The 72,089-nt window shown below is 48.3% G+C and overlaps 1 protein-coding gene across 1 annotated transcript; it reads left to right on the top strand.

The window, feature by feature from the left end:
- The first annotated feature begins 49,293 nt into the window (after positions 1–49,293).
- Positions 49,294–57,107, top strand: LOC125551456 (wall-associated receptor kinase 5-like). The gene is made up of 5 exons (XM_048714945.1): positions 49,294–49,646; positions 53,792–54,394; positions 54,673–55,146; positions 55,425–55,574; positions 55,667–57,107. Exons 1-5 carry the CDS (start codon positions 49,325–49,327, stop codon positions 56,917–56,919), a joined length of 2,802 nt encoding a protein of 933 aa, XP_048570902.1. The 5' UTR covers positions 49,294–49,324; the 3' UTR covers positions 56,920–57,107.
- Positions 57,108–72,089: the final 14,982 nt, after the last annotated feature.

Raw genomic sequence — 72,089 nt, 5'->3', positions numbered from 1 at the left:
CCTTTAGGACTCTCCCCTCCTCTTGTCCCTTTGGTGCATGGGCCTCTAGGGGCTGGTGCCCTTGGCCCATATAGGCCAAGGCGCACCCCCTACAGCCCATGTGGCCCCCGGGGCATGTGGCCCCACCCGGTGGACCCCCGGGACCCTTCCGGTGGTCCCGGTACAATACCGGTGACCCCGAAACTTGTCCCGATGGCCGAAATAGCACTTCCTATATATAATTCTTTACCTCCGGACCATTCCGGAACTCCTCGTGACGTCCGGGATCTCATCCGGGACTCCGAACAACTTTCGGGTTACCACATACAAACTTCCTTTATAACCCTAGCGTCATCGAACCTTAAGTGTGTAGACCCTACGGGTTCGGGAGACATGCAGACATGACCGAGACGTTCTCCGGTCAATAACCAACAGCGGGATCTGGATACCCATGTTGGCTCCCACATGTTCCACGATGATCTCATCGGATGAACCACGATGACAAGGACTTAATCAATCTCGTATGCAATTCCCTTTGTCTAGCGGTACGATACTTGCCCGAGATTCGATCGTCGGTATCCCGATACCTTGTTCAATCTCGTTATCGGCAAGTCTCTTTTACTCGTTCCGTAACACATCATCCCGTGATCAACTCCTTGGTCACATTGTGCACATTATGATGATGTCCTACCGAGTGGGCCCAGAGATACCTCTCCATCACACGGAGTGACAAATCCCAGTCTCGATTCGTGCCAACCCAACAGACACTTTCGGAGATACCCGTAGTGTACCTTTATAGCCACCCAGTTACGTTGTGACGTTTGGCACACCCAAAGCACTCCTACGGTATCCGGGAGTTGCACAATCTCATGGTCTAAGGAAATGATACTTGACATTAGAAAAGCTTTAGCATACGAACTACACGATCTAGTGCTATGCTTAGGATTGGGTCTTGTCCATCACATCATTCTCCTAATGATGTGATCCCGTTATCAACGACATCCAATGTCCATGGTCAGGAAACCGTAACCATCTATTGATCAACGAGCTAGTCAACTAGAGGCTTACTAGGGACATGGTGTTGTCTATGTATCCACACATGTATCTGAGTTTCCTATCAATACAATTCTAGCATGGATAATAAACGATTATCATGAAGAAGGAAATATAATAATAATCAATTTATTATTGCCTCTAGGGCATATTTCCAACACCCCTCACCCCCCTCTCTCTCTCTCCCGCGAACCCCATGGCGACTGCCACCTGATCTGCATCCCAGCCGGGCCCCAACGATCTTGTACCTTGCCGCCATCACCGCCGCCCCGGTCAACCTCGCCGCCGCCCTGGTCTTCAAATCGCGCAGGCCCCACGTGAATCTCGCGGCTGCCAGGAGAGGTAGCTACTCTGCCTCCTTCTCCCTCTGCCCTCCTCACCCCTTCCTTCCTGCCTCGGCCTCTGCGAGCCGCTGCTGCGTGACCAGGGGCGAGCCGCTGCTGCGTGACCAGGGGCGAGCCGCTGTTGCGTGACCAGAGATTAGGCTTTTTTTTGTACACAGAGCTCTTGTTCGTATAGCCGTATATGGTTTAGACAAAAAAATTGCTTCTCTGTTCCCTTATGATGATGGGTTAAACTGATTACAGTAGATGTATAACTTTTCATTGTTGTACCTATTATGCTCATATTAAAGTTTGTTAATTGCTTGTCATGCTGAAAAAAAATCTGTTGTGCTAAGTTTCGATTTGTTTGTATTGTCATAGATGGATGAATTGGCAAGAAAAAGAAGACAATTAATTGTGAGAGGAGCCGGTTTAGTGGCTGGATTGTATGCATACAAGATGCTCATGTTTAGAAGAGCTAGGGAACAAACAGCAAGGATAACCGTGGGCAGCATGGCCGATCGTGCCATAACTAGAGAGTCAAATTTGAGATATATTTATCACTCTAGTGACATAAATTGTTCAAATCAATTAAGAATGAGAAAAGCTCCTTTTTTTCATTTGTGTGCTATATTTAGAGAGAGAAATTTGTTGTTGGATAGCATCCATACTTCTATCGAGGAACAAGTAGCCATGTTTCTTCTAGTAGTTGACCACAACCAAAGGTATAGGACACTTCAACCTATCTTTAGAAGATCTACCAAAGTCATTAGTAGGTATTTTAAGGCAGTGCTTTATGCTATTGGGGAGCTGAGAGATGAGATGATTCGGCCTCCCTCCAACCATTGTCATCATAAAATACAAGAAAGCACTCGCTTCAATCCATATTTCAAGGTAATTATTTTTGCAAACAAATACAAACATCAATGGGACTTATGAATAACAATCATTTGCCTTTTTTAATTAGGATTGTGTTGGAGCAATTGATGGGACTCATGTGCTTGCTAGAGTCCCAAAAAGTATCTCAGCTGCCTTTAGGGGTAGAAAGGTGGGGACTACCCAAAATGTCATAGCTGCGGTAGACTTTGATCTAAAGTTTACCTATGTACTTGCGGGTTGGGAGGGATCAGCTCATGATGCCCTTATACTTGCAAATGCATTGGAGAGGGAAGATGGGTTCAAAGTTCCTACAGATAATAAATTAGGGCCTACTACCTAAATATATTAATATTTCTACCCATAGCTAATAGTTGCTATTTCATAGGAAAATTCTTCCTTGTTGATGCGGGGTATGCTGTGAGGCCGGGTTTTCTTCCACCATACCCATAGTTGCTATTTCATAGGAAATGATGTCTCAGTTAATTATTTTTGTTCAAATGGTGTTGTAGGATCATCCAACAGATGCTGAATTGCTCAATTCTCCATTGGAGAACTATGACTATATGGAACTTTGCTTTGCTAATAAGCATGCCACTGGGAAGTATGCAATGGGCCCCGGTGTGCCCCTAGGAATGCCTATTGTTGTGGAAGACAAGGATAAACCGAATGTCATGGAGGGGGAAGGAACAACAGATGAGGTATTGCAACATCAGCCTGGGTCTAACTTTGTACTTCCTACTGCTAGTGCCACTCAGGACCCTTCTCCTACTTCAAATAAGAAGAGAAAGAGGGCATCTGGCTTGACTGAGGAGGCCTCAATCCAGTGTAGCAACATGACTGATTCTATGCGTGAGATTGCAAGTGCTATCAACAACACTTGCCATGCTGAAACACACCCTGACTTGTACAACGCTGTCATGGACCTTCTTGTGTTTGAGCAAGATGAGCGCTTGGCTGTTTTAGATTATCTCACGGAACATAAGGCAAAAGGCCTTAACTTTGTGAAGATGAATGACGAAGTACGAAAAGCATCGTTCAAGCGAATCTTGAAAGCCAATCCTGATCTTCTTTGAGTTGTTGTTAGTTGGTGCTTGATGAGACTATCCCTTTTGTAATGCCTATTATGAAGTGTACTTCAAATGAGACTATGTAATATGAATCTAGTGATGCACTGCTACCAATTATCGTTATTATTCTTATGTAATATGAATCTAGTGATGCATTGCTTCAAATTAAGGTTATCATGTGTTAAGTTAATTGTTGATTAATTTATTTGTATTATCATTGTTCAGATTATGTTGGCATGGTAACATTTTATTGCTCGAATTGTTTCATGAATTGTCGAAATGTTGTTTCAATATTTGTCTTGGCGGCAAAAAAAAAATCGTTCGTGCAGCATACCTCAGATACAGGCTACCAAACACAGTCTCAGTGCAACATGTCTTGTCTCATGCAGCCTACCAAACACAGTCTCAGCTTAGCATGCATGAGTACATACATTGCTACCAAACAACTGCAGTTGCATGTATTGAGCATGTCTAGACCAAGCATGTCTCATATGGGAACAACTATGCTAGGGTGGGAACAGCTACCAAACACACCCTATATGGTTTGTGCATGTATATTGTATAGTTGAGGTTGTGTCCCACCTTGTACTCCATATATACGCGCGCTATGCACCGATCAATACATCGTGAAGCATTGCCAAAACTCTTGTCTCCAACAAGATGCATGTAAAGCAATGGGACTATCACTCGTGCATGCATATGTGGTACTTCCTCCGTTCCAAAATATAAGTTTTTTTAGACATTCCAACAAGTGACCACATACGGAGCAAAATGAATAAATCTATAATCTAAAATATGTCTGCACACATCCGTATGTTGTAGTCCAATTGAAATGTTTAAAAAGACTTATATTTAGGAACGGAGGGAGTGTGTGCCAAGAGGCCAACCTAGTACATATTTTTTAGGTTTACAGAGTTATGTGTAGACGCATGTTGTTTGTAAAGAACCATATACTCCCTCCGTTCCCAAATATAAGTCTTTCTAGAGATTTCACCATGTGACTACATACGGAGCAAAATGAGTGAATCCATATTCTAAAATATGTCCACATATATCCGTATATTGTATTCCATTTGAAATGTCTAAAAAGACTTATATTTAGAAATGAAGGGAGTATATACAGCATGGTGTATGAATATAGGATAGCACGGAGCGCGGGTGTGTGGGCAGCTGCAGCTAGATCAGTGGTGTTATACTACATGGCTGGACTTGAGCGGCGTGTCATCAATCTTTGCGTGGTCAAGATATACGTGTACCTGTCTGCGGTCTGCCGTCGTACTGGCGGCACCATGAACGCGACGGGATCCTCTGGTTGTCGTTATTCTGGAGACAGGCGAAATAAAACTGTGCCTGGGTGTTTTATACATGCATGGGCAAAGGCCAGGCCTCTAGCTGGCCATGTCTGTTTTTTTTCCTCAAAAAGAAGGTGCTGGTTCGATCTTCTCTACGATACCTTTTTTTTTTTTTGCTTCCGGCAACCAATCGCTTGGTCGAATGCTCCAAGCTATACAAATAAATATGTCAAAAGAGACTTTCCCTTTTCCCTAAATGTACTTTCTTTTCTACCTTAGATAGAGGTGTAAAAAAGAGTTTGGTCTGTACCATACAAAGCTGCATGCAAGAGAGCGTGCCTTAGAATTTAAGGACTATGCTTCTCGTATATTTCGTCAGCAAATAGTTTTGCAGCTCTGGTCGACCGTGCAAATAGTTACATTGTAAAGCTACTATGCATTTGGTTCAACTGCGTGCATTTTGTCTGTTGATATACACCCACCCAGTAGGATTAGTTTTACTCTTATTTCTTTCTACACCAAAAATGTACTTCTCACTGAAAAGCGAGAATATATAATCTCTGAAAAATACTAGAGAGCTAACTTCAGTGAAATAAGACGTCCCAGTCTTTTCATCTCATACGGAGTATTGATCATGGCAGCAGCAGCAACTAGAATGTCCATTTCTCATCTGAATTTTACAAATCTGACCATAGGAAGATATGATTTGCTGGTTTTTTCCGATAAAGGGAGATTTTATTATCTCATACTGTAGCATCAAGGGGATACAAAACATTATGAGTAACACCCGGTCTCTACATAACTAAGATGCACACAACCAAATCCAAAAGCCTGACAAAAATCAAGAAATAAAAACCGACATATCGGCAACAGTAGAGTCTTATAGAACGACACTACGCCTATGTCGAAGGTGGTGTTGCATCAGTTCGGAGGTTATGCTGCTACCCATGTTGAAAAATACCTCCGTAGCCACCTACTACAACCGCGTACACACCACCTTGAACAGCGATTGGTGCTCCAGTCATTGTAGCATAGACCACGTATGAAGCGAGTGCGTTCAACGAAAAATAACATGCAGAGGAGAAGCATTTTTTTCATTTAAAACCAAATCGTTTCTACATAGCTAGAACGACCAAATTAAGGCATACGCTCCCACCCTTATAAGCGCTTTAAACCTATTCGGAATACCATACAACCAGTGACCAAATATATTGGTAACACTTGTGGGTGGATATAAATTTGACGCTATTTGAATGACTGACCATATAGAACGTGCAAACTTGCATTGGAAAAAGAGGTGTTTGATTGTATCGTCATGAGTACAAAAACAACACTTCTTACTCCCTGGCCAGTTGCGCCATGCGAGGTTGTCTTTGGTTAACACAACTCCCTTACGAAGATACCACATGAATATTTTCACTTTTTATGGAATCTTGGACTTCCAAATTTTCTTGTTATTATCACTGGTACCTCAGAATGTGTGAGCACACGGTACATAGAGTCTACTGTGAAGGACCATGAAGTTGTAAGGTTCCAGGGAAACACATCCCGACCCTCTGTTAGGTTAACCGAATCCATCCGAGACAAAAGATTATGTCATGACAGAAGTCTGGGGCCAATCAAATCCCGCCTGAACGAAATGTTTGGCGGGGATGAACTGAGCACATGCGTAATACTATTGTTCTTATTGCGAGCGATGTTATATAAGGCTGGATATTGTTCTCTGAGACTGGCATTGCCTAGCCAGATGTCTTCCCAGAAACGAATCTCTGGCCCGTCCTTTATCGCGAATGAGCCAAAGAAAAAGAGATGTTTCTTTGCCGCCATTAGGCCAGCCCAGAAGTGCGAGTCATCAAGTTTCCAATATACCTGGGACACCGCCTTTTGGCCTAGATACTTGTTGCGCAACATGTTTTGCCAAACACCATCCTCACTAAGAAGTTTGAACAACCATTAACTGAGCAGGGCCTCATTCTTAACCTAGAGGTCATGAATTCCAAGGCCGCCTTAGTCTTTTGGCCTACAAACCATGCTCCATTTGGCCAACCTATATTTTTTCTTTTCTCCATTTCCTTGCCAAAAAATCTGGATCTAAAATATTCTAGTCTTTGTAGGACCCTTTTTGGGAGTTGGAAGAAAGAGAGCATATAGAGAACCATATTTGTGAGGATGGAGTTCATCAAAACCAGCCGTCCTCTAACTGACAGCAGCTTGCCTTTCCAACTGCTCGGTCGTTCTCTAGAATCTCCTCCAAATGCTTCCACTCCTCAACGGTGAGACGCTGATAGTGGATCGGCATTCCCAAATATTTAATCGGGAATTGGCCATGTGCGCAATCAAAGAGGTTAGCATAATCGGCAGCCGCCTCAACGGCTTCTCCAAAGCAAAAAAGTTCACTTTTATGGAAGTTAATTTTGAGACCCGACATTTTCTCAAACACCGAAAGTAAGAGTTTCAGGTTTCGAGCCTTGTCGAAGTCATGTTCCATAAAAAAGAATTGTGTCATCAACATATTGCAGAATTGAGAGGCCACCATCCATAAGATGTGGCACTACTCCTTCTATCTGGCCGTCGTGCTTGGCGCGCTCAATCAAAATAGCCAACATGTCAGCAACAATGTTAAATAACATTGGGGACATGGAGTCACCCTGTAGTGGTCGTTTTTTTGTCTGAAAGTAATGGCCTATGTCATCGTTGACTTTGATGGCCACACTACCTTCAGTTACAAAATTATGGACCCACCAACGCCATTTATCGGAGAGACCTGCTTGTTGGAGGAAAGACCATTTGACCTTGTCATAGGCTTTTCCAAAGTCAATTTTGAATACTACTCCACTCATGTGTTTTCTGGTGCATCTCGTGAACGGTCTCATGAAAAATTACTACGCCATCGAGTATATTCCTTCCTTGCATGAACGCCGTTTGAGATGGCCGAACAACATGGCCAGCTACCGAGTTTAACCTATTTGTAGCCACTTTGGTGAAAATCTTGAAGCTAACATTAAGGAGGCATATGGGTCTGAACTATTGGATTCGTTCAGCCTCCTTAATCTTCAGCAACGAGACAATCTTGCCAAAATTAAGTCTAAATAGGTCTAGTCGGTCGACATGAATACTATTCAACAAATCCAAAAGGTCAGTTTTGATGATATCCCAGAAATTTTGCTAGAATTCTGTGGGGAAACCATCTGGGCCTAGAGCTTTGTTATGTTCCATTTGGAACACCTCCGCTCTCACCTCCTCTTCTGAGAATGGTGCCGTTAGGATATCATTTTCTTTTACCATGACTTGTGGAGTATCATCCGTTCGGGTCTCGTCAAGGGTGAAAGTTCCCTTCAACTGACCCTCCAAACAAAGATTTGAAGTATTTGGTGATATACTTTTTGAGCTCCTCCTGACCTTCGATTCGCCCCTCATCTTGTTGGAGACTGTAAATCATTTTTTCCTATGCCACCCATTGGGGATCAATTGGAAGTATCTTGTATTACTATCACCCATTAAGATGAAATCAACTTTGGATCTCTGGTAGTATTTGATCTCCTCTTCTCGCAAAAGACATGCAACCTTCTCATTAGATTGATTTTTAACTCAATCTCTTGTTGTACTGTGACTTCGGTCATGCAGGCTGCGAGGTTGCGGCGGGCATCTACTGCTGCGGGTTCTGGCGCCCCGATGCCCGATTTGCCCACTTCCGATGAAGAATGCTGCCCTACTCATGGAATTGCGCCCCTGGACCTGATCTGGCCATGGCGGCTTTGCCATGTTGGCTTGTGTCCTCGGCTCCGGGTAGATGAGGGTGGGAGTGGGATTGGGGTAAATCCTTGGCCATCAGTGGAGGCCACGACGATGCCGGCGCCACTCTGGAGCCGGTCCCTTCTTTGAGGCCTTGTCGAGGCCCCCTCTCAATTTCCTCTTCTGTAGCTCCCACTTTGGGACCTTTTAAAGGGAAATGTCATTAAAAAATTAATATGTTCTTGGGCTATTACTTATTACTTAGAGCTATCAAGGTTTTGGGTTTCTTGATAATCAAGTTGTGTCAAGCCCCTGCGGGTCATGATTGAGGCCCTACCATGTAATACTTAACATCCATTGCTGACCACTGTCCACCGGTCATGGAATCATGTGGATGTTCTTGTAATCATCATTTTTCTGCAAAAGAAGAGAGAAGAGAGTTAAATGGGGAATTTTCTTATGGAGGGAGGCAAGAAGGTAAAAACATGAAGAGAGGGGGGAGATTTCCGGAAAGTGGTCGTTCTATCGGAGAGAAAGCTAGTGTTTTTTAGCTTGTTGCCGTGTAAGAAAGCGTTCCGAATATATGACGAGCATCTTCGTTTAGCGTGCTGGAGGGTGACTACGGGCTCGTCAGGGGCGGTGCGAACAACAAGCTAGGGCTTAGGCGGTCGGGATGGGTGTTCACGGGTGTGAGAGAGAATGTGTCTTGGGGTTCGCGCTAGGTGATGGTTAGTCTTACAAGGTGTTTTTTATGTGTGAAAAAATAATTATTCTTCCACCTATTCTTCTTACTACACATAGTGTTTATGCACGTAAATAAAATTTTCATCAACTATACTCCAAATTTTAGTTGGATCCTCCACAGTTAGAAGTCTAATGACATGCATGTCGTGTCATGGTTGTGTGTTCATTCTGACCGTATCTAAATTATCAACATTTTTCTGTTTTCTTCTAGGATGATTACTTGTTGCCATAAGTGGTTTTGGGCCACTCGACAATTTAGTTGTCTCAAGTCCTGCAGATCATGATTATAGCCCTACCATGTTATTCTTAACATCCCACTGCTGACCACTGCCCACCGGTTGGAATCTTGTGGATTTTCTTGCAAGCATCATTTTTCTGCGGAAGTAGAGTGAAGAGAGTTATATGAGGAATCTTCTTACCCGTGGGCACAAGGTGAAAACAGGGAGAGAGGAGTGATCGTCTCTACCATGTTGCCAAGGTAGAAAGTATTCCAAGTAGGCGATGTCGAGTGTCGTTGTCCAGCGTGGTGGTGGGCAACTACGGAATCGTCGGTGGCTGTGCGGATTGCTTGCTGGGGCTTTGGGAGTCGGTAGGGGGTTCACGCGTGTGGTAGGGAATGCCCCTTGCGGTTCGAGCTGGGTAATGGCTAGACCGAAGGGGAGGTTGTTGTTTTTTTAAGAAAAATATTTTAAAGGAATGTCAATCCTTCAATTTCAGCCTGGTATAGACGCTTAAACAACAGAACTATTACTTATAGCACACATTGGTCCTTCATAGCTAACTATTACTTACAGCCTGGTATATATGTGGCAAAAAAATGGTCTTCCGTTGGTCCTTCATACCACACATTGTCAATAATTGGTTCCTTAGATAGCTAGCAGTCTAAATACACATGCATCATATCATGATGTAATGTCTATTCTGACTGTCATACAAAATCATCATTTTAGTATTTTTTAGGACTATTACTTATAGCCATCATGGTTATGGGTCTCTAAATAATTTTGTTGTTTCAAGTCTCACGGGTCATGATTAAGGCCCTACCATGTTATGCTTATCATCCCATTGCAGACCACTGCCCAGCAGTCATGGAATCTTGCGATTTTCTTGTAAGAATCATTTTGCCGCGAAAGAAGATTGAAGAGAGTTATAAGGGGAATTTTCTTACCAGAGATAAGAAGGTAAAAAAAGGAAAGAGAGAAACAGTCTGAAGAGAGGACTGGCCTCTCTTTGGAGCACATAGGCAATGTCTGGTGCGATGAATGGCTACTACGGGCTCGGTAGTGATGATGTAGGCGATTAGTTGGGGCTTAGGTGGTCCAGAGATGGTTCAGGGTGTGGGAAAGAATATGCGTTGGGGTTCGAGTTGGGCGATGGCTAGCCCAAAGCTGTGGGTTTTTCTTAAAGAAAATATTTTTGACAGATTTGAATTCTTAGAATTCAGCTTGGTATAGATGCATCAGCAACAAAACAGACACGTGGCAAAAGAAATGTTCTTCAACCGGTTCTTCTTACCACACATTGTGACGGTGCAAAACACTAGAACTTCTATCTACTATACCCACCTTTTAAATGGGTCTCTTCCCTAGAAAAGTGGATCTCTTGAACGAGCAGTCTAATAACACGCGTGTCGCGGTTACTTGTCTATTCTGATTGCGACGTACATTTTTGCTAGTTTTATAATTTATTCCCTGGGTTATTACCTATAGACATCATGGTTTTGGCTCTATCAATAATTTCTCAAGTCCCGTGTGTCAGGATTAAGGCCATACCATGTCATGTTTAACATCCCCTTGTACAACACTACCCAACGGTACTGAAATCATGTGATTTTTGTTGTAAGCATCATTATGCTGTGAAAGAAGAATGGACAGAGTTGTATGGGTAACTTTCTTACTGGTGGCAATGTGGTAAAAACTGAGAGGGAGGAAAGAGGAGTGGTATTTCTCACGAACAGAAAGAGAACTGACCTATGATTTTTTTCAATGATCCAAATTTTATTATCATAATTCATCAGAAGTATGAAGCATCTCAAACATAATAACAATTACACCAAGATTCCAAGAACATCAAACAACCACTACTGCCACCAACGAGCCGCCGACGTGCAGCTATTGCCTCTCCCCTGCCAGAGCCGGCTAGACATATGCTACCTTGCTGATGAAGAAGAAAGCGTCCTGAGTTGCCTATGTCGAGTTTCATTGTAAGGCGTTGTGGAGGGCGTCCACAGGTTCGCCGGTGGCTGAGAGGGAGGTTCGCTAGGGCTTTGGTGGCCAGGAGGGGTTCACATGAGAGGATATAATTATTGACATTTTCATATTTTTTCTGACTACGTCGTGAAATATTGGCATGTTCATATTTTTTCTCGTTCCTATTACCTGTAGCCATCATTGTTTAAGGCCCTACCGTGTCATGTATAATAGCACATTGCCAGCCACCACCAACCGAGTCATGGAATATTTTGGATGTTCTTGTATGCATCTTTTTGATGGGATAGGATTTCGGGCACACGGGTGCGGGGGCACCTTGTCCCTCACACGTGATTTTTCTTTTGGCTTTTGATTATCAAACTTCCATATTATTTGAATAAAAAGTACAAATTAAGTTCCGTTTTCATTTTCATATTTCTTGTGACAAGGGCTTTCAAAAACTATCCATTTTGAACATGTTTTGCCAAAAAATTAAAAAAAATAAGTTACAACTCTTGTGACAAGGGCTTTCAAAAACTATCCATTTTGAACATGTTGTGCCCTTGTGCGGGATCCAACTACTTCGCGAATAGTGATGCAACTTAGCGGCCGGGCAAGACTTGATAGGTGTGTATGCCCACACCGGCATGCAGTGCCTTCGCGAATTTCCATATTTTTCATGCTGGTTTCACGCCGTCCGTGTTAAACTCGGTCATTGCATGTATGTAGACTTTGTATATTGTTGTAACTACTTCCTAGCTTTGAGGATCACAACCACTCTCCATGTTGGGCCTGCGTGCCGTGTATCTTGGGAGACGTTGGGTGGCCTCGGCTATTTGTACCTCTCTAACTGTTGCCATAATCAACACGATAGAATCGTGAGCACTCTCTCCCTCTAGCTTGGTATCAGTCGCCATGGCCTTCGAGGACATCTTCGGCGAGCCGCCATCTCCGGCCATCACTCCTTCCTCCCCCGGGACCTCTCCTTCCCTTTCCCACAGCACCACCGCCGCCCTCTCCTCCGATCTCGCCCCAGTCCCGTCTGCCCCCGCTCCCCCTGTCGTACCACCGGCCGACACCCTCCTCATCTCCTTCCACAGTGATCATATCTCCAACCACATAAAATTCAAACTCGATCCGGCCGAGAACAACTACATCAAGTGGCGCACTTTCTTCTACTGCGTTCTCATGCAGTATCACGTGGATCGCCCGCCTCCTCCCAACCCCGATGCGGCCTGGCTCACGGTCGATCATCGCCTCACCCTCTGGCTCTACTTCACCCTCGCCGACTATATTCTCGAGCTCGTCATGGGCGGCGCCGTCAACGCGTTCACCGCGTGGCGTCGTATCCGGGACTACTTCCTGGCCAATGAAGGCGCCCAGTACCTTCATCTGACGTGCCAGTTTCGGAACCTGAAGCAAGGAGACCTCTCCGTCTCTGACTATGCTCGCCGTCTCAAGGCCCTCGCGGACGGCCTCGCGGACACCGGTCACGCGGTTGAGGATCACGACCTCACCATGCAGCTCCTTCATGGCCTGGATGCCCGCTTCGACACCATCCGCACCATCCTCGGCGATACGGTCCCCCTGCCGCCGTTCCACGTCGCTCGCTCCCGCCTGGATCTCGCCGAGTACAACATCAACCTCCAGGCGGCGGAGGCCGGCTTGGCTGCTCTCACCATCTCCGGCGGTCTCAACTCCAACAACGACCGCGGTGACCGCGGTGACCGCGGCGATCGCGCCGACCGCACCGATCGCGCCCCCCCCCATCGGGTCGCGGATCTAGCGGCAACGACGGACGTGGCGCTGGCGGCGGTGACCACGGTGGTGGCCGTGGGCGCGGCCGGTCTGCGTCGGGTGGTCGCGGGTCCGCCCCACCTCAGTCGTCCCCTTGGACCGGGTACTTCGCTCCGTACGGCATGGCCCTCCCCGCCCCTCGCTCCGGGTGGGTTCCGCCTAATGCTGCGGGTGTGCTCGGACCTCGCCCTGGGGTGCACTCTCAGGCGTATCCACTGATGCTGTCCGGGCCGTCGCCGCCGCCTCTGTCCACACCACCGTACCAGGCCGGCCCGCCTTCATGGGATCACGCCGCCCTGTTCCAGCACGCCTACAGCCAGCAGGGCCTCCCTCACCACGGAGCTGACTGGATCCTGGTAACCTCTCTACGTTTCGTTCTTTTCCAAAGCATAATTCCTCTAGCATTATCGTCGGTAGTGGTGATTGTCTTCCTATCATTGGCGTAGGTTCTACCACCCTTCCCCCTTCTAATCTTTCCCTCAATGATGTTCTTGTCTGCCCAGATATTGTCAAAGATCTTATCTCTGTTCGCAAATTATCTACTGACAATAATGTTTCCGTTGAATTTAATCCTTCTGGTTTCTCTGTGAAGGCACTTCAAACCCGGACTCCTCTTCTGACGTCCAGTAGCGCCGGTCCCCTCTACCCGTTCTATGGAAATAACTCTTTCAATGGCGCTGCTTTCTTCACCACTCCAAGCGACTTGTGGCACCAGCGCCTCGGCCATCCGGGCAAAGCTTCACTTGCCTCTATCTCCAAGGATTTTCTTCCAGATTGTAATAACACTGCCCGCTCCCCATGTACGGCATGTCAATTAGGACGGCAGCCCCGTTTAGCTTTTTCCTCTTCCCAAAATTGTACTAGTGCACCTTTTCAACTTATTCATTGTGATTTGTGGACCTCCCCGGTTGTAAGTTTCTCTGGTTATCAATACTATCTCATAATTCTCGATGATTACTCCCATTACTCCTGGTCCTTCCCCTTGCGCCACAAGTCCGACACCTCCTCTACCTTACAACACTTCTTCACCTATATCCTCACCCAATTTCACACTCTCATCAAGTGTATGCAGTGTGACAACGGCGGGGAGTTCATAAACACTTCTCTCCGCGACTTTTTCTCGACCAACGGCATCGTATATCGTCTCTCTTGTCCTCATACATCTCCGCAAAACGGTAAGGCTGAGCGCATGCTTCGCACCACCAACGACGTCATCCGTACCCTTCTCATTCGCGCCAACTTACCACCTCCTTTTTGGGTCGAGGCCCTACACACTGCCACACACTTGCTCAATCGTCGCCCCTCCGTCAAGACCACCCCATACACCCCATTTTTCCTCCTCACCGGCGTGCATCCTCGTTATGACCACCTGCGTGTGTTTGGTTGTTTGTGCTTCCCCAATCTCTACGCCACAAGCCCTCACAAGTTGGCACCTCGCTCTATGCGTTGTGTTTTCCTTGGCTACCTGAGGGAGTCCTGGATTAGGGGGTGTTCGGGTAGCCGGACTATACCTTCGCCGGACTCCTGGACTATGAAGATACAAGATTGAAGACTTCGTCCCGTGTCCGGATGGGACTTTCCTTGGCGTGGAAGGCAAGCTTGGAGATGCGGATATTCAAGATCTCCTACCATTGTAACCGACTCTGTGTAACCCTAACCCTATCCGGTGTCTATATAAACTGGAGGGTTGTAGTCCGTAGGACAATCAACTCCATACACAACAATCATACCATAGGCTAGCTTCTAGGGTCTAGCCTCGTTGATCTCGTGGTAGATCTACTCTTGTACTACCCATATCATCAATATTAATCAAGCAGGAGTAGGGTATTACCTCCATTGAGAGGGCCCGAACCTGGAGGGTTGTCCCTTGTCTCCTGTTACCATCCGGCCTTGCCGCACAGTTCGGGACCCCCTACCCGAGATCCGCCGGTTTTGACACCGACATTGGTGCTTTCATTGAGAGTTCCTCTGTGTCGTTGCCTTTTGGCCCGATGGCTCCTTTGATCATCAGCAACGATGAGGTCCAGGGTGAGACTTTTCTCCCCGGACAAATTTTCGTCTTCGGCGGCTTCGCTCTGCGGGCCAATTCGCTTGGCCACCTGAAGCAGATCGAAAGCTACGCCCCTGGCCATCAGGTCAGGTTTAGAAGCCTAAACCGCACGGCAGACATCCGTGGAGATTCGATCTTCGACGGATTCGAGCCACAGCCAAGCGCGCCGCACTATCTCGAGGGGCATGATCTAGCTCTGCCTCCGAACAGTGTCCTGGAGGTCGCACCCGCACCGGTTCCGACCCTTAGCTCGGAGCCTATTGCGCCAGTCGAGGATGAGCGGTTGGACGTCACCTCAGGGGCTGTGATCTCAAAGGCGATCGAGCCGAACGCCAGCCCCGCACTCCGCGTGACTCATAACTTCGAGGATCCGGACTCCTCTCCGGACTCCGAACCCCCTGCGCCCCTGCCAATCGAATCCGATTGGGCGCCGATAATGGAGTTCACCGCCGCAGACACTTTTCAGCACTCGCCTTTTGGCGACATCCTGAATTCTCTTAAGTCTCTCTCTTTATCAGGAGAGCCCTGGCCGGATTACGGTCAGCAAGGATGGGATACGGACGATGAAGAAATTCAAAGCCCACCCACCACCCACTTCGTAGCCACTATCGACAATTTAAACGACGTTCTCAACTTCGACTCCGCAGACATCGATAGCATGGATGACGATGCAGGAGATACCGATGAACCAACGCTCATAGGGCATTGGACAGCCACCCCATCTCACGATGTGTACATGGTGGATACCCCTAAAGGAAGCGACAACGAGGAAAAAGAGGATGGAACGGGAGATCGACCCCCCGGAAAGCAATCAAAGCGTCGGCGTAAACGCCGACCCAAGCCCCGCCTCGATAAAAACCCAGCCATAGAGCAGGACGAGCCGGAAGACGACGAGCAGGCCTCAGAGCAACCGTCCGAACAGGGCAACACGGATAGAGAAACCGAACATCACTCCCCCGGCGAAAACGGCATTCCCGACGACCTTACGCCGGATAAACCCATGGAGCAGAAGAATCTCCACAAGAGGCTCGTTGCAACTGCACGCAGCCTGAAAAAGCAGAAGCGGAAGCTAAAAACAGCGGAAGATGCGCTCCGGATTAGATGGAGCAAAGTAATCAATACCGCAGATAAATACGACGATGGTCGCCGCACTAAAAGCTATCCGAAAAGAAAGCTACTGCCTGAATTCGACGAAGAGGCCCTAAAGCCCTCGCATTCAAAAAATAAGAAAGCCACACGGTCGGATAGACGACCCCATAAAACGGCAAGCGGCGCCGCACTTAAAACGGCATGCGACCCACCTAAGGATTCGCATCATGGCCCAGCTAGGTCCATTTATGGCCCAAGAAAGCAAGCTCTCGTAAGCAATGCAATAAAGCCATCATCAGAATCCGGCACACCCAAATACAGGGGCGCCGCACACCCCCTATGTTTCACCGATGAGGTTCTGGACTATGAATTTCCATAGGGATTCAAACCCGTCAACATAGAGGCATATGATGGAACAACAGACCCTGGAGTCTGGATCGAGGACTATATCCTCCACATACATATGGCCAGAGGAGATGATCTCCACGCCATCAAATATTTACCCCTTAAGCTTAAAGGGCCAGCCCGGCATTGGCTTAAAAGCCTTCCTGAAAACACAATTGGAAGTTGGGAAGAGCTCGAGGATGCTTTCCGAGCAAATTTTCAAGGGACCTATGTCCGCCCTCCGGATGCAGACGATCTTAGTCACATAACTCATCAGCCCGGAGAATCAGCTCGGCAGTTCTGGAATAGATTCCTCACTAAAAAGAATCAGATAGTCGACTGTCCGGACGCCGAAGCCTTAGCAGCTTTCAGGCATAATGTCCGAGACGAATGGCTCACCAGACACCTCGGCCAAGAAAAGCCAAGAACTATGGCCGCACTAACAAGCCTCATGACCCGCTTTTGTGTAGGAGAGGACAGCTGGTTGGCAAGGTGCAGCCCCAGCGACCCAAGTACATCCGAACTAGGGATGGAAACGGAAAACCGCGACGTAACAAGGACCGTCGCCGGACTAAGGAAAAAAGTCCGAAGAGCACGGCAGTTAATGCTGGATTCAAAGGCTCATGACAAAATCAGACAAAACCACCCCTCCAGGATAACACGGATGATCCATCCAACTTAAATAAAATCCTGGACAGGATATGTCAGGTACACAGTACTCCCGGAAAGCCTGCTAACCATACCCACAGAGATTGTTGGGTTTCCAAACAATCCGGCAGACTCAATGCCGAACACAAGGGGCTCGACACACCAAGCGAAGACGAGGACGAACCCCAAAAGCAGAGCACCAGGAAACAGAAGAACTTCCCACAAGAAGTAAAAACAGTGAACTTACTTCACATAACAAAACATGTGGCACCCATAAAGGCACGCACCACACGACCTATCCCTAAAGGGTCCTGCCACTGGTTGTCAAAACCAATCATCTTCGATCAACTAGATTATTCTAGAAATATCAAGAATGCAGGCTGGACTACCTTGATACTCGATCCAATAATTGGCGGACTCCAGTTTTCAAATGTCCTCATGGACGGCGGCAGTGGACTAAACCTGATATATCAGGATACAATCCATCACATGGGAATAAACCCAGCAAGAATCCGCCGCAGCAAAACCTCCTTTCAAGGGGTAACACCTGGTCCGGACACCCATTGTATGGGTTCTCTCCGGCTCGAAGTTATATTCGGCTCTGCCGATAACTTCCCCTGCGAAAAGCTGACATTCCATATCGTCCCGTTCTCAAGTCGCTGTCAAGCACTACTGGGACACGAAGCTTTCGCTCGCTTTAACGCGATACCGTATTATGCATCCCTCATGCTTAAGATGCCCGGTCCACGAGGCATCATCTCCTTAAAGGGGAAGCACTAAAGTGCGCCTCCCCCAAGCGGAGGACTGTGCGGCCGCTTTGAAAGCCCCACAGTAAAATGGCCTCACCGGCCAAAAAACTTCGAAATAGGTCATTAAAGACCACGAACGCGGATAGACGAGTTCGGTATAAAATCATCATTAATGCAGGCTTAGTGGCCATATACCCCCGCACTAGGGGCTACATGCAGAGACAATAAAGCTCAATTTTATATAATTTACTTTATACTTTGTCCATTTTAAACTTTTGTTCGGCACGACCCGTTTTCAACTCAGTTCCTCTCTTTTACAGATGAACATCGTGCGGCGCCCGTCCAGGATACGGCACAACGGAGACACAAGCGCAGACGTGCAGTAGGACCCGTCCTAAAGGATTATTTTTAGATTAAGACCCTGCGTAAACCTTTTTTACTGTCTCTTGTTACTACACATCCCCTGGTTTTCTCCGATATAACCAAGGAGGAGGCTGGCGTCTTGGCATGTGGCCACGTCAGAATTTTTGCACATACCTGGATACTAGGGGCTTTCTTTTTAATCAAGAGTGTTGTTTCGCCCGCACTCATAAAGACCAAACACCTTAGGGAGTGTTCGGCGTTGCGAGTTTTGGCATTATATGCATCAGCTCCGAATCATGTCTTTGGTCAAATGTTGGGTTGCCAGGCTCCTGAGTTTGGCTACCTTACGTTCTGCTCTATCGGCTAAGGTAGCACCAGGAGAACTACTGCGATTGTGCCCCGGTTCGGCCAGGCGAGCACCTCAGTACAGAAAGCCGAAAACTGACTGTCATGATGTAGCGTGAGACTTGTCAGCCACTCGATGACCTATCGGAATCTATCGGATTCCTCGCTTTAACGAAGGGCCGCTTCCCAGTCAGGCACACACGCGCCCCGAACTCGGGCGAGCGCAGTCGCCACCAAGGGGCTACCTAAATAGCCCCACTTTCAAGCTCCTATGGCTAAGTGAAAGTGTTAAAGCATTATGGTCCGGTTGCCTGGCCCGCTGCGCTATCACCTCCTTTGTAGGACCAAGACGTTGGGTTAAGTGTGAACATGCGTCTTCTGCGAGCACCCCCGCACTATGTGCGTGGGGGCTGAAGCCAACGACTGCCATCTTTTAGATTTTGTATATATATATCTTAAAACGGCCGCACAGGAGGTGTTCCCAATACTTGAAGGCACAAGTATAAAAAGGCCACTATAGTTTGTCAAAATATTACTTTATAATTACATATGCTATCATAACATAGCATCTTTCGAGCACTGCGTCTCTATTACACGAGCGCCTTCAAGGACTTCCTGAAAATAGTGCTCGGAGGGTAATCGGCTTTCGTCCGAATCTCGGGACGCAACAACGGTGGTCTCCATCTCCGCACAGTATGTTTTTGAAGGAAATATGCCCTAGAGGCAATAATAAAGTTATTATTTATTTCCTTATATCATGATAAATGTTTATTATTCATGCTAGAATTGTATTAACCGGAAACATAATACATGTGTGAATACATAGACAAACAGAGTGTCACTAGTATGCCTCTACTTGACTAGCTCGTTAATCAAAGATGGTTATGTTTCCTAACCATAGACAAAGAGTTGTTATTTGATTAACGAGGTCACATCATTAGTTGAATGATCTGATTGACATGACCCATTCCATTAGCTTAGCACCCGATCGTTTAGTATGTTGCTATTGCTTTCTTGATGACTTATACATCACTACTAGAAAAAGGGCTATAGATGGGATTGACACTAATGGCGCACCAGACAAGCGGTGCGCCATTAGTATATACTAATGGCGCACCACCTTCTCATACGCCATTAGAGTTGAAACTACTAATGGCGCACCTGGCCCAGGGTGCGCCATTAGTATCAAATTTTTTTTTGAACTAGTGCGCCTGTCCAAACATACTAATGGCGCATCCAGACACAGTGCGCCATTACTAGTTGTAACTAGTAATGGCGCACCTGTCGGAAAGTGCGCCACTAATATTGTTTTTTTATTATATTTTTTATTCCTTTTTTTGCAAAACTACTAATGGCGCACTATTCCACCGTGCGCCATTACTAGTTTAAACTAGTAATGGCGCACTGTGGGACAGTGCGCCATTAGTATGTTTTTTTTTGCAAAACTACTAATGGCGCACCGCCAGAAGGTGCGCCATTAGTAACCTGGATTACTAATGGCGCATTTAGAGTTGGTGCGCCATTAGTAAGTGGGCAGCAACAAGATATTTTGGACAGCCTCTCCTACCCACACTCACTTTCTCCCCACTTCATTCTCTCCACCTCCTCCTTGTCTCGGGTGCCTCCTCTTTTTCACCTCATTTCCACCATAGATTCATTCAATTTAAGTGGTTAAATTACCTTGTTTTGATAGGTAAGTAAGGGGGAAGCTATATTTATGTTGTTCTCCCTACAACAATGTGCACATGCACTTTTTATGGCCTAGCTAGATCTATGTATGTTCGTGGTGTTGCATATGTTTGTGGTGTTGCATATGTGTTTGTGTTTGGAGGTGTACCGGTATTTGAAATGCGATAGTTGCCAATATTTTTCCGGAATGTTGATTCATTTCCGTTTCGGCGAGAATTTTGGCATTAAGCATTCTTTTTGGTCCTATTTTTAGGGAAAGTCATGCCAAATTTTTTCTTGGTTCTAAAATATGGTTTTGCTCTACCCCGCAGGCGACCATGGTCCGCATGATGACCGAAGGCATCGTGAATAGGTTTTTGAGGTCCGCGAAGGCCGAGATGCTTCAAAAGAACGAGACGGAGATAAGATGTCCGTGTCGAAGATGCAAGCTGAAGAGCCTTATTGCGGACCCGGAATCCGGGCAGGTGCGGGACCACCTGCTCTTGCGTGGTTTCATGGATGGCTATCGGTGGCAAGGTGATGAAGATGACTACGAAGTCGTCCATGGGGGCCGGGCAAGAAATGAGGAAGGGCAGCAAGACAACCACCGCGGCTCGGGCGGGCGAGAAGACGAAGAATCCCTTGGAGATGATCACGACGGTGATGCTGTACACAGTCATCATGTAGAAGATGCAGGACATGATGATGAGGAAGATGCCGGAGTAGACGACGGGCATGATCATGAAGATGATGATGCCGGCGGAGCAGACGACGCTGGACCATAGATGGGCTGGGTGCAGGACCCTCATATTCAAGAGCTGCTTCTCAAGAAGACGGATAACGCAAGAGCTGCCGCCCGAGAGAAAGCCAAGATGGATCAACTTGAGTTAGACGCGGTTACTCCATTGTATGAAGGATGCAGGCCCGAGGATACCCGCCTGAAAGTAATGCTCATGGCTCTGGAGATGAAGGTAAAACACAAAATGACTGACGCATGCTTCGACGAGAACATGTCATTATGGCACGAATGTCTTCCCAAGGGGAACAAGTGCCCGACCAGTTTGGAGGAGGCGAAGAAAATCGTGTGTCCTCTGGATTTACCGCACGTGAAATACCATGTGTGCATGAACAATTGCATCATTTATTGGGACGAGCACGCGGAGTCTACCATATGTCCGGTGTGCGGCGTCACTCGATACAAGAAGAGGAAGAAAGCTCCTCGAAAAGTGGTGTGGTACTTTCCGATCACTCCTCGTCTGCAGCGGTATTTCGCGGACCCTAAGGTAGCAAAGCTCCTGCGTTGGCACGCGGATAGGGAGGAGAAGAAGTGAGAAGATGACGCAAATGATCCGGAGATAGATAAAAAAGACAAGATGCTGAGTCAACCTAAGGATGCGAGCCAGTGGCAAGCGTTGAACTTCAAAGACCCAGAATTTGGGAACGATCCAAGGAACATCGTGCTGGGCGCGAGCACCGATGGAGTCAATCCGTTTGGCAGCCAGAGAAGCACACATAGCACCTGGCCTGTGTTTGTGTGGATGTACAACCTTCCCCCCTGGTTGTGCATGAAGAGGAAGTACATTCACATGAGTATGCTAATTGAAGGACCGAAACAACCAGGGAACGACATCAATCTGTATCTGGGGCTGCTGAAAGAGGAGCTTGACACGCTGTGGAAAACGCCAGCCAATACGTGGGACGCCGCAGAGAAAGAATATTTCCCTATGAGAGCCGCGCTGCTCACGACGGTGCACGACTATCTCGGTTACGGATATGTCGCGGGGCAGGTGGTCCACGGATTTTCTGGATGCGTCAGGTGCATGGATGACACAACGTATCGCCAGCTAGATAGAGATCCCGGGTCTTCGAAAACCGTGTTCATGGGACATCGAAGGTGGCTTCGCGACGATGACCCGTGGAGAAAATGCAAGGATCTGTTCGATGGTGAAACCGAACCCCGAGGACGCCCGCGTACGAGGAGTGGCGAGGAAATAGACGAGCTGTTGAAAAATTGGAAAGACTGCCCACTGCCGGGAAAGAAGCAAAAGGCGCCAGAGCCAGGAAAGAAGCGAAAGGCGCCTGAGCCGCTGCTGAAGGTATGGAAAACGAGGTCTGTTTTTTGGGACTTGCCGTACTGGAAGATTCACCGTGTGCCTCACAGCCTTGATGTCATGCATATCACGAAGAACGTGTGCGAGAGTCTGCTTGGTACCCTGCTCAACATGCCAGAGAGGACCAAAGATGGGCCGAAAGCAAGGGCAGACTTGAAATCAATGGGCATCAGGCAGGAGTTTCACGCTATATATGATGATCATGATGATGATGATGATGATGATGATGAGGCGAAGCAGGACACGGAAAGTCGTCGCAAAGGCAAGAAGGCCAAGAATACCGGAAATGACTACCCTCCCGCGTGCTTCACTCTAAGTCAGGAGGAGATCGAGCAGTTTTTCACCTGCCTCGTAGGAGTAAAACTTCCTTACGGTTACGCGGGGAAGATAAGCAGATACCTAGACCAGCGAAGCAGAAGTTCAGCGGGATGAAGTCTCACGACTGTCACGTGCTGATGACGCAGATACTTCCAGTTGCAATCCGTGGGATCATGGACGCGCACGTCCGTGAAACCCTATTTGGCCTATGCAACTTTTTCGACATCATCTCTCGGAAGTCTGTTGGCGTGAGGCAACTCAGAAGGCTACAGGAAGAGATCGTGGTGATACTATGCGAGCTTGAGATGTACTTCCCGCCCGCATTCTTCGACGTTATGGTGCATCTGCTGGTCTATATCGTGGACGATATCATCCAACTCGGGCCGACGTTCCTACACAGCATGATGCCGTTTGAAAGGATGAATGGTGTCATCAAAGGATACATTCGCAACATGTCACATCCAGAGGGAAGCATAGCCAGGGGCTTTCTGACCGAAGAGTGCATCTCCTACTGCACGAATTATCTAGGCATCGAGAACCCCGTTGGTCTGCCCGTCAACAGGCACCTCGGCAGGCTCGCTGGATGGGGTCACCGTGAGGGTCGTCGCGAAATGCATGTCGACTTAGAGGGTCGACTCGCCCACTTTGAAAGAGCAAACCTAGTCGCGCTACAACACATAGACGTGGTCGATCCTTGGGTGGTACAGCACAAAACCCTTATTAAGAAGACGTACAATGACCGAGGCCAACAGAGGACGGATGAAGATATACTCAAAGAGCACAACTCATGTTTCACGCCTTGGTTCAAGCAGAAGCTTCTGTCGTACCCTTTACATGAGGATTCTTCCGCGGAAGAACAACTCATATTCGCCTTGTCACATGGCGCCGAGCACAACCTGATGACCTATGAGGCGAACGATATCAACGGCTACACATTCTACACCGATGCCAAGGACATGAAGAGCGATGGTTATCAGAACTCCAGGGTAACGATGGAATCCTACACCGGTAACGACAAGGACAGATACTACGGAAGGATCGAGGAGATCTGGGAGCTGAGCTACGCTGGAGAGAAGGTCCCGATGTTCCGTGTCAGATGGGCCAAGAGCGTCCTAAAAGAAGATCGGTATTTCACCACCATGGTTATACCCGAAGCCAAATCCAAGACCGCGGGCGCAAACGTCACCGCGAAAAATGAGCCATGGGTACTGGCTTCCCAAGTGGACCAATGCTTCTTCATTACCGACCCGTCAAAGCCCAGTCATGTTGTCGTGAGGAGAGGCAAAAGGAAGATCATCGGAATGGATGGAGTAGCCAATGAGCAAGACTTAGACAAGTACGGCGACCCGAGGATCGAACATGACGACGATGATGAAGTAGCAGCATACACCACAAGAAGAAGCAGGACCACCCTACCTAAAGGACGTCCGTTCCACAGAAGAACTCCATTTGCGAAAAAGAAGGGCAAGAAGATTGTGAACAGATAGCTAAGATCGATTGTATTTAAATCGTAGCCTTCATTTCTCGATTGTATTTCATGGGCACTTTTTGAACTATCATGATTATTTTTAAATTTCATGGACACTCGATCTCGATCCCCCTCCATCTGGATCGCTATCCCACCTCGCCAGATCCGGTCCCCCTCGCCGCCGAGCACCCCCCGGTCCACCGGCCGCCGCCGCCGACCCCCCGCACCATCGATTCCCCTACTCAACCGCCCCCGCCGACCCCCCGCACCCTCGATTCCCCTACTCAACCGCCGTCGCCGACCCCCCGCACCCCTCCCCTACTCAACCGCCGCCGCCGACCCCCCGCACCCCGCGCACCCTCCCCCGCTCCACCGGCATTACTGTTTGATGATATTATTTAAAAAATTATTACTGTCTTATAAAAAAATATTACTGTTATGATTTAAACAAGTTTGAACATATTTAAACACAAATAAGTATCAAACAGCATTTTAAATGCATAAAAAAATTGTGGAGCCTGGGAATCAAACCCAAGACCTCCTGGTGTGAGAACTGGCTGCTGACCAGTCAAGCTAGTAGAGGCAACTTGGTGTGTATCAGGTCAGGTGGAAGATAACCTGTTGGCTCGAGCAGAAATAAAAAAAATACTAATGGCGCACCATGGTGAGGTGCGCCATTAGTATGGATGTACTTATGGCGCACCGAGGGGTGGTGCGCCATTAGTATTGTGCCATTGCTATAAGAAAAAAAGAACTACTAATGGCGCACCACGGTGAGGTGCGCCATTAGTATGGATGTACTTACGGCGCACCGAGGGGTGGTGCTCCATTAGTATTGTGCCGCCCCCATCCATATTTCCTCCCGGCCCCTCCCTATCCCCTCTCTCTCCCTCACCCTCGCCCTCGATCCCCTTCCCCTCTCCTCTCCTGACGCCGCCCTCTCCTGTCCCGACACCGCCGCCACGCCGCCCCGTCGTCCTCGTCTCCCCGCCGCCCCGTCGTCCTCGTCTCCTCGGCGCCGCTCTCCCCGTCACCCCACCTCGTTGGACGCCATCGCCCCGCCACCCTCGTCGCCGGTGGCCCGAACGCCGCCCCGTCCACACCACCGTCGCCGGAGCACCACCACCACCCGGACCTCATCGCCTCCCGGACCTCGTCGCACCACCACCACCCGGACCTCGTCGCCCCACCTCGTCGCCCCATCCACACCACCGCTCCCGTGAGCTCCCCCTCCTCCTCTCCCCCTCTGTTGCTTGCTGCTTGCTGCTTGCTGCTTGCTGCTTGCTTGTAGTTCACTAATGCTGCTTGCTGCTTGCTGAAGAAATTTTTAATTTTTGTTACAATGCTGCTTGCTGCTTGCTGAAGAAATTTTTATGTTTTTTTAAATATATGTGAGATATTCATAGCCATGAAGCCCAGTAGCGTGTAGTTCACTAAACTTATAGCCCAAGACACAATTTACATGCTATACCCTTCAGCAACATTGCTTGCTAGAACTACTGTCACATGTGCACTTGGCAGGTAACACTAACTAAACCTAGCATGCAAAAAGGATCACATGTTTTAGAGTAGTATCTTCTACTACAACCTGAGGGTTTTCTTGGCTAAATTAGGCTATGTTCGTTTTGTGTCAGCTACTTGCTGTCCATGTTAACTTCTTTTCATGGTACCCATAGATTTGACTTTCAGTGTTGGTGATTCTGCAGTTGCTGTAGATTACTATAGTGATGAGTGTCTAGCTTTTGTAATCTACACTTCTTGCATAAGGATTTGAATGTGCCTTTGTACCATGAGTGATTCCTCTAATTAGCAGAAACTACTCATTCTTACTCCCCGCAGGTGGCTGGCAGTATCATCCTTGATCTATATTTTTTGGATGGTTAGTCAAAGAGCATGTGATTAATAAATTAGAGGAAGTGCATGTTATTAATAAATTGTGGATACCACTTGCATCTTTTCTATGTACACATGAAAAAGCATGACGGTTTGCTTCAGTTTGTATGTGTCCAATTGTTTTTTTTAATTTGACTGAAACTATCTATCTTGGTGGCACTTGCATCTCCTGTACATACATACATATGAATCAGCACCACACTTCTCTTCAGTTTGTATGTGTCATTTTTTTTGGTTGAACTTTGACTGAAACCAACTGGATGTACTTGGCATTAATTCAGATTCAGTCATGTACTTGGCATTCAAATAGTATAAATCTGTTCAAATGGCATAATTTACTTGCTGATAGATAGATAGCATATCCAAATACTCAGACATGTACTACTAGTTATTTATAGATCAAATCTGACAAAACAAGGACATTAGTTGGAGGTCACCTTTTTTTTGGGGTAGTTTTCGTTTGGAGATTGCAAATGTTCTGTATCTACGTTGTTTTGTACTCTCTCTGATCCATTAACAACATCATATTTGTTGTCTAACTGACCTTTTACTGCATGGTCTTCTAACACTGGACTAGTTGTTTTATTCTGATAGTGCTAGTGTTGATTTGGCATTTTACATTGTCTCCTGAATTTGTCTTTTCCCCTTGCTGCTATGTGGTGTGGTGAACTCAGACCTGCTTGGTGCTATGTGGTGTGGTGATTTCATACCCACTTGGCTATTTTCTTTTTAAAGGTTGCTGCCCTTTTTTATATAATAGAATATGGGTTCCATGAATTGTCTATCTGACCTTCGTCTACATGCCTTTAAAATTCTTCAAGTGAAATTGCATCCTGCATCGTGTGTTTGTCAATCTAAGTTGAAATTGCATCCTGCCTACAAATCTAAAAGTGAACTGCCACATGCCTTCTAATTGAATCTTTGTTTGCAAAAATGTTGTTGTACTGTAGATGAACTGCCACATGACTGCTAGTATGACATTAGTTTGAGGTCACCTTTTTTTTGGGGTAGTTTTTGTTTGGAGATTGCAATTGGAATTGTTGTATTTGGTGCATCTGTCAGTCAACTGCTTCTGACCATATGATACTGCTTGGAGATGCATATATTGTTTCACCTCTTCACATGCCAATGTATTTTCCATGTTGTGATGGAGGCCTTTTTTGCCTTGTCCACCCGAGAGGCCCTTGAGTTTGCTGGAATGTCGATTAACTTCCGTTCCGGCAAATTCGGGTACTCCATATGTCCTATTTTCAGCAAAGGTCATGCTGAAATTTTCCGTGAATTTTAGCATGACTTTGCTAAAAATAGGACATATGGGGTACTTGTGACTAATGAATGGGCCGGGGTATCTTAGTAGTTAATTAAGTAGGATCAAGTGCCCCGGCGTACTTGTGACTAATGCATGGCTTTTAGGGTGCCTCGGTGTCGATAAAAACCGAAATGATGAAAGCTTAGGCTTTTAGGGTGCCTCGACGTCGAAAAACCCTCAATGATAAAAGCTTAGCTTTTAGGATGCCTCGGTGTCGACAAACCCTAAATGATGAGACCATGATCTTGTTTCTTGACAATAACCAACTTTTTGACCAAACTTTGTTCCTATATAGAGAGAAACATGGCCAACAACGATGAGGCCGGGGGTTCGGGCGTCAAGGCATTCTGGGAGCTGTCCCAGGAGATGGAGGAACAACCTCACTTGTATGAGGATGCCGCCTTCCCCACCGATCCTGAGACCACTGATGGTACCGCCGAGGATGACCCCACTAATGCCACCACTGATGGTGCCGCCGAGGATGCCACCACTGATGATGGTGGCGCACGCACAGATGGCAGCCAACCGAGGAGGCAACGGAAGGACCGGCGCCCGACCGTGCTCCGCACCCTCAAGGACTCCAACGGGAATCCAACGGCGCCCGAACGAATAGTCAAGGGGTACTCGCTTCAGCTCGGGTGCATTCTCCGGAGCACCGTCTCGATCAACACCGAGAACCTCAGGCATCCTGACCGAGGGAATTTGGGCAACCTCCTCTTCACGAAGCTGCACGAACGATACAAGTTCCCCGCTGAATTTGAAAACACAAGCCTCGGGAATAAAGTGAACAGTGCTGCCCTCACGAAGATGAGCACGGCCCTGTCTACTTGGAAAAGCAATGTGAAGAGAATGATCGAGAAAGGTGAGAGTTATGAGAAGATCAAGGAGAAAAATCCTTCGGTCACCGAAGATGACTACAACGAATTCAAGATCAATTGCTCGAGCACCACAAACTCTGAATCAAGTAAGTGGGGGAAAGAAATGCGGGAGCTGAACTTAGGGGAACACACACTCGGTCCCGGCGGTTACAGAGTGGCGGAGCCTATATGGGACAAGGAGGAGGTAGACCGTGCCGAGCAAGGCCTACCGCCCCTCTTCGATAAATACGGTGACAAGCAGACCAGGAACTTTGTCAGGGCCCGGTACAAGAAGGACCCGAAAACAAAGGAGCTTACCACGGATCCGAAGACCAGGGCGCTTGAGCTTGTTCAAGAAGGAATACACCGCCGCGTAATTAGCTCCATATGGTTGCACTCTACTTAATGAAGCCAAATTTCTAAATGGTTCACATTCCTTCCGCAGGCGACTGAAAGCAGTAGCGCGGGGTCAACTATGAGCAACCCTTGGGACACCACTCTAAATAGGGCGTTGAATGTAATGAAGAACAAGGATAAGCTCAGTAAGCCGACGTCAGCTGGTCGTGTGGCCGGCAAAGGCTTGTCGACAAAATGGTCGTCATACTATAACACTGGTGGGCGAAAGGAGAAAAAGACCAGCTCAGAAAGCCAGGCGCGCGAGGTTCAAGAACTCAGGGCACAGGTGGCGCGGATTCCGGAGATTGTCCAAGAGCAAGTGCAACAACAACTCGGAGCGACGATCACCGCCATTGTGCCTACCTTGATCCAGGGGATTAGTGCGTGGATTGCGGGCGGCCAACAGGGGCCGCCCCCGATTCCTAGCTTCACGGCCAGCAACTCGCAGAACGCGGTGGCGGGGCCACTGGTGTCTCCGGCGGAGGCGGCATTGGTGTCTCCGACGCCGGCACGGGAGCTTAATGGACCCGGGTGTACGCCGGCCGGCACCTCTGCAGCAAGCGGCCCCTCCGTCAACTGCACGCCCGCCGTTGGCGGTGCCTCGACATTAGCCGAGCTCGACGCCATCATCACGGTAACTAATTAAGCCTCTCTCGGCCGAGGACTTCATCTCCTTGCCTTTGACTGGGCATCCCTGACGCCCTACATGTTTTCGCAGGGTGCCACCGACGTTCCGTGCACTCTCCTGCACTCCGTGAACAACGAGTTGATCGATGTCGCCAAGGGAAAAATCGTTCAACCGAGCAACCCCTTGTTCCACGGTACCCAGATGCCACCCAACTTGTTTAGGGTTCAACTGGTTCGGGTGCTGCTAGGCTGCGACGAGTTGTTACCTCCGATTCGACCCGTCGGGGCCGACGATGATGACGTGATGACCCTCAGCGCCTACCTGAGCTGGCCCCTGCTTTGGCCGAAGAGCCAGATTCGTTTGGGGGCGGGGGACACCACCCCAAAGACAACACCGCCAGTCGTGCCGGCGCCAAGTCGGCCCCATGGCAAGACCGCCGCAACGGTGCCGGACATCCCTATGCCACTGGATCCAAACATGCATATGGCACAGGATCATAACGACGACGACGACGATACATTTGCCAACGTCGATCAGTACTTTGCCGATCATGGGTACGGTGGCGACTTCATGGGGCCTCCTTCTCAAGAACCCAACCCAACAAAAGACGTGCGCGATCTAGCTGGTACCGCGGAGAATCCAAGTTGCAACATGCATCGTCTGCCGTTCAGCTCTCAGGAGACGCCTCCAGCTGCCGACTTCACCGAGCCTCAGATAGGCGAGGTGCGAAATATTATCAGCCCCAACACACTCAAGAAGGCGGTCTGTGAGCAGAACTCGGTCCCATTACAAGAGAAGAAGAAGGCACGCAAAAGAAAGACTAACAAGGGTGCGGGCCAGCCGGCACCGAGTACGATCCGTGCTCAGGACGGGCCACCTGCACCTGAGGATATCTCGAGGAGGGTGCATGTGGCGGGTAGGCCGATGCTACCAAGAAATATGCTCGATGCTGCAACCGGTGCTATGCGGAGTCTGCATGACAGTGTTCTTTCTTTGGAGAAGCGGCGTCTCGGAGAGAAGGATGTGGCATACCCGGTTTTCATGGCCAAGGTGCCAGAGGGCAAGGGCTTTGTGGATAACTCCATCGGGGGTACGATCATCCTGCGGTTTGATGACATCCACGCTATGTTGAACCTTCATCCGCTGCACTACACCTTCGTTCGGCTATTTTCACTGAGTATGGAGATGCGGATCATTCGTGACAAGACCACGGACATCGTGATAGTCGACCCCTTCTACATGCGTGCCAAGATCTTGGGCAACGCTGGGGACCGGCAAGTCGCGAGTTCTTACCTCGAAGGCATCATTCTGGCAAACCAAGATAAGGATAACTTCCTCGTGCCTTACTTTCCCGAGTAAGTCCTCCCCTCAACCGCCCCGTAACATATGAATTCTTAGATTTCGATCGTTTTTCTTCTAACATTCCGTGTTTTCTGCAGTGACACACGTTGCACGCTCATCCTCCTAAGCCCCAAATATTCCATGGCCACGTATTTCGACCCGGACCGTCAGTCGAACGTAGACTACACAAATTTCAAGAAGGTTCTTGATGATGTTCTCCCCGGCTACGTCAAATCTGGAGGCACCTTCACCAGGCCTATTCGTAAGTATGGCAAGCACGTGTTCTCCCACAATACGACGTTCTGCTGTGTCAAGCAGCCGCCTGGCGGTCAGAAGGGTGCCTACTACGCCATCCATCACATGCGGGCGATCGTACGGGACCATCATCAACTTCTGCTACCGAGTAGACTCAAAGATTGGGCCGCGAGCGTGTCGGCAATCCAGGATGCGGACATCAGACAAGAATTCTTTCTCATCCAGTCGGAGTTTGCGGAAATCATCCATCAAGATGTCCTTCGTACCTCGGGGCAGTTCTACCTTAGAAATCAACCGTCCAACAGTGACATCGTCACAATCCTACAAATGCAGGCTGACAACGCCCGTTGTTTCATGACTCCCATGATAGACGGCGGCTTCGTCCATGCTCCGGTCCCTTGAGTCGAGTCGAAAGCAGTGATGCTGTGTCTAGTTCTGAAACATCGATTGGCTCATGTTGTAATTAAACTTTAATGAACTTGTAGTATGTCTCTTTGGTTTCGAGAGTCGTTCAACTTAGATGTAATCGATGCTATTAATGTCTTGCTTTTCTCTTCCGATTGTTCTGTTGCATACTTATATATTGCTTATGTATTGTCTGTGAATTGGTACTAACGTTTTGTTTGGCTACTGCATAGCGATGCCGTGGTATGTCGTGTACAAGGGTAAGGTTCCCGGAGTCTACAACGACTGGGAGGAGTGTCGGAGACAGGTTGACCGATTCAGCGGTAACAGTTACAAAGGGTACACCACTAGGGCCGAGGCCGAATCTACATACGCCCGCTATCTAGCGGGAGAGGGGAGGGAGCATTGGAGGAACCGGATGAAGACGAGTTTCATCGTGATGATGCTCATCGTGATGACCGCAGCTCTCTTCTATGTGATGGTAGTTTAGATGATTGATATCGACTTGTAATGTGAAGACAAACTCGCGGTCTCGAGACTTGTAATATAATGTTCTCTCTTTGTTCGGTCTTTTCAGTTCGGAGACTAATATGATGAATTGTATTCGGAGACTAAAATAATGAATTGTATTCAGAGACTAATCTTCTATTGTATTCGATGAATCTGTTGTTGATGTGTGTTGTCTATATTTTGTCCAATTATACATTTTGTAACCTGTGCAAAAAACAGAAAAATAAAAAATAAAAAACTTCATACTAATGGCGCATCACATCATAGTGTGCCATTAGTATGCCAAAGGATACTAATGGCGCATCATTACAGTGCGCCATTAGTATGCCGAAGTTACTAATGGCGCATCCTGTTGTTGTGCGCCATTAGTATGCCAAAGCACCTGGGTATACATGGCCCCTGGGAGGCATACTAATGGCGCACTATTGTATATACTAATGGCGCATCTGAGGTGCGCCATTAGTATACCAGATACTAATGGCGCACTAGTGGTGCGCCATTAGTAAAATATACTAATGGCGTGGCACTAATGGCGCACCGCTAATGCGCCATTAATGGCCAAATTAGGTGCGCCATTAGTAGGCCTTTTCCTAGTAGTGCATGTTCCTATAACTATGAGATTATGCAACTCCCGTTTACCGGAGGAACACTTTGTGTGCTACCAAACGTCACAAAGTAACTGGGTGATTATAAAGGTGTTCTACAGGTGTCTCCAAAGGTACTTTTTGGGTTGGCGTATTTCGAGATTAGGATTTGTCACTCTGATTGTCGGAGAGGTATCTCTGGGCCCTCTCGGTAATGCACATCACATAAGCCTTGCAAGCATTGCAACTAATGTGTTAGTTGTGAGATGATGTATTACGGAACGAGTAAAGAGACTTGCCGGTAACGAGATTGAACTAGGTATTGGATACTGACGATCGAATCTCGGGCAAGTAACATACCGATGACAAAGGGAACAACGTATATTGTTATGCGGTCTGACCGATAAAGATCTTCATAAAATATGTAGGAACCAATATGGGCATCCAAGTCCCGCTATTGGTTATTGACTGGAGATGTGTCTCGGTCATGTCTACATTGTTCTCGAACCGTAGGGTCCGCACGCTTAAAGTTACAATGACAGTTTCTGTATGAGTTTAGGTATTTTGATGTACCGAAGGTTATTCGGAGTCCCGGATGTGATCATGGACATGACGAGGTGTCTCGAAATGGTCGAGACATAAAGATCGATATATTGGACGACTATATTCGGTCACCGGAATTGTTCCGGGTGATTTCGGATAATACCGGAGTGCCGGAGGGGTTACCGGAACCCCCCGGGGAAGTAATGGGCCTTAGTGGGCCTGAGGGGAGAGAGAGGGCAGCAGCCCAGGAGGTGGCGCGCCCCCCTCATGGGGAGTCCGAATAGGACTAGGAGGGGGGGCGCGGCCCCCTTTCCCTCTCCCTCTCCCTCTCTTTCCTTCCCCCTCTCTATTCCTAGTTGGACTAGGAAAGGGGAGTCCTACTCCCACTAGGAGGAGGACTCCCCCCCTCTCCTTGGCGCGCCCCTAGGGCCGGCTGGCCTCCCCCTTGCTCCTTTATATATGGGCGCAGGGGGGCACCCTAGAACACACAAGTTGATCTTCGTGATCGTTCCTTAGCCGTGTGCGGTGCCCTCCTCCACGATATTACACCTCGGTCATATTGTAGCGGTGCTTAGGCAAAGCCCTGCGACAGTTGAACATCAAGATCTTCACCACGCCGTCGTGCTGACGGAACTCCTCCCCAAAGCTTTGCTGGATCGGAGCCCGGGGAGCGTCATCGAGTTGTACGTGTGTCAAGAACTCGGAGGTGCCGGAGTAACGGTGCTTGGATCGGTTGGACCGGGAAGACGTACGACTACATCCTCTATGTTGCGTCAACGCTTCCGCTTCGGTCTACGAGGGTACGTAGACAACACTCCCCTCTCTCGTTGCTATGCATCACCATGGTCTTGCGTGTGCGTAGGAAATTTTTTGAAATTACTATGTTCCCCAACAGTGGTATCAGAGCCAGGTTTTATGGTTTGATGTTATATGCATGAGTAGAACACAAGTGAGTTGTGGGCGATATAAGTCATACTGCCTACCAGCATGTTATACTTTGGTTCGGTGGTATTGTTGGATGAAGCGGCCCAGACCGACATTACGCGTACGCTTACGCGAGACTGCTTCTACCGTCGTGCTTTGCACACAGGTGGCTGGCGGGTGTCAGTTTCTCCAACTTTAGTTGAACCGAGTGTGGCTACGCCCGGTCCTTTAAAAGGTTAAAACGGCATCAACTTGACAAACTATCATTGTGGTTTTGATGCGTAGGTAACATTGGTTCTTGCTTAAGCCCGTAGCAGCCACGTAAAACTTGCAACAAACAAAGTAGAGGACGTCTAACTTGTTTTTGCAGGGCATGTTGTGATGTGATATGTTCAAGACATGATGCTAAATTTTATTGTATGAGATGATCATGTTTTGTGACTGAGTTATCGGCAACTAGCAGGAGCCATATGGTTGTCGCTTTATTGTATGCAATGCAATCGCCCTGTAATGGTTTACTTTATCACTAAGCGGTAGCGATAGTCGTAGAAGCATAAGATTGGCGAGACGACAACGATACTATGATGGAGATTAAGTTGTCGCGCCGGTGACGATGGTGATCATGACGGAGCTTCGGAGATGGAGATCACAAGCACAAGATGATGATGGCCATATCATATCACTTATATTGATTGCATGTGATGTTTATCTTTTATGCATCTTATCTTGCTTTGATTGACTGTAGCATTATAAGATGATCTCTCACTAATTATCAAGAAGTGTTCTCCCTGAGTATGCATCATTGCCAAAGTTCGTCGTGCCCAGACACCACGTGATGATCGGGTGTGATAAGCTCTACGTCCATCTACAACGGGTGCAAGCCAGTTTTGCACACGCAGAATACTCGGGTTAAACTTGACGAGCCTAGCATATGCAGATACGGCCTCGGAACACTGAGACCGAAAGGTCGAGCGTGAATCATATAGTAGATATGATCAACATAGTGATGTTCACCATTGAAAGCTACTCCATTTCACGTGATGATCGGTTATGGTTTAGTTGATTTGGATCACGTGATCACTTAAAGGATTAGAGGGATGTCTATCTAAGTGGGAGTTCTTATGTAATATGATTAATTGAACTTTAATTTATCATGAACTTAGTCCCTGATAGTATCTTGCTTGTTTATGTTGATTGTAGATAGATGGCCCATGCTATTGTTCCGTTGAATTTTAATGCGTTCCTTGAGAAAGCAAAGTTGAAAGATGATGGTAGCAATTACACGGACTGGGTCCGTAACTTGAGGATTATCCTCATTGCTGCACAGAAGAATTACGTCCTGGAAGCACCGCTGGGTGCCAGGCCTGCTGCAGGAGCAACACCAGATGTTATGAACGTCTGGCAGAGCAAAGCTGATGACTACTCGATAGTTCAGTGTGCCATGCTTTACGGCTTAGAACCGGGACTTCAACGACGTTTTGAACGTTATGGGGCATATGAGATGTTCCAGGAGTTGAAGTTAATATTCCAACAAAATGCCCGGATTGAGAGATATGAAGTCTCCAATAAGTTCTATAGCTGCAAGATGGAGGAGAATAGTTTTGTCAGTGAGCATATACTCAAGATGTCTGGGTATTGCAATCACTTGATTCAACTGGGAGTTAATCTTCTAGATGATTGCGTCATTGACAGAATTCTCCAATCACTTCCACCAAGCTACAAGAGCTTCGTGATGAACTATAATATGCAAGGGGTGGATAAGACAATTCCCGAGCTCTTCGCAATGCTAAAGGCTGCGGAGGTAGAAATCAAGAAGGAGCATCAAGTGTTGATGGTCAACAAGACCACTAGTTTCAAGAAAAGGGGCAAAGGGAAGAAGAAGGGGAACTTCAAGAAGAACAGCAAACAAGTTGCTGCTTAGGAGAAGAAACCCAAGTCTGGACCTAAGCCTGAAACTGAGTGCTTCTACTTCAAGCAGACTGGTCACTGGAAGCGGAACTGCCCCATGTATTTGGTGGATAAGAAGGATGGCAAGGTGAACAAAGGTATATGTGATATACATGTTATTGATGTGTACCTTACTAGAGCTCGCAGTAGCACCTGGGTATTTGATACTGGTTCTGTTGCTAATATTTGCAACTCGAAACAGGGACTACGGATTAAGAGAACACTGGCAAAGGACGAGGTGACAATGCGCATGGGAAATGGTTCCAAAGTCGATGTGATCGCGGTCGGCACGCTACCTCTACATCTACCTTCGGGATTAGTATTAGACCTAAATAATTGTTATTTGGTGCCAGCGTTGAGCATGATCATTATATCTGGATCTTGTTTGACGCGAGACGGTTATTCATTTAAATCAGAGAATAATGGTTGTTCTATTTATATGAGTAATATCTTTTATGGTCATGCACCCTTGAAGAGTGGTCTATTTTTGATGAATCTCGATAGTAATGATACACATATTCATAATGTTGAAGCCAAAAGATGCAGAGTTGATAATGATAGTGCAACTTATTTGTGGCACTGCCGTTTAGGTCATATCGGTGTAAAGCGCACGAAGAAACTCCATACTGATGGACTTTTGGAACCACTTGATTATGAATCACTTGGTACTTGCGAACCGTGCCTCATGGGCAAGATGACTAAAACACCGTTCTCCGGTACTATGGAGAGTGCAACAGATTTGTTGGAAATCATACATACAGATGTAGGTGGTCCGATGAATTTTAGGGCTCGTGGCGGATATCGTTATTTTCTCACCTACACAGATGATTTAAGAAGATATGGGTATATCTACTTAATGAAACATAAGTCTGAAACATTTGAAAAGTTCAAAGAATTTCAGAGTGAAGTTGAAAATCATCGTAACAAGAAAATAAAGTTTCTGCGATCCGATCGTGGAGGAGAATATTTGAGTTACGAGTTTGGTCTACATTTGAAACAATGCGGAATAGTTTCGCAGCTCACGCCACCTGGAACACCACAACGTAATGGTGTGTCCGAACGTCGTAATCGTACTTTACTTGATATGGTGCGATCTATGATGTCTCTTACAGATTTACCGCTATCGTTTTGGGGTTATGCTTTAGAGACGACCGCATTCACGTTAAATAGGGCACCATCAAAATCCGTTGAGACGACACCTTATGAACTGTGGTTTGGCAAGAAACCAAAGTTGTCGTTTCTTAAAGTTTGGGGCTGCGATGCTTATGTGAAAAAGCTTCAACCTGATAAGCTCGAACCCAAATCGGAGAAATGTGTCTTCATAGGATACCCAAAGGAATCTGTTGGGTACACCTTCTATCACAGATCCGAAGGCAAGACATTTGTTGCTAAATGGATCCTTTCTAGAGAAGGAGTTTCTCTCGAAAGAAGTGAGTGGGAGGAAAGTAGAACTTGATGAGGTAACTGTACCTACTCCCTTATTGGAAAGTAGTACATCACAGGAACCGGTTTCTGTGACGTCTAAACCAATTAGTGAGGAAGTTAATGATGATGATCATAGAACTTCAGATCAAGTTACTACAGAACCTCGTAGATCAACCAGAGTAAGATCCGCACCAGAGTGGTACGGCAATCCTATTCTGGAAGTCATGCTACTAGATCATGATGAACCTACAAACTATGAAGAAGCGAAGGTGAGCCCAGATTCCGCAAAATGGCTTGAAGCCACGAAATCTGAGATGGGATCCATGTATGAGAACAAATTATGGACTTTGGTTGACTTGCCCGATGGTCGGCAAGCAATTGAGAATAAATGGATCTTCAAGAAGAAGATTGACGCTGACGGTAATGTTACTGTCTACAAAGCTCGACTTGTTGCAAAAGGTTTTCGACAAGTTCAAGGGATTGACTACGATGAGACCTTCTCACCCGTAGCGATGCTTAAGCTTGTCCGAATCATGTTAGCAATTGCCGCATTTTATGATTATGAAATTTGGCAGATGGATGTAAAAACTGCATTCCTGAATGGATTTCTGGAAGAAGAGTTGTATATGATGCAACCAGAAGGTTTTATCGATCCAAAGGGAGCTAACAAAGTGTGCAAGCTCCAGTGATCCATTTATGGACTGGTGCAAGCCTCTCGGAGTTGGAATAAACGCTTTGATAGTGTGATCAAGGCATTTGGGTTTGTATAGACGTTTGGAGAAGCCTGTATTTACAAGAAAGTGAGTGGGAGCTCTGTAGCATTTCTGATATTATATGTGGATGACATATTACTAATCGAAAATGATATAGAATTTCTGGATAGCATAAAGGGATACTTGAATAAGAGTTTTTCAATGAAAGACCTCGGTGAAGCTGCTTACATATTGGGCATTAAGATCTATAAAGATAGATCAAGACGCTTAATTGGACTTTCACAAAGCACATACCTTGACAAAGTTTTGAAGAAGTTCAAAATGGATCAAGCAAAGAAAGGGTTCTTGCCTGTGTTACAAGGTGTGAAGTTGAGTAAGACTCAATGCCCGACCACTTCAGAAGATAGAGAGAAAATGAAAGATGTTCCCTATGCTTCAGCCATAGGCTCTATCATGTATGCAATGCTGTGTACCAGACCTGATGTGTGCCTTGCTATAAGTTTAGCAGGGAGGTACCAAAGTAATCCAGGAGTGGATCACTGGACAGCGGTCAAGAACATCCTGAAGTACCTAAAAAGGACTAAGGATATGTTTCTCGTATATGGAGGTGACAAAGAGCTCATCGTAAACGGTTACGTTGATGCAAGCTTTGACACTAATCCGGACGATTCTAAATCGCAAACCGGATACGTGTTTACATTAAACGGTGGAGCTGTCAGTTGGTGCAGTTCTAAACAAAGCGTCGTGGCGGGATCTACATGTGAAGCGGAGTACATAGCTGCTTCGGAAGCAGCAAACGAAGGAGTATGGATGAAGGAGTTCATATCCGATCTAGGTGTCATACCTAGTGCATCGGGTCCAATGAAAATCTTTTGTGACAATACGGGTGCAATTGCCTTGGCAAAGGAATCCAGATTTCACAAGAGAACCAAGCACATCAAGAGACGCTTCAATTCCATCCGGGATCTAGTCCAGGTGGGAGACATAGAGATTTGCAAGATACATACGGATCTGAATGTAGCAGACCCATTGACTAAGCCTCTTCCACGAGCAAAACATGATCAGCACCAAGGCTCCATGGGTGTTAGAATCATTACTATGTAATCTAGATTATTGACTCTAGTGCAAGTGGGAGACTGAAGGAAATATGCCCTAGAGGCAATAATAAAGTTATTATTTATTTCCTTATATCATGATAAATGTTTATTATTCATGCTAGAATTGTATTAACCGGAAACATAATACATGTGTGAATACATAGACAAACAGAGTGTCACTAATATGCCTCTACTTGACTAGCTCATTAATCAAAGATGGTTATGTTTCCTAACCATAGACAAAGAGTTGTTATTTTATTAACGAGGTCACATCATTAGTTGCTTTCTTCATGACTTATACATGTTCCTATAACTATGAGATTATGCAACTCCCGTTTACCGGAGGAACACTTTGTGTGCTACCAAACGTCACAACGTAACTGGGTGATTATAAAGGTGCTCTACAGGTGTCTCCAAAGGTACTTGTTTGGTTGGCGTATTTCGAGATTAGGATTTGTCACTCCGATTGTCGGAGAGGTATCTCTGGGCCCTCTCGGTAATGCACATCACATAAGCCTTGAAAGCATTGCAACTAATAAGCTAGTTGTGAGAGGATGTATTACGGAACGAGTAAAGAGACTTGCCGGTAACGAGATTGAACTAGGTATTGGATACTGACGATCGAATCTCGGGCAAGTAACATACCGATGACAAAGGGAACAACGTATATTGTTATGCGGTCTGACCGATAAAGATCTTCGTAGAATATGTAGGACCAATATGGGCATCCAGGTCCCGCTATTGGTTATTGACCGGAGATGTGTCTCGGTCATGTCTACATTGTTCTCGAACCGTAGGGTCCGCACGCTTAAAGTTACGATGACAGTTTCTTTATGAGTTTATGTATTTTGATGTACCGAAGGTTGTTCGGAGTCCCGGATGTGATCATGGACATGACGAGGAGTCTCGAAATGGTCGAGACATAAAGATCGATATATTGGACAACTATATTCGGTCACCGGAATTGTTCCGGGTGATTTCGGATAAAACCGGAGTGCCGGAGGGGTTACCGGAACCCCCCGGGGAAGTAATGGGCCTTAGTGGGCCTGAGGGGAGAGAGAGGGCAGCCGCCCAGGAGGTGGCACGCCCCCCCTCATGGGGAGTCCTAATAGGACTAGGAGGGGGGGCGCGGCCCCCTTTCCCTCTCCCTCTCCCTCTCTTTCCTTCCCCCTCTCTATTCCTAGTTGGACTAGGAAAGGGGAGTCCTACTCCCACTAGGAGGAGGACTCTTCCCCTCTCCTTAGCGCGCCCCAAGGGCCGGCCGGCCTCCCCTTTGCTCCTTTATATACGGGGGCAGGGGGCACCCTAGAACACACAAGTTGATCTTCGTGATCGTTCCTTAGCCGTGTGCGGTGCCCTCCTCCATGATATTACACCTCGGTCATATTGTAGCAGTGCTTAGGCGAAGCCCTGCGACAGTTGAACATCAAGATCATCACCACACCGTCGTGCTGACGGAACTCCTCCCCGAAGCTTTGCGGGATCGGAGCCCGGGGAGCGTCATCGAGCTATACGTGTGTCAAGAACTCGGAGGTGCCGGAGTAACGGTGCTTGGATCGGTTGGACCGGGAAGACGTACGACTACTTCCTCTATGTTGCGTCAAAGCTTTCGCTTTGGTCTACGAGGGTACGTAGACAACACTCTCCCCTCTCGTTGCTATGCATCACCATGATCTTGCGTGTGCGTAGGAATTTTTTTGAAATTACTATGTTCCCCAACAGTTTTGACACGGGCAAGAGCCATCCGTCCGCCCTCTATGCATGCTGACCTCTTCATCGCATCAATACGCGGCATTGCGTCAAGGAATTGCTGCACCAAGCTGAAATAACTCTTCGGCTCCGATCTCCCCGGCCACAGATGACCCATGACGTACTTCATGGCGAGTCCGGACAACCTATACAGTTCGGCCCATTGAGCCAAACGATCGTCCACTGCAAGTGGACGCTCTAGATTGTGAAACTGCGACCAGAAAAGCTTTTCCACTTCGCGATCTTTTTGATCCCGAAAGTGTTCGGTCGCATCAGCAGCACTCGCTGCCAAATCCAGATAGGTATCCTCCACACTCCACATACGGTCCAACGGAGCAAACTTTGGACCGCAAAATTTCCTTCACAGCATAAAGGGCTTTCCAGCCGCAATCTGTTCAGCCTGACGCAGCTCCTCCTTCGCAGCTCTCATCGCAGAGCGCGCGTCCTTGGCATCGGCAACGGCCTTCTCTAGATCCGTCTGTTTCGCCTGGTCTTCTTTCTCAAGAAATCTAGAACGGTCATCAGCGCTCTTTAACTTTTTGGCCATCTCGTCCATCTCTTCTTTGCTTCGGCAATGGGCAACCTATTCGGCTCTCAGCTCTTCAAGGGCTTTCTTGGCAGCCGCATCACTTTTTCTGGCTTGTTCTTTAGCTCCGGCAAGTTCTGCCCTAACGCTCTCCACGGCGGCCGCACCATCTGCGTCAAGCAAACACATCGTAAGACATTGGCACAAAGCTCTTCTTACCTAATGCCGCCCGAGGAATCACATACCTTGACACTCATCAAGCCGCTTGTTGACAAGCACGATGTCGGCATCTGCCACGTCCAGTTGCCGCTTTAGTTCGGCAAAATCATCAGTCCGGCTTGATGCCGGACACCCTGCCGCCTACATTCAAAGGCGACATCTTAGACCTGGGATTCGGATCCTCTACATGCCGTCATTCCCTGACGACACGCAGAGTCTCAGGGGCTACTATCTACACAGGGCGCATCTTATTTATGCGCAACTGACAAAAGTATACTTTATCTAATGTACCTCAAAACCCGTCAGTAAACTTTCGACGGCCTCACGCAATCCACTCTCTGCGGATGAGATCCTTTCAATCAACGTGCCCATCAATGCACGGTGCTCCTCCGAAATAGAAGCTCGCCCCAGCAGAATCTTTAGCTCCTCCGGCCGAGCACCAGACGGTGCCGGACTTGTCCCATGACCTCTTTCGAAGTCCGAACGCGGAGAACCTCGGGGGGCCACATAGCCATCTTCCGCCCCTGCCGGATTCGGAGAAACCCTCCGCGACGACACCTCAGGGTCGCCCGCCTCGCTAGGCGGCACGGCAGGAGGAGGCGTCCCGCTCTCCATCATCTCCGGAAGAAGATCCCCCAAAGACGAGCTCTGCTGAGAAGGGCTAAGGTCCGAACTACAAGGTAAAAATTCGGTTAATCTTCTTAGATATAAATCAAGGATTTCTCTCATCCCTCGAAAGGAAAATCTTTCTCTACTTACGGCTCGCTGGAGGGCTGATCCCCTTGAGGGCGCAGTCCGGCCGAGGAACTCCCCGGCGTAGGACCCTCTGACGAGGATTTTTCCCCCAGCTTCGAGGCCATGGTCTCCGGGTCGTCAGAGGCAGCTCTCTTCTTCCCTTTAGGAGAGGAATTGTCGGTTCCTCCCTTCGGAGCGGCCTCCTTCGAGGAGGCCATAGTTTCCTTGTCCTCCCCCTTGCTTCCCTCCAAAGGCATTATCTCCAGCATCCTGACTAGCACGGGATTCGGCCTGGTTTCGGGAAGGGGAGCCGGACACCTGATCAGCTTTGCCTTCGCTATCCACTCCTGTTTAAAAGGACAGCTCTTTTAGGGGCAAGTTTATGACAATTATATGGATAGAAGGTCCGGGCACAAGGTTACGTACTTGAGTATCCGGGCGATTGCAGCTTAGGCTTGCGTCCTCGGTTAAATCCGGACACATCTCTTGTGATCCGAAGAACAGTTTATACATCTCCGCGGGCGTTGTGCCCATAAAATTCCGGAGAGCTCGTGGTCCCTAATGCGGCCCTGCAACAAGGGCACGTCTTTGGATAAACCCCAATCCAACCCTCTGTTGACCCATGACGCTAGCCGTGGTGGGGGACCCGAGCGAAAGGCAGGAGGCACCACCCACTTGGTGCCCCGGGGAGCGGTGATATAAAACCACTCTTGTTGCCACAAGCCTAGCTCCTCTTGAAAAGAGCCCTCGGGCCATGGAGCATCGGCATTTTTGCTTATAACAGCGCCTCCGCACTCTGCGTGCCATCCCTTGATCATCTTCGGCTCCACTTTGAAGGTCTTGAGCCATAATCCGAAGTGAGGGGTGACACGGAGGAACACTTCACACACGACAATAAACGAGGAGATATCGAGGATGGACTTCGGAGCTAAATCATGGAATTCCAGTCCGTAATAAAACAGCAGTCCCCTCACAAAGGGATCCATCGGGAAGCCCAACCCCCGAAGGAAGTGAGACATGAACACCACGCTCTCACCGGGCTGGGGACTGGGAATGACCTGCCCTTGAGCAGGCAACCTATGCGAAATTTCGCCGGTCAGGAACTTAGCCTCCCTCAACTTTTGTACATCCTCCTTCGTGACGGAGGAGGGCGTCCATCGGCCTTGAAGGTCAGAACCGGACATTGTCGAAGGTCCGAAGCGCCTGGAATCTGGAGCCTAGGGTGTTGGAACTCGAGGCGACGGGCGAACTCGCTTGAGATTGAAAAAAGGAGTAAGGCCTTGGTCTCTTTATAAGAGGTCGAATACCAAGAGCCCTCCCCGTAACCGTTTGGGACTCGCCTTTAATCGAGGAAACATGCTAACGGGCACGATTGGGTTACCCACGTCCATATTGATGAGAATCCCATAAAAAGGGCACACGATCTCTGCTTTGACGAGACGTGCCAAGGAAACCGCCTCGCAAAACGTGCTGAGGTGGAAAAGTAAAAATGATTCGTGAAGGACTTGGCCGTAGTGTGATGACGCACTGCGGAATACGTCAGCAGATTTGATTTGTGTTAATATTATTCTCTGTATGGCAATATGTGGAAACTTGTTTTGCAGAGCCGGACACTATTCTTGGTGTTTACAATCTTCTGTGAAGGACTTGGAGGAGGAACCCGCCTTGCAATGCCGAAGACAATCTGCGCGCCGGACTCGTCGTCATTGAAGCCTGGTTCAGGGGCTACTGAGGGAGTCCTGGATTAGGGGGTGTTCGGGTAGCCGTACTATACCTTCGCTGGACTCCTGGACTATGAAGATACAAGATTGAAGACTTCGTCCCGTGTACGGATGGGACTTTCCTTGGCGTGGAAGGCAAGCTTGGCGATGCGGATATTCAAGATCTCCTACCATTGTAACCGACTCTGTGTAACCCTAACCCTATCCGGTGTCTATATAAACCGGAGGGTTGTAGTCCGTAGGACAATCAACTCCATACACAACAATCATACCATATGCTAGCTTCTAGGGTCTAGCCTCCTTGATCTCGTGGTAGATCTACTCTTGTACTACCCATATCATCAATATTAATCAAGCAGGAGTAGGGTATTACCTCCATCGAGAGGGCCCGAACCTGGGTAAAAACATCGTGTCCCTTGTCTCCTGTTACCATCCGGCCTTGACGCACAGTTGGGGACCCCCTACCCGAGATCTGCCGGTTTTGACACCGACACTACCCCTTAGAGCACAAAGGGTATCGCTGCTTCGATCTACACTCCCGTCGCGTCATCGTTTCTCGTCACGTTATTTTTGACGAGACGGTTTTTCCGTACACACCCCCGGTCACACGCGCAACTCCCACATCCGATCCCGCCCCTCCCACTCACCTGCGCACGATCTCCTCTGGGATCCACGCTCACCTACCATCCTCGAACGCCAGCGACCCCACGCGATCCGCCTCGCAATCTGCTCCGCCATCCGCCATTTCCCACGCGTCCACCCGTCCCCCCGCCAAGCCGACCAGGCCGGCCCACCCCCCTCCCCCCCGCCACGCGCCCCCCCCGCGTTCCCCCTCGCCCGATTCGCCTGGCCCACCTGATCCTGCTCCTCTCGAGTCGCCCGCGCCTGCTCCCCTCGGATCTGCCGCCCACCCCGCGCAGCGACCCACCGTATCTTCCTCGCCATCCGTGCCAGCCACCCCAAGCCCTCCACGTCGCCCTGTAGTTCATGTTGCCCCACCGGTTAACTCACATAAAATGACCACCCGAGCCAAGAGGGGTTTTGCTCAACCACGTCGCTTATTTTCCCTCACGACTTCCACTGCCCTTTCTCCTCTTCCCTCCTCTTACAAAGCTGCTCTCAAAGATCACCATTGGCATGACGCCATGCTTGATGAATTTAATGCTTTGCTAACGAACGATACTTGGAGTTTGGTTCCTCGTCCTACAGGTGTTAATGTGGTCAACGGGAAGTGGATTTTCCGTCACAAATTCCACTCCGACGGTACGCTGGCTCGCTATAAGGCGCGTTCGGTTCTCCGTGGCTTCACTCAACAGGAAGGCGTTGATTATACAGAGACATTCAGCCCAGTTGTCAAACCAGCCACTGTTCGGGTTGTCCTCAGCATCGCCACTGCGCATTCTTGGCCCATTCATCAACTTGATGTCAAGAACGCGTTCCTCCATGGCGATCTTGGTGAGACAGTCTATTGTCAACAACCGTCGGGCTTTGTCGACTCTTCCTTTCCCGACCACGTCTGTCTTCTCAAGAAATCTCTCTATGGGTTAAAACAGGCCCCCCGGACTTGGTTTTTGCACTTTCAAGCCTTCATCTTGTCCTTGGGTTTCGTGGCTTTTATCTACCATCATGGCTCCTCCGTTGCCTATCTCCTACTTTATGTAGATGATATCATACTCACTGCCAATACTACTACTACCCTTCACTCCATTATCACTTCCCTCAAGACGGAGTTTGCCATGTCGGACTTAGGTGATATTCACCATTTTCTTGGAGTCAATGTCACTCGCAACCACTCTGGCCTATTTCTTTCCCAACAACAATATGTGCTTGAGATATTAGACCGTGCCAACATGCTAAATTGCAATCCCATCTCCACACCCGTCGACACCAAAGCCAAACTCTCCCTCCATGATGGCGACCTTCTCTCCAATCCTACCCTGTACCGGAGTCTCGCTGGAGCCCTCCAATACTTAACACTCACCCGCCCAGATATATCCTACGTTGTGCAACATGCGTGTCTATTCATGCACGCTCCCTGCACCACCCACTACCAACTGGTTAAGCGCATCTTGCATTAACTTAAGGGCACTTCACACTACGGTCTGCAATTCTATAAGTCGCCATCTCATGACCTCATTGCTTATTCTGACGTCGACTGGGCCGGCTGTCCGGATACCCGCAAATCTACCTCTGGCTTTTGTGTCTTTCTCGGTGCAAACCTTGTCTCCTGGTCATCTAAACGGCAGCACACGGTGTCCCGATCCAGTGCTGAAGCTGAATATCGGGCTGTTGCCAACTGTGTCGCTGAAACTACCTGCCTGCGCTAGCTTCTCCAGGAGCTCCGGTGTCCTCCCGCTCGCGCCGCGCTTGTGTATTGTGACAACATCAGCGCCACGTATCTGTCGACGAACCCTGTTCAGCACCAACGCACGAAGCACGTCGAAATTGACCTTCACTTTGTGCGTGATCGTGTCTCCTTGGGCGAAGCACGAGTTCTACATGTTCCCTCAGCATCTCAGTATGCCGACGTCTTCACCAAGGGGCTCCCGAGCGCGGTCTTCACCGAGTTTAGGTCCAGTCTGAACATCCACACCGGAGGCGTTCCGACTGCGGGGGGGGTGTTAAACTCGGTCATTGCATGTATGTAGACTTTGTATATTGTTGTAACTACTTCCTAGCTTTGAGGATCACAACCACTCTCCACGTTGGGCCTGCATGCCGTGTATATCTTGGGAGACGTTGGGTGGCCTCGGCTATTTGTACCTCTGTAACTGTTGCCATAATCAACACGATAGAATCGTGAGCACTCCCTCTAGCTGTCCGCGTGGTAGAGGGAGCCGAGGTTCGCGATGGAGGGCAGTTCCAGCGGATGGGGTTTAGACTCTTCCTCTGGAGATGGGTAATTTCGGGGATGGCAAAGGATGCACATAGCCTGCAATCATACGAGAGAAACCGAGGGACATCTGACGTACGTCAACCAAGTATGAATATTCCAATCATACGAGAGAGAGACCAAGGGACATCTGACGTACATCAGCCTAGTACGAATATTCCAGTCATACGAGAGAGACCCAGGGACATCTGACGTACGTTAGCCTAGTACGAATATTCCAATGATACGAGAGAGACCCAGGGACATCTGACTTACGTCAGCCTAATACGAATATTCCAATCATACGAGAGAGAGACTCAGAGTCATCTGACGTAAAGCCTAGTACGAATATTCCCATCATACAAGAGAGACACCCAGGGACATCTGATGTACGTTAGCCTAGTACGAATATTCCGAGCGCCGGCACCCGTGACACGCGACCTGTGTAGGCTCGTACAAGGAGCATAACTGTCGAGGCATGAGCATGATGCCATGACCAGGCCACGAACCACGCCAAGCCTTGTACTCCCTCCATCCCTAAATTCTTATCTTAAATTTGTCTAAATACGAACGTATCTAATTATGTTTAGTGTTAGATACATCTGTATCTAGATAAATATAAGACAAAATTTTTGAAACGGAAGGAGTACTATATATGTAACTATCTGTGAATGAATACAGTGTGATTGCTCCATTAATCTCCTGAGTTTACACTACTGTACCACACACACAGCACGATGGAAATATACATTTGGCATCTTGGACGTGTATCTTTTTCGTAGACTAACATATATCAAACGATCGAGGATTGGATTTCTATCTCTATTCCTCAAATGACATTATCATATTTGGTAGGTAGACATATATAGACAGAAACAAGGTAGAAATAATAACATATAAACAGTCCTGCCATGTCAAACCAATCCCCAGCCCCAGGGTTCAAGTCCTGGTGATCACATTATTCTTGGATTAATTTCAGGATTTCTGAAGATACGTTTGCATTGGGAGGAGATGTTCCCGTCGTGCTCATAGGGTAGGATGTGCGTGTGTGCGTTCATAGGGATAAGAGTATGTGCGTATATATGAGCACTTGCGTCTATATTGTGTTAAAAAAATCAGGCACGCATTGTAGCCGCCGAGGAAGAACTCGGGCGGTTCGCGGCTGCATGTGGGGGCCCCTCGACTGGCGTCCTTTGCGTTGATCTATCGTGTACTGACCATTGCACTTGTTTGTGTGGGTGGTGGAGCAAGTGGTCTCTCACACAAACTCAACACCCTACAGCCGAGCTAATTGGCAATGTGAGTCCAGAAATACAACTGTAATACGGTCTTCCACATGCATTACAGAGGAGGGAAACGAATCTTGGTTGTGTGCCGTACATTTGCGGCAGTTGGGAGATCTTTTGTTGGTAGAAGTTATACAAATTACAATATATACCAATATTAAAAAGGAAAAAAGTCCATTTTGAGCCCTAAACTATGGTGCTTGGTCCGACTTGAACGCTGTACTAGGAAACCGGCTATATTAAATTCTGAACTTCATAAAACCTTTTAAGTTGAGCGCTAACTTGGTTTTGAATAGTCATTTTACATTTTGGATAGCTTAGAAGTATCATCAACTAAACATGGTATTGAACAGTATTGAAGGAACAGTAAAATATTTTTTTCAGACCACAGTTACCTCTTAAGGCATATGTCACTTAACATAATCATTTTTGTCAACATACTTATGAATTTTCTGAAATCAGATCAACATAAGTCAACCTTTCTATCCTTCAAAAAAATCAAAAATCAAAATAAAGACAACATTGCTATAGTCTTGACGTTGATAAATTAAGTTGAGTGTGAAATAAGCAGCTAGGCATAATTTTCCCTTCCTTTTATTTTGCGGGGAACACAGCATAATCGAGGGGGCCAAATATCCAAATAGCAAACACAACATGCATAGTGAACTTTGTTACTGCAGAAAGCCACCAAATCTATATGAAAGGGAACTCGTGTTGCAGCAGAAGCACAACAGAGGAAAACTTATTAAACCATAAAATTAGTATTCATGATTTCACAGTCTCCCGTTTGGAAGCTCAACACAAACCCCTTAACTGCCCTATGAAAGATTTAGTTAAGGTGCTGTTGTGATGGCATTTGCGGTGTGGACTCAAGGACGGCTTTTTTCATGTTTGTCCAGTTATTCATGTGATCCATGAGTTTTGGAAATTCTTGCCTCTTGTCGGCAACGAATCCTAGGTTCTCCATGTTGCTTTTCTCTCACAAGAAGGCAAGGCAGTTCCACCGCATGTGGGCACTCCTGACAACATCTGCCGGGAATCTATTTATCATCTGCACTATAAAGCAGCAAGAAAGCAACGACGTTGTGGCGGCCATCCCAAGGAAAACCTTTTCTCCAAACATATTTTTGCAGTATTAGAGATGATTGTTCACTTGTGGAAGGTGGAGATGAGCCCCTTCGGCGTAGTTATTCCTCTGCTCTTACTTGTTTGTGCTGCAGCACCGACGGTGCATGCTTCCAACAGCAATATGAGCATCCCATCCGCTGCCGTGCTCGCCGGTTGCCAAAGGAGCTGCGGGAATCTGACATTCGACTATCCCTTTGGCATCGGCTCGTCCCATTGCTTCTGGCAGCCAGACTTTGAGCTCATCTGCAATAACACGACGCAAATCCCAAGGCTCTTCCTCCGGGACGGCGCCACGGAGGTCACCTACGACATCGACATTAATTCTGCTTCCCCAGGTAACACTTCCGGTATGGCATACTAATCTATTACTCATTATTACTATTATAAGCGGGCATTGGTGTTCAGCTTGTTGGCCCAGTCAACACCGTCGAGTATTGTCTGACGATAGGAACGACGATAAAGCGAAGCGACGCTGAGCAATCTAGACAAAGTTCTTTTATGCCGAGATGTACAAATTGGAAGCTAGCTTCCTACGATCAATTCACCCAGCACAAAGCTAGCTTGCTCTAGCAAAGCGCCTGATTGATCCTTCCGTAAAGTAGCTGCAACCTGCAAGTAACACCAAGGATACACGCGCGTACGAAACTAAACGACACGCACGCAAAAGATTCGTTTGATTGCCAAAGGTTCGTATCGAGCCTTGTCCTTACTTTATTGCTTGTTAACGGTACATCTTACAAGTGGGGTTTACGGACGTATAAATAGCAGCTAGGCTGCCTGATTACTTGACGGAATCAGTACAGAAGACTAATCCTACACGGTAACTAATTGGATACCTATACGTACGTGTAATCCGATCCTGACGTTGGGTTTACTTTCAACACAGCTCACCTCCCAAATTCCTCTTAAGGGCATCTCCAGCCGTTGGCCCCCAGGGACGCCTAAAATCGCCGCCTGGGGGTGAGCTGGCGGAAAAATTAAGCCTGGGGACGAGTTGGTCCCCAGCCGCCGGCCCCAGGGCCGCCCCAGGCACGTTTTAAAATAAAAGAAGTTCGGCGAAGTTCGTCTTAAACACGATAAATTTCGGCCAAACACGATAAATTTCGGCCAAACACGATAAATTTCGGCACATTTCGGCGAAGTTTGCGGATTTTCATTACATAGCACATATATATAAACTAATCTAAAGAAAAAACTGGCTGAAGTCGCCGCCGTCGCCGCCATCGTCGTCGTCGGCCTTCCCCTCCTTGACGCGGTCGCCCCTGCTGGACCTCTGCCCGGCGTCGCCATGGCGGATTGGTGGCGGCGCATCGTCGTCGTCGTCGTCGTTGTCGTAGATGACGACGACTCAGCCTTTGTCGCGGCCGCGTCGACGCTCCGCGAAGCGAAGCAGGGCGGCGCACTGGCGCTCCTTCGCCTTCTCCAGGCGCTCCTTCTCCATCGCTATGGAGTCCCTGCGCGCCCATTCCAGGGCCGTGTCGTCGTCGTCGAGCTCCGTCGTCACCGGCGCGGCCGACTCCTTCTTCACCGGCGCGAGCCCCGGCTCCGTCTTTGGCTTGACGAAGCGCGGAGGAGGGGCCGACGAGTAGGCGCGCCGGCCGCCCTCGTTGATGACGATGCCGGCGCTGCGAGTGCGCCGGCCGAGGGGCGTCTCCGCCGCGGGCTCGGCCTTGACGCCGAGCAGGGCCGGAGTACCGGAGGAGTGCGATGAAGATCGGGAGGAGGAAGAAGAGGAGGAGGACCCGAACCTCCTTGGCGCCCATGGCCCGGCGCGTCGGTGCTGCGCCGGGGCGGCCACCCTCGCCAGGTACGCCAACGGCGGGTCGTTGCCGCCCTCGAGGTACGTCAGCACGCCCTCGAGTGTGCGGCCGGGGACGCCCCACCACAGGTGGCGCCCCTCGCTGTTCTTCCGGCCGCCGACCACCGGCGCGCCGTTGGTGGACGCCAAGCGCTGCTGCTGGCGGCGCTCGAAATACGCCGCCCAAGCCGCGTGGTTGTCGGCGGCGTACTGGGGGAGGGAGAGTTGGGCGTCGGTGAGGGTGGCGCGCACGACCTCGACTTCCTCGGCGAAGTATTTCGGCTTCGCCACGACGTCGGGCAACAGGGGAATGGGCACTCCCCCGGCGCTGAGTCTCCACCCCGTCGGCCCGGCGCGCATGTCCGGCGGCGCCGGGATGTTCGCCTGGAACAGGAGCCAGGACTCCTGTTCGCGGAGCGAAAGGCGGCCGAAGCCGTTGGCCGCCGCCTCGTCTCCGGGGAAGCGTTCTGCCATGGCGACGGGCTCGGGAGAGGTAGAGAGGTAGAGGGAGGGGCTGGGCGGCGGCGATCGGGAGAGGTAGGGAGAGGGAGGGGCTGGGCGGCGGCAAGGGGCGGAACTGGTGTGGGCACAGGCGAGTGAGGCCACCGGCTATATAGCCGCGCCGCGCCTGTGTGTACGCAAGCGAGGGAGGGGAGGCGTCGGCCCGTCGTCCCGTGACGCGCCGCCTGTGAGGAATCAATGGTAAGGCTGACCGGCGGCAGCCTTGGCATTGATTCCCCGCGGGAACCGAGGCCTTTGGGGGAAGACGAGGCGCCGTGTAGCTGACGCGGCTGGCCCGCGGCTTTTTCGCGCCAAAATAGCTCGCCCCGGCGCCCCAGGGCGTCCCCCAGCGCACCGGGTTCGGTCTGTGTCCGCCGGCGCTGTTTTCGGCCCAGGCCGGCGAAAATCGGGCTCCTAGGGACGCGACTGGGCCGTTTTTTCGGCGCCGGCACGAAAAAATCGCCTGGGGAGGCCTTCCTGGGGGCGCGGCTGGAGATGCCCTAAGAAGCAACTAATCTTCAAGAGAGTTTGGCTTCTTTCTCTCATTCATCAAAATCCGCAACAAACCAATAACTAACCACTGGAATTATGCGACTTAAAGCGTGATTAATAGTATAGGCAACTGCTGGCTATATGCACATGTACTCTAAAGTCATCATATATAGTCACTCATACAATACAATAAGGTCGAGCCTATCCTATTCCTAACTAGCATATCCTGGATTACAATTCAAAGATTGCACTAACAATCTCTCTCTAATCTTGACGCTAGATCTTCTATGTGTTGTTTTGATACTGCCATGTTGACGATTCATCCTTGGTCAGCTTTTCTGCTCACTCCACACAACTCAAATTGCTGACTAGATTGTCCGTCACAATCTCTCCTTTAATTTTGATTTGACTTGGTGAATTTATGAACAAATTCAAATATGAGCTAGACTACCCAGCCACACTAGCAACCTTGTGACTGCACCATCCACCCTAACGAAATACATGCCGGCTACCTTATGATCACATCACCCGGTGGACTACACCATCCAGTCCAGTCTCATGTAGAGACTATGACCTCCTTAAAGAGACTCCCATTCGCTGGTTTACTGCCCCAAAAAAATTTATTTGGTCCTCTTGTCGAGACAAGTAGACGACCCTGGCGTGAGTCATCAACGAAACATCACATAGACGAGCACTTGGACACGACTACTGAGACATGCTAACTTGCATGACTTCTTGACTCATCTGACTTCTCTGGAAGATGATCATGTGACTTTTCGGCACCGCACCTTGGCATCACTACTCCCATCAATGATCATCTTTCACCACTTCGCCGACGCACCGGACGAAGCATTAGCGCCGGATGCGCGCTGGGCATTTGATCGTTTCGTTCGATCCGTCATAATTCCACAGACACACGTTTCCTGGTGGCCCCACCCCACGCCCCTTTCCGCCGTACCCTCCATCATCTTCCTCTCTTTTTATGTCCGCTACCGTCTGTGCACACTGCTTTCTCGTGCTCCTCCCGTGCGCCCCCGCAGCCGCCATGGAATTCGCTCCATCGATCCATCTAGCTCCACTCCGACCAGCAAACATCCACCCTTGGGAGCTAGAACTAGCTGAGCCAGAAGCCGCAACCATCCATGAATTTTTCTACTACTGGTGATGGATTTGCTACATCCATCATGGTGGAGCTGCGACCTACTACGGTGGTGGTTTTTTTTTGTTGCAACCGTCCTCAGCTTTTGCTACTACCCGCGAGGGATTTTGCTACAACCAACAGAGCAGTTTTTCTTCCATCGCCCGACACCAAAGCTAGACCTGGCAGATTGTTTTGCTACAACCCGTTAAGCCTTGAGCTGGAAACAACATCTGTTTTTGCTGCATCGACTAGAGCTATTTCTGCGACGGCAACGTCGGAGCCTTTATTTTGTTTCAACCGGCAACCGGAAAAGCTTCGGTCGACATGGTTTTTTGCTACATGGGAGATCCATCCAGGGGAGAGGTGGAAGTTGCAACAGGGGGACGCATGACCATGCCGCCGGCGAGCTGCACCGGAGACAGACAGGAGGGCTGCGACGGCCTGTGTATAGTATGTTGCAACCAAGGACGGCAATGGCCACGAACGGAGGGTTGTCTCTTCTCGCTACATTTTCATGTGCTTCGCTCATAATTGTTTTCTCATGACAGGTTTAGGAGTCGCATTTTCACATTATATCCCCATGAGATCTGGCGTCAACGTTTACAAGATGGCATGGAATGCTCCCGGGAGATCTCTATATTTTGTGTCCGCCGTAGTAAACATCACTGGCTGCGACTTGGATGTATACCAGTTGCACGATCGAACTGACACAAATGTCGCTCAAGACACAGACTCAAATGCAATGGTGCCGCTTTGTACAGTTGCCTGCCCGAACAAGGAAATCACAGAGACCTCCGTTCCTAGGCAAGACTGCAATGGTACCGGATGTTGCTCCACTTCGAACATCGTCATTCTTGCTCCCACCTTGCAGCTTCGGTTTGTACGCCATGGCAAGGGGGAGCTGGCCCCTAACCGAAGCTCACTCTGGGACGGAATCAATATAACTACTGATTATGCCGGTATTACTTGGAGTATAATGGATCAAGCAACGGGCGACACCAACCCGGCTAACAGGACCAACTACGGAAGTGTCAGCAATCACAGCAAGTGGGTGCGCAATCCTATCACAGGTGGTCGTGGTTATAATTGCATTTGCGATAATGGGTATAAAGGCAATTCCTACATAATCGATGGATGCTTGCGTGATAGAGGTAATTTACCTGCTCCATCCCACAGAGCTCTGTCTTTCCTTTATGTTATACGATTAAGATGGCATTAGTTTGTGTTTGTTTCAATATATGTAGAAAAACTTTGTGAGAAGACTTGATCAATTAACCGCAACATGCACTTTCTCTCCATTGGAAAACCAACTGCATGCTTAATTACACCTGCATACATGTGTACCCAAATCAAGCCAAACAAATTTGATTTGGGGTGTATAAATAACTGTACTTTTCTGATGAATCTCTTAATTTCATTCGGAAAATAGGGTATAATCCGGTCCAACGAAAGGAAAACTGCTCTCGAAAGTGCGGGAACATCAGTGTTCCATTTCCATTCGGCCTAGAAGAAGGCTGTTGTGCAAGGAAGCTATTTCAGCTCAACTCCACCAACACGTTGACGTCCAGCCTCCAACTAAAGGATCATTATCGTGTGATGAATATAAATGTAAACGGCGGGCTAGTGGACATCGAAGACACCTCAAGTTACCAGGGTGACATGTATGGGATGCATGTATCCAAGGAACCTGAACTCTATATTGGTTTTGGGGAATCGGTATCTGTGCAATGGGCCGTTGCCGGTCTGTCCTGCCGAGAGGCACAACAGAACATGTCTGGTTACGCATGTGTCAGCAACCATAGCACTTGCTTAGGCGTCAACTCAACTGATGGTTACATCGGTTACCGGTGCAAATGCATGCATGGCTTCCAAGGAAATCTCTATATCGGAAATGGCTGCCAAGGTTCTCTCTCTCTCTCTCTCTCTCTCTCTCTCTCTCTCTCTGTGTGTCTGTCTTTGTCTCTCTCTTACACACACAGATATACTACATATACATTTATATTTAATTGTTTTAGTAATAATGGACCTTGATTGTAGTACGGGAAAGCAATCATGAATTCCTCTTTGAAGGACTTTGAAGTCAATATATATAGGATATCTATACTTTCAAAGTAGTCATGATCTCCATTCTCAGTATCATGTTCTGTAAACTTCTGTCATCTTACTAAGATGTTGTTGCAGATATTGACGAGTGCAACAGACCAGGCATTTGCGAAGGAATATGCCATAATTCTATAGGAAGGTACTATTGTACGAATTGTCCTGGCAAAACACAGTATGATGCTAAAACAATGCAGTGCACCTTGACAAAAAAGCAAAATCTTCTACTGGGTGAGCTCTATATACCAGTTCCTTAGTCTTACAGTGAACATGAACAAGAAAAAGGCAGCACAAGACTAAGCTAACATAGTATATCATTGCAGGTGTTGGCATTGGGCTTAGTAGTGGCTTCGGAGTTCTACTTCTCAGCTCAATTACAATAGTTCTTGCTCGTAGATGGAAAAGGGACATCCAAAAGCAACTGCGAAGGAAGCATTTCCGAAAGAACAAAGGCCTTCTGCTGGAACAGCTAATATCATCAGATGAAAATGCGAGTGACAAGACAAAGATATTCACTTTGGAAGAACTAGAGAAGGCAACAAATAACTTTGATTCTACACGTATACTGGGTCGTGGAGGGCATGGTATGGTGTACAAAGGCATCTTGGCCAACCAACATGTTGTGGCGATAAAAAGGTCTAAGAACATTAATGAAGGTGAGATCAGTCAATTTATTAATGAGGTAGCAGTTCTCTCACAAATAAACCACCGAAATATAGTAAAACTTTTTGGATGTTGTCTTGAAACTGAGGTCCCACTATTAGTTTATGACTTTGTTCCCAATGGCTCGTTATATGAAATTCTACATGCCAATTCAAGCAGTGGCTGTTTCCTTTTGTCATGGGAGGACTGCCTAAGAATTGCCACGGAAGCTGCAGCAGCTCTATATTATCTCCACTCGGCAGCTTTGGTGTCAGTCTTTCACCGTGACGTGAAATCTTCTAATATACTGCTAGATGCAAACTACACTGCTAAAGTTTCAGACTTCGGTGCTTCAAGATTGGTTCCTATTGACCAAACCCATGTTGTCACAAATATACAAGGTACATTTGGGTACTTGGATCCAGAATATTACCATACTGGGCAGCTAAACGAGAAGAGTGATGTATACAGTTTTGGTGTGGTACTTGTGGAGCTACTTCTGAGAAGGGAGCCTATTTTTACAACCGAGTCAGGCTCAAAGCAAAATTTGGCCAATTACTTTCTCTCGGAGTTAAAAGTGAGGCCAATCAAAGAGGTTGCTGCTGCTCAAGTTTGTGAGAAGGCAACCGAAGAAGAGATTAAAAGTGTTGCCTCACTTACGGAGATGTGCTTGAGGCTCCGAGGTGAAGAGAGACCTACTATGAAAGAAGTTGAGATGACTTTGCAGTTATTGCGAACTAAAAGGTCAAACTCCAGCCATGCCACTCCGGAAAATGATGAAAATATGCAACCACTCCAACGTACAAGAACTGATGCTAGATGCAAGTCGCAGGCCATTAACTTGGGCAACGATGTTTATTCTGAGTCTCAAAACAACCAAGAATGCAATAGCTGCCAACAGGAGTTATTAGGGTCTATTGGGTTACCACAGTAAGGGCCAATTTGAAATTCAAATTTCACATGAATTTTGGAGGAAAAGTTGCTTTCACTTAGAGTGTAGTATATTTCTATTTCCTACTAAATTCCTATGAAAATATTGTATTCCAGAAAAGGACTGAAATGTGTGTACCTTTGATTTATCTTTCTTACCAAGTGCAATGTACACTAGATCACTTGTTTCCATTTTTTTATAATGGGCACTTTTATATAGCTATCTTCAATTTTGATGAAGAAGATGACGATACAAACTGCATGTAGTGCCCAAACCTCGTACGTGCTCGTAGACGATTACTTTTCGTCAAGAGCTATCACGCAGTAGTCGAACCGACCGAGTACTTTCCAACCGTACATATAGACTGCACGTACGTAGACTGATCTGCCGAGTACGTTTCAGCGTACGTATACGAGGCGATTCGTTGGCCTGTACTTTCGGCCTAGAGATACACGCGCATGTATTGATTCCTGGAGATCCTACGTGCCAAGCTAGCTAGTTGGCTGCTGAATGGATTCTCAAGCTAGCTAGCAGAGGCACGTACGTAACACCTTGCCGTCCACTTGATCAATCTCAAAGCTAGCTACGCACGACAACAGAAGTGTTGAGTATATGTGTTTGTGTATATTTGTGTACTGGACGCACCTCCTAGTTGCCTTATATAGTTATAAGGTCATAGCCATATATACATGCGTTTGCACCGCCGCCGCCGTCGCGCGCCTTCACCGCGCCACCGCCGCCGCCCGCGCCTCTCTCGCGCCCCACTGCCACCGCTCCTTCCCTCCTCCCCGCCACCGCGCTCCACCCCTCCGCTGCACACGCTGCCACCGCTCCTCTGCTGTCATCGCGCCCCTCCACTTCCCTCGCAGCTGTCGCTCTTCCCCAGTCGCCGCTGCTCATCCCCCCTCCTGCCGCACGCCGCCGCCTCCGAACCCTAACCCGCACCGACCCCTAGCCGGACCTCTCATCCCGCCATGCCGTCCGTCACCTTGTCCAGCTCCACCATCAACTCCAACACGTTCGCCGGCGCCAACCCTCCCGACATCAATGACCTCCGCAACCTCAACATCTACGAGCGAGTTCCGGTTCGTCTCTCCCAGACGGACTCCTCCTACTATGCGTGGAAAACGTACTTCTCCCTCGTGTCCCGGGAGTACCACCTCGTTGATCATGTGGACGGCTCCGTCGACTCCAGCCTCGTCCCCGACTTCCATGACTGGTCCACCATCGACACCACGATCATCCGGTGGTTCTTTCTCACCACCTCACCGGACCTCTTTCAGAAGGTCGTGCAGGACGTGATAACGCCCACGCCGTGTGGACTGATACGTCTCCAACGTATCTATAATTTATGAAGTATTCATACTGATATTTTATCATTCTTGGATGTTTTACAATCATTTTATAGCAACTTTATATCATTTTTTGGGACTAACCTATTGATCCAGTGCCCAGTGCCAGTTGCTATTTTTTGCTTGTTTTTTACAACGCAGGAAATCAATATCAAGCGGAGTCCAAACACTACGAAACTTTTTGTGGGTTTTTTATGGACCAGAAGACCAACAGTGGGCCAAAGAAGCACGTGGGGTGTGCCGCGAGGGGGGCACAACCCACCAGGGCGCGCCTGGGGGCCCAGGCGCGCCCAGGTGGGTTGTGCCCACCTCGGTGGCCTCCCGCACCCCCTCTTTGCACTATAAATTCCTAAATATTCCGAAACCCTTCGGGGTTAACCGAGATCAGAAGTTCCGCCGCCGCAGGACTCTGTAGCCACCGAAAACCAATCTAGACCCTTTCTAGCACCCTGCCGGAGGGGGGAATCATCTCTGGCGGCCATCTTCATCATCCCAGCGGCCACCACGATGAGGAGGGAGTAGTCCACCCTCGGGGATGAGGGTTTGTATCAGTAGCTATGTGTTTAATCTCTCTCTCTCTCTCTCTCGTAATCTATATCATGAGCTTTGTTAACATAGTTGGATCATATGATGTTTCTCCCCTCTATACTCTTGTTGTGATGAATTGAATCTTTACCCTTTGAAGTTTTGGCATGTTAGATTAAATGTTCAGATTTGAGAACACATGATGTATGTCTTGCGGTGTGAATACTTGAGGTGACAATGGGGTATCATATTGATTCACTTGATATACGTTTTGGCACTCAACTTCGGATTCCCGCGGTGACATTGGGGTAATCTATGCATAGGGGTTGATGCATGTTTTTATTATTTTTTCTCTGATAGAAACTTTGGGGTCTCCTTATAGTTCTTTATGTGGATTGAGTATTATGAATATGAATTTGCTTTCATGTTATTTTAGTATGAACTCTAGGATAGATCAAACGGAAAGAATAGATTTATGTTATTTTAGTATGAACTCTTGAATAGATCGAACAGAAGGAATAGCTTTAAGCTGGTTTCATACCCTACAAACAATTTCTATCTTTTGTTCTCCGCTAATAGGAACTCGGGAGTGATTCTTTATTGCACTTTGAGGGATAATCATATGATCCAACTATGTTAGCACTGTTCAGAGGTTGCACTAGTGCAAGTACGGACCCTAGGCCTCATTTTCAAGCATTGCAATACCGTTTTGTGCCCGTTTACTATTTGCTACCTTACTGTTATTATTTATTCAGATTATAAAAATAGATTTCTACCATCCATATTACACTTTTGTCACCATCTCTTTGCCGAACTAGTGCACCTATACAATTTGCCATTGTATTGAGTGTGTTGGGGACACAAGTGATTTCTTGTATTTGGTTGCAGGGTCGTTTGAGAGAGACCATCTTCATCCTACACCTCTCACGGATTGATAAACCTTAGGTCATCCACTTGAGGGAAAATTGCTACTGTCCTATAAAACTCTGCGCTTGGAGGCCCAACACGTGTCTACATGAATAAAGTTGCATCGTAGACATCATGGACCAAGCTGAACGGGCTCTTCATCGACAATCGTCTTCAACGTCATGGTTTTTTTGCAGCAACAGTTTTTTGGGTTCCACCAGTACAACTCCTCCATCGATGACTATTGTCGCCGCCCCAAGACGACTCTCGGTAACGAGCTCCATGATATTGGCGGGAAGATCGATGATGGCCTCCTCCTCCGCATGCTCACCGCCGGGCTCAACGAGGACTTCGGCAACACCGCGGCGAACCTCACCCACATCTCCGAGCCCTCCTTCGCCAAGTTCGTTGCGTACCTCCGGCTGGAGGAGCGGCGGATGAAGCTGGTGAAGGCGCGGGCCATCCACGCCGCCCTTGCCGCCGGCACCACCCGCGGCGCCCCCCCCCCCCCCCCCCCCCCCCCCCCCCCCCCCCCCCCCCCCCCCCCCCCCCCCCCCCCCCGGCCCCCCCCCCCCCCCCCCCCCACCCGCTCCCCCGCTGCCCCGGCCGCACGTCCTCAGCCGCGCCACCAAGCGCCGTACCCGGCGCCGCGGCTGTAGCCAAGGCTGCTGTCTCTCCCGTACGGGCCTCCAACGGCTCCCACGCCTCCTGTCGAATGGCGCCGCGGAGGCCGGCGTGGCGGCCAGCAGCAGCAGCAGTAGGGCACAAGCTTGCCTCGTCAGCAGCAGCTCCAGGTGCCTCCTCCTTGGTCCGCTGGATATAACCCGTGGACCGGTGTCGTTCATGCATAAACCATGCCGGTCCCACGGGCCCCTGTGCCGACCCTTCCCATGCCTGCCGGCGCATCATGCATACTATGCGGCTCCGCAGCCCTATGGAGGGTACCTACCGCCGCAGCTGAGCGGCGGTTACGGCTTCCCGATGACGTCTCTGTCCCCCTCGCTAGCGCTGCCACCGGCGCCTTGGGGTTCGGCACTCCTCGTCGTGCTGCACACCGCCCCTACGCCAAACAACTACACTGGAGGCGGTGATTGGTACATGGACACCGGGGCCACGGCTCACATGTTTGCTCATCCTGGTAATCTTATCTGCTTCACTCCCGTCACCACCGACCGCCGCATCATTGTCGGTGACGGTTCCACACTTCCGATCACACACGTTGGGCACACTTCTTTTCCTTCTAATTTCATGCCTTTATCTTTTTCTAACATACTTGTGTCTCCTCATCTTATTAAGAATCTTATTTTCGTTCGTTGTTTCACTCGTGAAAATCCTGTCACCGTTGAATTTGACGAGCCTGGTTTTTGTGTTAAGGACGCTCGAAGTAGGATGGTACTCCACCGATGTGACTGCCCCAACAAGCTCTATCCGGTGCATTCGACTTCATCCGCCACCACCGCCTGGTTGCTCTCTCCGCTGGCGTCGACCTCTAGCACGCTCGTTGGGGTCATCCCAACCCCGTCACACTTCGTCATATTCTTAGGAGTTCCAGTTTCGTGTAATAAGATACAGGATCACACTTGTCATGCCTGTCGTGTCGGCAAACATGTTCGCCTTTCGTTTAATAACTCCACCACCATTGCTTCTTTTCCTTTTCAGTTAATTCATAGCGATGTGTGGACCTCTCCTGTTCCTAGTAATTTGGGCTACTTATATTATCAGGTTATTCTTGATGATTATTCTCATTATGTGTGGACCTTTCCTTTGCGACGAAAGTCAGATGCACTCTCCACTTTGACAGCTTTTTACTCCTATGTCAGCACGCAGTTTGGGCATCTCATTCTTGCTCTTCAGACTGACAATGGAAAATAGTTCGACAACCTTGCTTTCCGCAGTTTTTTGTCGTACCATGGCACAGTTTTTCGTCTCACATGCCCGTAAACATCACAGCAGAACGGTCGAGCCGAACGCATCCTTCTCACTATGAACGACTACGTTCGCACACTCCTGTTCCATGCTAACGTGCCGCCTCGCTTCTGGCCGGACGCACTTACTACCACATCACTTCTCCTTAAACTTCGACCCTGTCGCCCACGATGGAAATACGCACCTCATCACCTTCTCTTTGGTACACCGCCGTCTTATGATGGTTTGCGTATTTTTGGGTGTCTTTGTTATCCTAGCACTGCCGACACTGCTCCTCATAAACTTGCACCATGTTCTGTTGCATGCATATTCATCGGCTACCCTTCTAGCTCCATGGGCTATTGGTGCTACGATACCATCTCCCACCGTGTGTGCACTTCCCGGCATATTTACTTTGATGAACATGTGTTTCCATTTTAGCAGGTACCCCCAGCTGTTCCTCCCACCACCGATGACGTGGGAGTCTCGACGCCTCTCCCAGGGCGTTCGCGCGCCGCTCTTGGCCCGCCCCTGACTTTGAGGCGCGTCACCCGTTGGCGCCTTTCGGCTCGGCGCCCTCGCACGCGGCGCCTCCTATGACGGCGGCTATGGTGCCCGCGGCCTTGGCACCCTCGGCGCCCCTCTTCCCGCAGCTCCTGCGTCTGTGGCTCCTGCGCCTCCCGCGCCCGCGGCCTTGGCGCCCACGGCCCTAGCGCCCACAGCCCCAGCGCCCATGGCCTCGGCTCCCACGCCCGCGGCCCCAGCGCCCCGGCCCCGCGCTCCCTTCGACCGTGGCCTCGATGCCCGTGGCTCAGGCGGCTCCAGTGCCTTCCTCACCGGCGACTGTGGCCGAGCCATTCGCGGTCGGTCCGGTCACCCGCGCTCGCCCTATGCCTCAGACGAGTACGTCCACGTGGCATCCACCTCTATGCCATCGCCATTGCCGTCCTCCATTCGAGCCGCTCTTCTTGACCTGCTCTGGATGGCTGCGATGCAAGAGGAGTTTGATGCCCTGCTGCGCAACCGAACATGGCAGCTTGTTCCCCGTCCCCGACACGCCAACGTGATTACTGGGAAGTGGGTCTTCAAACACTAGCTCCGTTCTGATGCTATCCTTGTTCGCTATAAAGCGCGCTGGGTTGTTCGTGGCTTCCGGCAACGTGCTGGCATTGACTTCACCGACACCTTCACTCCGGTTGTTAAGCCCGGCACGATTCCCACGGTTCTCCACCTTGCGGTCCCCCGTGCTTGGCCGGTGCACCAGATGGACGTCTCCAACGCTTTATTTCATGGTCACCTCGAGGAGCTGGTCTTCTTCCAGCAGCCCAAGGGGTTTGTTGATCCAGCACTTCCTAACCATGTGTGCCTGCTTTCGCGGTTCTTGTACGGACTCAAGCAGGCTCCTCGCGCTTGGTACCAGCGCATCACGGCATTTCTGCACCAGCTCGGGTTTTGCTCCACCCGCTCGGATGCATCGCTCTTCCTCTATCACCAGGGCTCCAACACGGCTTACCTGCTGCTTTATGTTTACGACATCATCCTGACGGCATGTACGACTGGTCTTCTCAGTCCGCTCACTGCTCGTGTTCGTGCTGAGTTCGCCATAAAGGACCTGGGTCCTTTGCACTACTTCCTCGGTGTTGAGGTGGTGCGACGTCCGGATGGTTTCTTCCTTTATCAACGAAAGTACGCTCATGAGCTCCTCGATCGTGCTGGCATGCTTAACTGCAAGCCCGTCGCTACGCCTGTTGATACGAAGGCCAAGCTCTCTGCCACGGATGGTTCTCCTGCTTCGGATGCTGCCTTCTACCGGTCTATCGTTGGTGCTCTTCAGTATCTCGCTCTGACTTGACCAGAGATCCAGTATGCCGTCCAGTATGTGTGTCTTTATATGCATGCTCCTCGGGACGTTCACTGGGCTGCGATCAAGCGGATTCTCCGCTATTTTGTGGCACTGTGGACCTTGGTGTCACGCTCCACGCCTCCACCGACACTGCCCTCACTGCCTACTCCGATGCAGACTAGGCGGGCGCCCTGACACACGTCGCTCTACCTCGGGCTACTATGTCTTCCTTGGACCCTCACTCATCTCGTGGTCGTCCAAGCGGCAGCCTACGGTCTCTCGCTCCAGTGCTGAGGCTGAGTATCGTGTTGTGGCCAATGTCGTCGTCGAGTGTTCGTGGCTTCGCCAGCTGCTTCAGGATCTCTCTTGTCCTGTTGATCGTGCCACGGTGGTCTACCGCGACAACGTCTCGGCGGTCTACCTCTCCGCTAACCCGGTACATAAGCGTCGGACCAAGCATATTGAGTTGGATATTCATTTTGTTCAGTAACAAGTGGCTCTTGTCCATATTCGTGTTCTACACGTTCCTACTTCCCAACAATTTGCAGATATCATGACCAAGGGCTTGCCTACGGCGTCATTTGAGGAGTTCCGGTCCAATCTTTGCGTCAGCAGTGGTGCCGCTTCGACTACAGGAGGGTGTTGAGTATATGTGTTGTGCATATTTGTGTACTGGGCCCATCTCCTAATTGTCTTGTATAGTTGAGGTCGTGGCCCACCATTGTACTTCATATATACGTCCGTTTGCACCTGAGTAATACATCGTGCAATTCCCACAACATATAAGGAGCACACACGAGTTATGGCAGTAGGACCGTGTCGGTCCTATGTTTATTTCTTTTGATCTGAGTTACAAAGATTACAGGGGTACTTAGGATTATATAGTAGCTATCCTAGTAGACTACAAGACATAATGGGTGACTGCTCCTAGTCCGACCCGGACAGGACTAACTATCGTGGTTAATTCCAACAACTGTTGCTGCTGGCTCTAGAATATAATAAATTCACTCGAGCATAAGACCGTCATGCCATGCCACATTTCGTGAATCTATAATACCTAAATAGTTCATCCCCACTATCATATTTCTCTTGACATGCAGCTTATCCACCTCACATGCTCACCACATATGCCCCACACATGCCAACTCAGAAAAAACCAACAAATCATGTAATATAATTATTAGTTAGACACTAGTACATGCCTTTCGATAACCTGCGGCCTGATTTTGCTTAGTAGACTGAAATCAAGTGACCACCGAAAAGAAGATGCAGAAAGCAATCCTAAAGCTTCTGAATATTGAAAAATGAGGGTAGCCTGAACCAGAACTGTTGGAATTCACCAGAGGATCGATTCACATCAAATCACATGAACACTTGCACAAAAACTTTTATAGCCAAGGGTCTGTATCGTGCCCCTTCTTCGCTTTATTTCTTTTCTGGTTTCTCTCCACCGGTGTTACAATAGCTAGCCATGCCTGTGTATATATACATGCAGGACCAGGACCAGTCGACCCAAACCTCACGTGCCAGAACCTAACTCTACCACGGACTTGACGTCGTAATACTACTAGGACTAGGACTCGATACTATGACACAAGCTAGTACGAACTATCCAAGCTGGACCCTACGAATCACAAGTTGACTCGAACCAGGACACTTGCTCTAATCACCGGCGACAACTAATACTTTGACTCCTAACCATCAAGATTATGCTAACAAGAACCTTGTGCGCAGTTTAGCTTCCTGGCATAAAGTTACAATTTCTATTTTCCAGGAAAAAAATGAACAATAGTGCAAGTTTTCAGAATTCAGATTCTCCAGCAGACATCAGCAAACACAATCAATATTGTCATATGTGGTCAATGACACCACTGTGGGCGGTCGAGTGGACAACGGAGGCGAGGGCCAAGGTACTCCGAGGAGGCGGGGTGTGTGTCGCTGGCTGGACGAGACGTGTGCGGTGTGGGTGTTGAAAACGAGAAACACTTCCCTGCTGGCTGCACATTTCCTTGGACCATCTTTGCTAACGCCTAAAGCGCTTCAGAGGCATTGAACAGTAGGGCCAAAAGTTCAGCCAACAAAGAAAGCATAGCTTCACATCACAGCAAGAAAAGTGCTGGGATGGGCTGGGCTGGGAGCCTATGAGCGGTAAAAGAGAATTAAACAGTTTAGAAGTATAACTGCGGAAGGATGCAGCCCCTGATAAGATGTTAAGACAACTGTCTATGCAGGGGGAGTATAGTCTTTCATGAATCACCCTAGAGTACAATCACATTCCTTTGCTTTGACTTTCATAAAACTGCATGGCTACAGAGTTTACATGCATTTTCTTCCCAGAGAATGTAGGCTCAATTTGCCAAGTGTTGAGCTTATCAAGGTTCAGTTTATTCAGTAAGTTCAGTTTCGTGAGTTAACTCTGGCAGTGTTATTTCTTCAGAAAATAACTTGGCAGCTGTGGTCCGGGCCTGTGCCAAGCCAGAATGATTCTTGTGTTTCCTTGTCAAGCTACTCCAAAGCCATTTCGACAACTATGCAAAGGAATTCATAGTGGAGGCCTCAGCAGGTGGCGTAGAAAGGTAAATACATCTTCTGTATTCATTTTGTTTGGTTCAACTGCATGCATTTTTTGTGTTGATTTGATACACACCCACCCAGTAGAATTAGTTTTACACCTAGTTTTTTTGTCTACTCCAGAAATGTAATTCACACCGAAAAGCGTGGACATATAATCTCTGAACAATATCACTCCCTCCGTCCCACAATAGAAGATGTTTTTGCAACCTATGTTAGCTTGCAAAAACATCTTATATTATGGGATGGAGGGAGTGCCTCCGTTCCTAAATACAAGTATTTTTATAGATTCTAATATGGACTACATACGGAGCAAAATGAGTGAATCTATACACTGAAATATATCTATATACATTCATATGTAGTTCATATTGAAATCTGTAAAAAGACTTATATTTAGGAACGGAGGGAGCAATAGAGAGCTGACTTCAGTGAAATAAGCTTTCCAAACTTGTCATCTCCTACGGAGTATTGATCACAGCAGCAGCAACTAGAATGTCCATTTCTCATCTGAATTCTACACATATGGCCATAGGAAGATATGATTTACTGTTCGGCTCCTATCTCCAGAATTGCTAACGTAACACCATGCACATTCCAAACCAATATTCGCCACTTGTCTTCGTTTTTGGGCTAATCCACGGAAACTGCATGCAATGCTGTCGCTGCTGAAGCTAGAATGTAAACAAATTCACTCTAGCAGTAGACCACATTTTGTCAATCTGAATAATACGTACACTAGTGCAGGCCTTTTGATAACCCGTGGCCTGATTTTGCTAAGGGCCTCAGGCTAGTTAATAGACTGAAATGAAGGGACTACTATGGGAATGTTTATAAATCAACCAAAATAAGCTTGAGAACCAAATCATGTTACAACAAGGTTTCAGAATCTCCAGCAAACTCATTTAATGTTGTCATTTGTGGTCAATGACACCACTCCATCCATCAGGGTGTGCTGATGAACAGCTGTCGATGGTTGAAACTTGGAAAAAAAAACTGTCGCCCGGACTTGTTGGGACATACCCGGTCCGGCGATGAATGCTGAATAGCCTCGGGCGACATGAACGCCGGACGAACCTCTCTCTTACACGCACACGGACATATAGAGGTGGAAGAAAGAGGGGGACACTAGATTTTCCGGCGACAAACGCCTCGCCGCACGAACGGTGCCACGCCGACGAACGGCGGTTCTTTTTCCTTTCGAGCCCTAACTCGGTCGGCACCACACCGTACAACAATGGACTGGATTACATGGCTTAAATAGCCATACGCACACCAGCTTGCTAACCAACTCCAAGCGATCTGCATGCATCCACAACTAACCATTACATGCACATCCATATCCATCCGTGTTGCCTGCTAACAAACCAACGATGCAGCCGATTTTGTAGCTGGCCAAGACGTAGTGATCACGGGCTGCTCTGTCACCCCGCGCACCGCACGTACGCACGCCCGTCCTGATCTTCATGACCTGGTCACCATCACGCGATCGCTAGCGACTGCTGCAACAACCCTCGATCGTCATACGATCATGAGCCAGACCACACACCGGCTCGACCTAAGCACACACACGCATACAACCGAAACGCATCGAGATTATTCCTAACAATCTCTCCCTAATCTTGACTTTCCGCCGTTGAAGTTGTTGCAGCTCCAATCATCGTCGCCATGGCCGCCGCTACGGCCACCACCACTCTTGACACAGCCTCTATCCTCTTCCTCGGTGACACACGCCGTTTTCCTTCTCCGCCGGCAACACATGCCCGATGTTCCGGCTACATACGCCGTCTTCCTCGTCTCTGGTTGCAGCTACATAAGCCACCTTCTCCAGCTCCGGCGACACATGCCGGTGACAGCCGCAGCACCGCGCATCTCCTTGGGCTGACACACGGCCCAGAGCTCCATCGCGCAGCCGTGGGCGAACGCCGCATGTCCGATCATCACGTGAGATTGAGTAGTTTCAATGGTGAACATCACTATGTTGATCATATCTACTATATGATTCACGCTCGACCTTTTGGTCTCAGTGTTCCGAGGCCATATCTGTTATATGCTAGGCTCGTCAAGTTTAACCTGAGTATTCCGCGTGTGCAACTGTTTTGCACCCATTGTATTTGAACATAGAGCCTATCACACCCGATCATCACGTGGTGTCTTAGCACGAAAAACTTTCGCAACGGTGCATACTCAGGGAGAACACTTGTACCTTGATAATTTAGTGAGAGATCATCTTATAATGCTACCGTCAATCAAAGCAAGATAAGATGTATAAAAGATAAACATCACATGCAATCATAATATGTGACATGATATGGCCATTATCATCTTGTGCCTTTGATCTCCATCTCCAAAGCATCGTCATGATCTCCATCGTCACCGGCATGACACCATGATCTCCATCATCTTGATCTATATCAATGTGTCGTTACATGGTCGTCTCTCCAACTATTTCTCTTGCAACTATTGCTACCGCTTAGTGATAAAGTAAAGCATTACAGGGCGATTGCATTGCATACAACAAAGCGTCAACTATATGGCTCCTGCCAGTTGCTGATAACTCGATTACAAAACATGATCATCTCATACAATAAAATTTAGCATCATGTCTTGACCATATCACATCACAACATGCCCTGCAAAAACAAGTTAGACGTCCTCTACTTTATTTGTTGCAAGTTTTACGTGGCTGCTACGGGCTTAAGCAAGAACCAATCTTACCTACGCATCAAATCCACAACGATAGTTTGTCAAGTTGATGCCGTTTTAACCTTTGCAAGGACCGGGCGTAGCCACACTCGGTTCAACTAAAGTTGGAGAAACTGACACCCGCCAGCCACCTGTGTGCAAAGCACGGCGGTAGAACCAGTCTCGCGTAAGCGTACGCGTAATGTCGGTCCGAGCCGCTTCATCCAACAATACCGCCGAACCAAAGTATGACATGTTGGTAAGTAGTATGACTTGTATCACTCACAACTCACTTGTGTTCTACTCGTGCATATAACATCTACGCATAAAACCAGGCTCGGATGCCATTGTTGGGGAACGTAGTAATTTCAAAATTTTCCTACGCACACGCAAGATCATGGTGATCCATAGCAATGAGAGGGGAGAGTGTTGTCCATGTACCCTCGTAGACTGAAAGCGGAAGCGTTAGCACAACGCGGTTGATGTAGTTGTACGTCTTGACGATCCGACCGATCAAGTACCGAACGCACGGCACCTCCGAGTTCAGCACACGTTCAGCCCGATGACGTCCCTCAAACTCTGATCCAGCCGAGTGTTGAGGGAGAGTTTCGTCAGCACGACGGCGTGGTGACGATGTTGATGTTCTACCGACGCAGGACTTCGCCTAAGCACCGCTACAGTATTATCGAGGTGGACTATGGTGGAGGGGGGCACCGCATACGGCTAAGAGATCAAATAGATAAATTGTTGTGTCTCTGGGGTGCCCCCTGCCCCCGTATATAAAGGAGCGGAGGAGAGGGAGGGCCGGCCCTCTCTATGGCGCACCCTAGGAGGAGTCGTACTCCCACCGGGAGTAGGATTCCCCCCTTCCAAGTAGTAGGAGTAGGAGTCAAGGAAAGGGGAGAGAGAAGAGGAGGAAGGAGGGGGCGCAACCCCTCCCCCTAGTCCAATTCGGACTAGGCCTTGTGGGGGGTGCAGCCTCTCCTCTCTCTTTCCCCTAAAGCCCAATAAGGCCCATATACTCCCCGGCGAATTCTCGTAACTCTCCCGTACTCTGAAAAATACCCGAATCACTCGGAACCATTCCGATGTCCGAATATAGTCGTCGAATATATCGATCTTTACCTCTCGACCATTTCGAGACTCCTCGTCATGTCCCCGATCTCATCCGAGACTCCGAACTACCTTCGGTTCATCAAAACACATAAACTCATAATATAACCGTCATCGAACTTTAAGCGTGCGGACCCTATGGGTTCGAGAACAATGTAGACATGACCGAGACATGTCTTTGGTCAATAACTAATAGCGGAACCTGGATGCTCATATTGGCTCCCACATATTCTACGAAGATCTCTATCGGTCAAACCGCATAACAACATACGTTGTTCCCTGATACGTCTCCAACGTATCTATAATTTTTGATTGCTCCATGCTATATTATCTACTGTTTTAGGCAATATTGGGCTTTATTATCCACTTTTATATTACTTTTGGGACTAACCTATTAACCGGAGGCCCAACCCAGATTTGCTGTTTTATGCCTATTTCAGTGTTTTGAAGAAAAGGAATATCAGACGGAGTCGAAAGTGAACGAAATTAACTGGAGAAGTTATTTTTGGAAGGAAAGCCACCGGATAGACTTGGACTCTATGTCAGAAGATACAGGAGCTGGCCACGAGGGTGGCGGGCGGGCCCACCCCCTTAGGGCGCGCCCCCTGCCTCGTGGGGCCCCCGAAGCTCCACCGACGTACCCCTTGCACCCATATATACCTACGTATCGTAAAACTTCCAGAACGGAGATTAGATCGGGAGTTCCGCCGCCGCAAGCCTCTGTAGCCACCAAAAACCTCTCGGGACCCTGTTCCGGCACCCTGCCGGAGGGGGGAGCCCTCACCGGTGGCCATCTTCATCATCACGGCGCTCTCCATGACGAGGAGGGAGTAGTTCACCCTCGGGGCTGAGAGTATGTACCAGTAGCTATGTGTTTGATCTCTCTCTCTCTCTTGTGTTCTTGATTTGGCACGATCTTGATGTATCGCGAGCTTTGCTATTATAGTTAGATCTTATGTTTCTTCTCCCCCTCTACTCTCTTGTAATGAATTGAGTTTCCCCTTTGAAGTTATCTTATTGGATTGAGTCTTTAAAGATTTGAGAACACTTGATGTATGTCTTGCCGTGTGTATCTATGGTGACAATGGGATATCACGTGCCACTCGATGTATGTTTTGGTGATCAACTTGCGGGTTCCGCCCATGAACCTATGCATAGGGGTTGGCACACGTTTTCGTCGTGATTCTCCGGTAGAAACTTTGGGCACTCTTTGAGGTTCTATGTGTTGGTTGAATAGATGAATTGAGATTGTGTGATGCATATCGTATAATCATACCCACGGATACTTGTGGTGACATTGGAGTATCTAGGTGACATTAGGGTTTTGGTTGATTTGTATCTTAAGGTGTTATTCTAGTACGAACTCTAGGGCTGTTTGTGACACTTATAGGAATAGCCCAACGAATTGATTGGAAAGAATAACTTTGAGGTGGTTTCGTACCCTACCATAATCTCTTCGTTCGTTCTCCGCTATTAGTGACTTTGGAGTGACTCTTTGTTGCATGTTGAGGGATAGTTATGTGATCCAATTATGTTATCATTGTTGAGAGAACTTACACTAGTGAAAGTATGAACCCTAGGCCTTGTTTCCTACCATTGCAATACCATTTACGCTCACTTTTATCGCTTGCTACCTTGCTGTTTTTATATTTTCAGTGTACAAAAACCTATATCCACCATCGATATTGCACTTGTATCACCATCTCTTCGCCGAACTAGTGCACCTATACAATTTACCATTGTATTGGGTGTGTTGGGGACACAAGAGACTCTTTGTTATTTGGTTGCAGGGTTGCTTGAGAGAGACCATCTTCATCCTACGCCTCCTACGGATTGATAAACCTTAGGTCATCCACTTGAGGGAAATTTGCTACTGTCCTACAAACCAGTGCACTTGCAGGCCTAACAACGTCTATAAGGAGAAGGTTGTGTAGTAGACATCAAGCTCTTTTCTGGCGCCATTACCGGGGAGGCTAGGTAAGTGATGGTATATCTTTAGATCTTGCAATCGAATCTTTTTGTTTCTTGTTTTAGCACTAGTTAGTTTATAAAAGAAAAACTATCAAAAAATGGAATTGAGTTTGTCTCATACGCTTCACCTTTTTAATATCTTTCGTGAGTATGATGGGAAGGAAAATTGTGCCAAAGTGCTAGAAGAAGAAATCTCTAAAATATTTGGCACTAAATATTTGAATGATGAGCATGATTGCAATGATTTTAGTATGAATTCCTTGAATATACATGATGCTAATGATATGCAAAGCCACAAGCTT

This window comes from Triticum urartu, chromosome 1 (assembly GCF_003073215.2).
Source record: "Triticum urartu cultivar G1812 chromosome 1, Tu2.1, whole genome shotgun sequence".
NCBI lineage: Eukaryota > Viridiplantae > Streptophyta > Magnoliopsida > Poales > Poaceae > Triticum > Triticum urartu.
This window is presented reverse-complemented; position numbering and strand designations above follow the sequence as displayed.

What these genes read in the sequence shown, in the direction of transcription:
- LOC125551456 (XM_048714945.1), top strand. Translation starts at nt 49,325, where the DNA reads ATGATTGTTCACTTGTGGAAGGTGGAGATGAGCCCCTTCGGCGTAGTT. An exon ending in CATTAATTCTGCTTCCCCAG is followed by an intron (nt 49,647 to 53,791) that starts GTAACACTTCCG and finishes TTCTCATGACAG; the next exon opens with GTTTAGGAGTCGCATTTTCA. An exon ending in TGGATGCTTGCGTGATAGAG is followed by an intron (nt 54,395 to 54,672) that starts GTAATTTACCTG and finishes TTCGGAAAATAG; the next exon opens with GGTATAATCCGGTCCAACGA.